The sequence below is a fragment of the Lepidochelys kempii genome, chromosome 9 (genome assembly GCF_965140285.1).
Source record: "Lepidochelys kempii isolate rLepKem1 chromosome 9, rLepKem1.hap1, whole genome shotgun sequence".
Lineage (NCBI taxonomy): Eukaryota > Metazoa > Chordata > Testudines > Cheloniidae > Lepidochelys > Lepidochelys kempii.
Genome location: NC_136388.1, coordinates 64750066 through 64811013, shown reverse-complemented (window position 1 = coordinate 64811013; position 60948 = coordinate 64750066). Strand labels below are relative to the sequence as shown.

Sequence of the window (60948 nt, the reverse complement as noted above, 5' to 3'; positions counted from 1 at the left end):
GTAGGAGATTGTAGTGCAAACTAGCCTCTGCCTACAAACCAGCTCATATCTAAGTAGTGGCTCAGATCACTCTAGACAACTGCTACAAAAGACGAAGGGTAGCTATGGGACTTCTCCCCTGGGTAGATAATACACAGACAACTTAAGTTGGTAAGCACTGTCACCTGATGAGGCATACTAAAGTACAGCTTTATTACCTTCCACTGCAGAATGCAGAAGTGGTAGTCATAACTATGTGCAGGAAACAGGCAGGAACATGATTTAGTAATTTATTTGGGGTTTCCAGGGAAGAGTAGTAGCACAACTATGCTTTTCAGTTGCTGGTTTTTCAGTAACCTGTGTAAGAGGAAATGGAAGGTCTCTTTCCTATGGGAAAAGTTGTTTGGTTCAGAAACCCCAACTAGAATCACTCCTCTTGATGTTAGTCTCTACAAAGGCACACAGGATCAGATGGTCATGAGAACAAATTACCTTCTGATGAGAGGTACATCTGTTTGTATAGAGGTTTTTGCTTAAAGAAATCTGCACCATTTTATCTGCTTTGTGCATGAAGGAGACTTAACCCCTTTTCACAGTAGATTTACTTAGTGGTGGATTTCTTTACATTTTTTAGTTGGCAGAGGAGCTGATCCAGTCACAGAGGCCTTGAAATAGACCACTGTAAACAACAAATCAAGAGTTCACAATACGATATACAGGCTTTCTAGTCAGAACAGATCCATTGTGTTTAAGTGTAAGAATTACCCTGCATATTCTCTCCCTGCCCAAAAATTATTTTATGGTGAACAGAATGGAGGAGGCAAGGAATGTGCAGAGAGAGGGGGGCTGCACCCAATGGCAGAGGTGAAAGGTAGGTCTGACATCCCCAGCAGCCCTCCTACCTAAACACAAGAAGCTAATTTTAAAAATTGATCCAATGAATATTTATTCCAATGATCAAGAAAAAGCAGTTTATGGAACAAATACATTTTAACAATGTTGCACTTCTAGTTGAAACAACTGTTACTTGGCCACAAAGTGAGGCTTAAAATCTTTTCCCATAGCTACATCCTTGGGCAAGTTCTTCTCTCAAAGGATAAGCTATAGTGGGGCAGTCCTGCAACTCAAGCGGTTGTCCTCCCCTAGCCATGCCTCACAAGCATGTAGAAGGCACAGATCAACTCAGCTGCAGTCAAGATTCACTAGTCTCAGGCAAGGGTTAATCATAAAAACAGATTGTGACAGGACCATTTAAGGTGGTCCCCTTCCTAAGCTTCACTTAGTGTTTCATTCCCCACTGTCTCCAGTACTTGAATACTTCCTCCTAGATATCCCAGTGTGCTCCCCCAGTTAAACATTTTGGAGTTAGTGTGCTCGACCTAAGGAGTTCCGTCCACACAATCCCAGTGTGAAACTTATGTATGAAAGGTAGTCAGTGGGAATGAGAACAGTACACCGTCAAGTAGAGTAGTAAATGTGCATCTGTTACAGGCTCTCTTGTCTAGCTGTGATTTTCACAAGATTGGCATTTTAAAGGACAAAACAAAAAGCTGATCTCAGCTCATTCAGATGACAGGACACTCTAGAATCTGACAGAGGAAGGAGCCAACCTCCCCACAGCTTGTCTTCTATAGCTGTCCCATCAGCCGGTCTCCTTTTTCTCTTTCTCTCTCTCTCTCATTTGATGTGCAGTTCTTTTTATTAAGGAAACAGAGAAGTCCATGCCCTGTTCAGTCAGACAGGCTCTCTGAGAAGGCTGACTTGGATTTCTGTGTCTGCTCCAACCGGTTCAGAATAAACTGACTGGTATCTATGAAGCGCTCAACACAGTTCACAAAACAGGTCTCTGCCCGACTGTCCAGCTTGGGCCCAGGCTTGTCCATGCATTTCTCCTGCTCGAGACATGAAAAGAACCAGTCAGAAGAGCCGTCAAGAAAGGATCACCCACCTACTAAGTTAACACTTCCCAAAAGAAAGGGTGGTTGTTTGGAACAGCAGATCCATCATAGGCAGTAGCTTTGGCAAGGGGGAGGTTCCTGGCTCTCTCCCACTTACTGCACACTTAGCATGCTTTGCCATAATGCTTATGGGCCCACTTTACAGCCAAACCTAAATAAGCTGACACCTAGAAGCCTGAGAACTAAGTCAATTAATAGGGTGAAATGTACGTGTGTTGTCAAGTTTCCCTTAGGCTTTGTCTGCCCAATAGAGTTAGGTCAATGTAAAGCATCTTGCATCACCCTAACTCTGTAAGAGTCTATACTAAAATGTAGCTCCCACCAGTGTACCTTGCTCACTCCAACTTAACTTCACCTCCGCAAGAGGCATAGCACTTAAGTTGATGTAGTTAGGTCGATGCTGTGTCAGTGCAGACACTGTTTCTTACATGGACTGTTGTTGCCTTTCAAAAACCCTAAAATGCCCCATGCTGGCAGTTAAATCAATGCACGTGCTCTGGCACAGGGAGCATAGTGTGGATGTGTAAAATCAGTTCAATTACTGAGGTGCTTGTGAATCCACATAACTCTGTAGATGAGACTTTCCCTGAGTGTACGCAGACACACCTGCCCCCTCTTCGCTTGCTCCTGCTGCTGCCTTATCCATCGAGGTTTCCAGCTCCTCCTGTACACCTCCCTTCACAGAAAGCTGCACCTCTGCTCTCCTTGCATTTCCTACAAAGAGTGGCAGCACCAGCCATTTTGTACCTGGCTTCTCCCCTCCTTGGCAAGGGTCAGCAGTTACTAAAACACTACTAATTTGTCCAGAAATTCTGCCTACCCTTGGCAAATAGCCCAGATTCTACTAGTTTGACACATTACACCCAGTTTCCTCTTATCCTCAAGTTCAGCACATATATGTTCCATTTACAAGTCAAGATGATTTCCCTAACAGCCTGAGAATACAGATCCCAATGCTGCTGCTACTCTGTCTCACTACCAGGAGTAAAGATGCTGCAGTCTGTAGCTGACAGTTGTTTCTGGGGCTACAGTCTAAGGGCAGCTCCCTGGCTCTATCCCAGGGGATAATTAGTTATATAGCCGGGTTCCCTCCTAATCACTGGTTTCAAGGACTCTCTGGATACATTACCCTAAAGGTCTCAGGGTAATGGGCCCCTCATCCCTGGGTTCACAGCTGCAGTCTCCTTGTGATGTGATGGACATTTGGATAAACGCTGAAATTTTGTCTTGCGTTTCCCTCTCCATCGCCCAGACAGGTTACCGGGACTGGTCGTGCCTACATATTCTCCAGTAACCGCCCCACCACGCCGTACTGGGGGGGTTCCTACCCCTCCCACACAGCGGGCCTCGTGTTGGTCCCCAGACCCCTCTACTCTCCCGGACGCGCTCAGTCAGCACAGTCCCAGAGGGAGGAAGGGGCTGGGGGACATATCGGCAAGGGCCGCACCTGCGAGATGCACGGGGGGCGGGGACCCAGATCACCCCCGAGCGGGGGTGGGGGGAGTGATGGGCCCCCATTCCCTGGGGGAGGCGGGGAGCCTCTGGAGCTGCCTGCCGCTCCCTCCCTGCCGGAGACCTGCGCAGCCCGCCCGCCCGGCGCCGGCCCCTACCCAGCACAGCTCGGTCATCTGATGCACCAGCTGCTGGAAGCGCTGCTTCTGCGTCTCCACCTCGATGAAATGCTGCAGCTGCGGGTCGGTGGCGCCCAGGCCCGCGGGGGACGAGGCCTCCATGCCGGGCTCCAGGCACACACCTCGCCGCTGGGAGCGAGCGAGCGAGCGACCTTCACGTGTCTGCCAGCAGCTTGCCTGGAGGGGGATGATCGCCTCACTACGCATGCTCAAGGGGGCAATTATCCGCACTGCGCATGCTCGGAGCGTCCCGCAATCTTCAGCAATGCGAATCCTCGCCATTACCCCTAGACTTCCAGGGCGCACTCTCGTGACGTAGCCAGTGACGAACCAATCCCCGCGCGGCGGATGACCCAAGGCGCGCGCGTTCATTCACTAAGGGTGGGGGTTGGTGTTCAGAGCGAGTGTGGAGGGCGGGCTCAGCTTGGGGGTGGAAACAAAGCGCCTCTCTGCAGCTTGGGGGAGGGGAAGCCGCTGCCGGGCCGCGAGGGGCGGGGCGGGGCGGGGCGGCGCGGGGAAGGGCTCCGCGGGCAGCACCATCGGCCCCGCCTCAGGGTGCGGGCAGGCGCGCCCCAGCCAGCTCGTGGGGCCCGGGTAGAGTGACCAGATGTCGCGATACCTGTGGTTTTTTCTTGTATAGGCGTTGCAGTTGCCAACCCTCCAGGATTGGCCTGGAAGCGGCATTGATCTCCCGGTGGCTACTGAAAGCAAGCCGGGAGATCGTCATCGGATATTTTAAGAAAATTAGGTTAGGTCATTTTCAGGGGAAAAAATCTCCCGAAATAGCTTTAGGCACAGTCGGCAATCCTAATAGGTGCCTGTTACCCCCACCCCGTCCCAATTTTACACGCTTGCTGTCTGGTCCCCCTACCTGGGGGAGACGCACCCCAGCCAGCCTGTGCATGGGGGGCTGCGTGGTGGGCCCTAGGGAGAGGTGCCTCAGCCAGCCCATGTGGGTGTGGCTGGGGGGGTTGGCTGCGGGTTGGGCCCAGGGCCCTGCGAGATGTGTCCTAGCCAGCCCATATCTGCAGGGTTGGGGGCTGGCCGGGCTGCACCGCACGGTGCAACTCGTCTCAGCCTCTGTGTGCATGTGTCCATGCTCCAATTTGTCTTTGGCCATCATACACAACCCCTTATGGCAATGCAGCAAAACCACCTCCCTGACTGACAGGGAGCCATGTGGTCCTACTGGGGATGATGCTGTGAAGGTGCAGATATTGTGCAACCTCTGTCAATCCTACCAGTCCTCCAACAGCTGCCCCATAATGCCTCATTGCCTGCAACAGGGACCACTGTGGTCACAATTATGACCACCACTGACAGGTCATGGAGACTGGAAGCCATCCCCCATCCCAGTATTTCTGAAATGCCTTTTCTTGATTGTCCAGTGGCAAGCACACCTAGTAGCACTCTCTTGTTGTGGGCCACTGCCTAGCCAACCATACCAGAGCTGCATGCTAGACAGGAGCTATTGGATCTCAGTGACCCAATTCCTCTCAATTTGCACTGTTTTATTTTACAAAAATCCCTAGTTCCTGCACCCCATGCAGGGGCCATTAGTACCTGGCTATTACCATTTATAATCCCTTCAGTCTCTGGGCTATAGCAAGAGCTCAGTGCAGCAGTGAAGTGCTGCTTTCAAGGATCCTTTCTCCAGGGAGGTTCCTGATCTGTAACTACAAGTGAGTTGATATTCTCTTTAGTATCAGGAGGGCTCCAACACAAGTGAGTTGTTGGATTGTGGGAGAAGCTAGGGTCCGATGCTGTTTGGTGGATCCAGATATTTTCTCCCTTTCTGGGTATGGCAGGCTCTTTTAGGACTCTTCCAATGCCTGTTAGGGCAGGTTTGTTAGTCACAGAAAAGATTAAATGGCAAAAATAAACACTAATAAATGACAGCTTAGTTCAAGTAGCAGTTCAGGGTTCATCATCTGCTATGTCGAGGATATTTCCCAAAAGGACTCTGAAGGTTGGTCGCTCCTCTGCTTTCTGAAACAAAAAAAAAAACGCAGAGGAAAATACTGGTGAAGTAGAAACCTATGATTAAATAAATACTGGAGCCTTGTCTATGCTAGGAGAGTTTTGCTGATGTAGATATACCAGTAATAATTGCATCTATACCGGAAGGATTTTGCTGATTAAGCCATGCTGGTAAAACAAAAAAAATCATACCAAGTCAGCTATACTTTATAAATTATAAGTGTAAAGCAGGCCTGGGATAAAAATCCTCTTCCCCCCCAGGACCAGATGGCATTTGCAGAGCAAGATTTGGTTCACTGGATGGAGTGACTATGGAGACTTGCAGATGGGTTGTGGTAGACACGAAGGATGTGTACTGGTGGGAATAAGGCCTACCTCATGCCAGCAGCTGTACATGATGGCGTAGAGTCTCTCCGAGGCCAGCTGAGGTCGATAGAGACGCAGTCCTTGGGTGACGTGGTCTGTTGTCTCACTGTTGTTAAACCTCTCGTAGGGCATCTTTCCCAGAGAGTAAACCTCCCACATCAGAACCCCTGTCAAACAGAAATGCACATGGACAGTTCATGGGGCAGAAAGGGATATAGGATCATATCTGAAGCAGTTTCCTAGAGGAGCTGATTCTCTCTGAGTCCACTCAACCACTCTTTCCCTGTCAGCAACTTGAAATTTTGTCCTCCCAACTCACCAAAAGCCCAGACGTCAGACTTGCTGCTGAATTTGCTGTACAGAAGGACCTCTGGGGGAGACCACCGGACTGGAAATTTGGACCCCATGGAGCTTGTATATTCATCATCTAGTACATACCTGCAGTAAATACACATTTTATGTGATGTTGCTTCACATTTTTTTCCCCATTCATTCACTCTTTCATCTAATGAACCTCTCCTGCACCCAGTCAAGCCTGAAAGGAAATGGAGAGACAAGACAGAGACAGAGAGGGAGGAAAATACACATGGATGAGATGGATGGGGTGGAGGAGCGAGTGATAGAGAGGAAGAGACAGGAAGAAGGAAGAAAAAGCTTGGTGAGAGATTTGGATGAAGAGAGAATACAAGCAGAAATGGGAGAAAAGAAAAAAAAGGGTGAGAAGGAGGAGGAGAGTGAGAAAGGGATGAAGAAGATAAAAGAGATGCAGAGAAAAAGTGTGAAAGAGAAAGGAAGAGAGACGCATGTGCATGCATGTACACTGACCTGGAAAGGCCAAAATCGGAGACTTTCACAATTCCTTGGTCATTCACCAAACAGTTGCGAGCAGCCTGTAGGCAGAAAGATGGGAAGAGTCATAGTATCAGCATTGAATATGGCATATGAAATACACAAAGCACACTTCCCTGAGGGGGAAATCACTGCAGCAGTGACCATCCCCCATAACAAACAATGTGCCAGGCACAAAATGGCTTGCCTTGGTCTCCGGCTCAGAGGAAGGCACTGGTTGCCAAATCACAGCAACATGGCAGCTCCTGTCATAGAGGAACGTGAACTAAGATTTCTCTAGGTCATGTTACTGACACCAACCATGGGGAGGAGAGGACTGAGCTTAGCAGAAGTTGGCGTTTCACCCAAGACATGTCAGAAAGACTTGGCAGATACAGATGCACCACAGCTAACACCATTCTTGCATTGCTACAAGGTAGATCAGGCCAGGTTGGAGATTTTACGAGCAGCATTAACCCTACTCAGCATCTTCCCAGGTCCTTTAACTAACTCTCCACCATCAGGATTAGAACTGGAAATTCTGCTTACACGTTACCCAGCCAAATGGTTCATTTTAGCTCTTGTATTAAATTTTCAGCCTTCTTTCCCAAATATCTCTCAAGTGCTGAGGCCCTGACTTTTAAAGCTGTCTTCGGTTTCGCAATGCTAGTTTATGGGTGCCAATAATTTTTTTCATTTTCACACTCACTGGTACTGCAGGTCTGTTACAATAGAGCTTTAACTACCTGATTTAACAGACATCTAGGTGACGTTAACTGCATCAGCAAATTGCAGACATAAAAAGAGAGTCATGCTTTTAAAAATGGGGTCCTGAGATTTGGCCTACATTTAAAAGTTAGGTTGACATAACTAGACATAGTTACGTCAGTCCGGGGTGTGAAAAAAACACAACCCTGATCTAATTCCCAGTGCAGACACAACTCTGTTGATGGAAGAAGAATGCTTCTGTTAAGTAGCTAACGTTGGGAAGGTGGTGTCCCTACACTGATATCAAAACCTCCTCTGTCAGTGTAGGTTACATCTATACTAGGGGGTTACCCTGGCATAGCTAAGTAGACACAGCCTGAGTCTCTTCTTTTTTCTACTACATTTGACTCAAAGAGAATCCTGCCCGTGTTGCCTAAAGCAATGTCTACCACTGCCTGAGACCAGAGAGGTCCTCCAGTCCTACTTATTTGCTGAGAGCACCAAGTGGGCAAAAATGTGGTTGAAAAATCTTGTGCTTTCTTCAGTCTCTCTACTAAACGGCAAGATGAGCAGAGGCTTAGGAGGGCTGGACTGTACATATGGTACACACTACTCATATTCTGGGAGGGAAAGGAAGGTGAGAGAGATGCTTTGCAGAGAGAAGGCTGCATGGCTGCCTCTACGTGCTCATGAACAAGCTGGGCTCAAATCAAACTGGTCAAATCAATGTAAAGGAATATGTCGAACTTGCTTCACTGACTCAGTTCATTAGTTCCTCCAACCCAAAATCCTCTCCAGCAGTAGCTGAACTCTTCAAAGGATGCTAACCCCTGGGCTCTTCCTGGGAGGAAATTCTTTGCTGACCCCTGCAGCAATCTGCTGATTGTCGAGAACATGAGATTTGAAGTTGATTTCCCTCTCCATCTTTAATCTACACAACTACAACTACAATCAGGCATTGAGTTGTCCAGCCCCAGGATATGACTGTAACCTCCCACATCAGTGACTCTCGCAGGGTCATTACACCCTAAGTGAAGAATCATTTCCTGTTATTTGTTCTCAATTCACCACCCATGAGGCTGTGTCTACACTGCCACTTTCAGCGCTAAAACTTTTGTCATTCAGGGATGTGAAAACACCCCCCCGAGCGACAAAAGTTTTAGCGCTGAAAAGTGCCAATATAGATAGTGTTTTAGTGCTGGGGGTCACACTCCCGGCAATAAAGCTACCGCCGCTCGTTAGGGGTGGGGGTTTTTTATCGTTGGGAGAGCTCTCCCCCGGCGATAAAGTGAGTCTACGCTGCCCATGTCACAGTGCTGCCGTGGCCATGCTGTAACGTGGGTAGTGTAGACATACCCTAAATTTCACTGAGGAGAACTAGATTTTTTGGGTTGTGTCTGTAAGTTCAGCCAAGCCTTCTTCAATGACGCCCTTTGTCTCTCACAGCACTAGAGGTGTATCACTCATCATGTTCCTTACGGACCCTACCAGGTCTCGGTGCAGGAACTGCTTGGATTCCAGGTACTCCATGGCCTCACAGACATCCTTGCACATCTCCAGCAGCTCAGAGGGCTGGAACCGCCCCCTGGTTTCCCGCAGGTAGCTCAGGAGGCAACCCTTGGCCATGTATTCGGTGATAATAAAGATAGGGCGCTGCTTGGTGCAGACACCATACAGTTGCACCAGCTTCTCATGTGACAAGTTCCTGCATTGTAGGACAAGAAAATAAATTAAACTGCAGAAAGTGGCTGGGGAGATGCTAGGAGCATGGAGACCGAGATCCTGGCAAGGGCAAGCATTCCAAGACTGGTATCTGCTGGCAAAATTGTGGGGGAAGCGCAGTGCTAAATAGAGGTGGGAATGGCAGTGGCCTCTCATCGCAGAACAGGGTGGTTCCTCGAGGGCAGGGTTGGTGTCCATAGGTGGAGCAGTGCAGGGAATGACCAGGAGTGAATGAACCTGGAGGATGAATTCTGAGGATGTTGCAAGGCCAAATGAGACATCTCTGTAGTAAAGACCCCACAGGAAATACACAGGATTTGTTGCCACTTACATCATGACTTTGGCTTCCTCAATGAACTCATCCTCTGACATGGAGCCCTCTCTGATCATCTTGATGGCCACATCAAACTGGCCTCTCCACTTCCCATGCTTCACCACTCCAAACTGTCCAGTACCCAGCTCCTTCAGGAAAGTCAAGTCTTTCGGGTCAATCTCCCACGATCCTGTAACAAACAGCAGCATGGGCAATGATGTGGAAGTAACTCACCTGGACAAACTTATGCATAAGAAGGGATGCTGTTAAGAAAGGTGCAGGCGCACTGATTGCAGGGACCCTCACAGCCACCCCAACCCTAGCCTGTCCTAGAAGGGAGGGATCCTGGTAGGGGATGTTCTAAGAGCTCTGGCAAGGGAGCAGCAAGTCACTGCAGGGGACGGTGCAGTAGCACTGAAGGCAGACACAAGCGGTAACGTGCAGTACCATCACACATGTATGAAAGAACAGCAGGCATTACCATAGCCCAGTCCTGCTGTGGAGGGGGCATTCTTTTGTTGTTGAGACACAGGGTATTTCAGTCTGGAGATGAGCCCTGAAACACAGCAAAGAGGTTACAGTGTGAGGTACATCCCTGCTCTATGTACCTCCTGACGTTCCAGAAAAGAACATGCGTCTCCAGCATCCATGAGAAGACAAGAATATTCTTGCATCAGCACAAACCTACAGTCTTTGCTTTGAATCCCAGTGCTGCCTGTCCTGTTGAGCTTCCTGGGGCCCAGAGTGTCACAGCCTTCAGAAACAGGGGGTGCCACAGGGTGGCTGGCCCCTTTAAGGGCAGTCAGTCCAATCTTCCTGTCTTTAAGCCAAATGAGCCCACCTCAGGCCACCTGTAATTAGCTGCCAACCAGCCTCCTGTGCAGTCAATTGACTAGTGAGTCCCTAGGAGTTCAGTTGGAGGGTAGCAGGCTTACAGAGAAGGGCTGCTCCCAAGGAGAGGCGCGCCTAGAGACACTAGCAAGGGAAGGTTGCTGCCTACTGAGTTCTCCCACCCCAGGGAAAAGGACTAAGGTAAAAAGAGGCCCCCCCGGGGGAGGGGAGGAGGAGGGCTGGTTGGATGTCACTGGCTACCGCTGGCCTGACTTGAGGAGCATAGCCCAACAAAGAGGGCAGTGGGTGTCCTGGGCCAGAGGGAGGAGCCTGAGAGGAAGTCCTCTCAGCTCTAAGGAGGGCTGGGAAGACCCTGACTCTAATGCAGGATTCTCATTACACCAAATAAATCAGACTCCAGGAGAAAGGGAATACTGTTTCAAGCTCTGGATATGAGCGGTTTATTTCTGAATCCAAGGAGAAGAGGAAGCATGCCAGCAGGGTCTTGGTGTGCCACAAGGGGGTGCTCTGGGACTGCACCCTGCTACTGGGAGCTAGACCAACCCCTGCATGCTTGTTCTGCGCAAAGTAGTGCCGCTGAATGCAAAGCGGGAGTTTCATCCTGCCTTTGCTTGGATGGTTTCACCCTCCTCTGAATTGCTGCCCCCTCTTTGAGAGGTGGTTGCTTATCATGCCTGTAGGCTTCTGTTCTTCTAGGGACCCCAGCGATAGGGAGTGGGTCCTGCTGCCAGAGGTCAGCTGGATAGGGGAGCCTTCAGCCCCTTCCGGTCCCATTGCTGGAGAGGGAGATGCAGAGCCTGTGTAGGGTATGGGACCCTGACAGGAGTCTGCTCCGCCCGTGTCCTCTTTCCCCTTGCTTACTCACCAGCAGAGTTGTGCTGATGGTACATGATGAGCTCCGGGATGGTGTTGAAGAGGTGTTTTTCTGCCAGGTAATACTGACTCTGGGGCGTGGAGCACACCACGTAATGGCGGATCACTCCTTGCAGGTCCCTGCAGAATCAATCACACTCCGAGTCAGTGACTGTGGGGTGGGGAGTGCCAGCTAGCAAGGGAGGTGGGCCTGGAAAGTGGGCATCAGAGCCGGGAGAAGCAACGGGACAGAAACAAGCTAGCTGCCATACTGTGCCTAATGAAAGGAAAACAGCCTCGGATGGTGCTTACCCGGAGGACTTGGCAAACACAGAGACTGTGTATTTTCCTGTCTTGCTGGTGGAATCTCGGACAATGTAGCCTCCTTCTTTCCCCTGAAACACAGAGAGAGGGGCTTCAGCATGGAGGACAGGGCTGGATGTCTGTGAGGAGACAAGGGATAGAACCAGACAATCCAAACACACCCCCCCACACACACACACACACACTCATACTCATTCCACGGGGGAGTGGGCAGGCAAGGGTTAAAGTGAACTGGGTCCTGAGGGGCTGGCTCACCGGAGGGGGGTGAAAAGAGGGCAGCATCTCCACAATCAAATGGGGAGCCCAGTACAGGCTCTCCCTCACCCTCAGACTGGAATAGATTGAGTTCATTTTGCTTTGTCTTCTGACTGGATTCTTGGCCTTGGCCATCCCACCCTGGGCTGGGCTGGGGCTAGTGGACTCTGCAAAGCAGCCCTCTGGGACCATCCATCTCTGCCTGATTGGCAGAGCCATTTCGCAGCAGGCTCTACTCTGCCTCCTAGTGTTAGGAACAGACCCCTGCCTAGCTCAAAGGAGGCAGCAGCTTTATAGTCTATGCACATCAGGCCAGATCCTTGGCTGCTGTAAAGTGACACAACCCCCCACAGACTTTGATGGAACTACCGCAATCAGCGTCAGCTGGGGATCTGGCCCAGCCTCGAGATGATGTTAATTCCTATTGAAATGGCACCACTAGCCAAGCCAGCGCCAGCCCTTCTCTGATTTTTTCAGCTGGCATGACAGCGAGGCTCCACTGCTCCTAGACGAACACGACAGCTTCCCTGTGTACCGCTGGGGCTCAGAGAGCCAGACCCAGAGCAGGGAGAACATGCTGTGGAGGTGACCCCTGGCTTTCCTTGCTGGAGGAATCGGGTCTGGGCTCTGAGAAGAGCGCAGCAAGGACTGCAGTGGAGAAAGGCTCCCAGCAGAGCTAGGTTGCTTATTTTTGCTGAAGTCACAGTCACCTCTTGCTTCAACAGTTGCTCGGCTTGGCTCCGGGTTATGTTTTTTGAATACCACCTGGAAAAAGAGAACATGGTCATGATCAGGAAGAGGCCTCTGGATAGGAGGCACTGTGGGGGTGGACACACAGGTCTGTGGTGACACAGAGGTAGGATGACCATACGTCCTGTTTTGGCCGAGACAGTTCCCTTTTTCAGCTCTGTCCCAGCTGTCCCTACTTTTTCACCAAAACTGTGCATTTGTCCTGGCAGCAAGGCAGAGCAGGAGAGCAGCAGCTGCTGCCTGGGGGGTCAGCTGAAGGCAGCGGTGCCTGCCAGCAGGAGAGCAGAGAAATTTGCTGCTGGCAGGCACTGCTGCTTTCAGAGCTGACCCCCCCGGATGGCGCGGAGCTCAGGAGGTTAGCCCCAGCCCTGCTGCTGGTGGCGTGGGGCTCGGCCGGTCAGCCCCAGCCACGGACAGTGTGGGGAGGGCGGCTCTTGTGAGCCCTGTGTGGGGGGAGGGCCCTGAGGTGAGCCCCAGGCTGTCCTGTTTTTAGTTTAAGAAATATGGTCACCCTATGCAGAGGGCCTGGTTGTGCGACAGGCAGTCACCATTCTCCAGCGCCACATTCCAGTGCTGTATCCTCAAGCAGGCCTGTGACAAAAGCACAGTAGGAATGAAAGGCTCTGGGGCTGAGCCAGCCCCCTACGCCCCCTGTGTGGGGCGGAGGGGGTGGGAGTGGCAGAGCCGACCCCCCCCACGCCATCTGTGGGGCAGAGGAGGCTCTGATGTTAAAAGCTGAACTCTACTACTTAATAAAGAGAGATCCCAATGAAGCCCGAATGCCCAACTGGCCTCATGGCTTCTCATACTCACTCAAAAATCTCCAAGGAATTCTTGGCTTTAGTGACGTAGTTATTGGGAATGTAACCTTGCTTCCTACAGGAGAAGAGAGAACCCATAAGACTCTCCTTAGGGAGCGCAGGGAGACCCAGGATTCCTGGCCAGAAATCCTGGTGGAAAATGGCCACAGAGAGACTAAAGCCCACTGGGGCCAAAGAGTGTCTCTCCGTGGACTCCGGTGGGTTTTGGATCAGTTCGGTACCAAGGGCATGCACAGCCAGCCCATTCCAGTCCTCCTCCTTCCTCTGATCCAAGTGAATGAGCTGCCTCTCCCTCCCTGACGCTGGCAAAGACTGTTAGCCTGCGCCATGGAGCTGCAGCAGGCCCAGGGGTGACCCCACCCAGAGGGGTCTGTCCCCAGCACAGACTCTGCCAGCACGTGTCTGCAGGGCGCACAGGCTGCCTACATTTAGCTTTCAATCAGCAGGATGCTGGGAGAGGGGACAGTTCCCCACTGGCTCCTGCACCATTCTAAGGGAGGCACACCCATGTGTGGGGGACGTAGTTGCGTGCAGGGGTACATGGGTGCACATGTGCTCTGAGGGTGCCCTCAGGAGGGGGGTAAGTGTGTACAGGATTGTGAGTGTACAGGTCCCTCCCCCACATTATCCATGCCAGGACTCTTACCCGTTCTTGTCCCGGGCTCTCAACCAGGGCAGGTTGCTCTCCTCCAGGATGAAGTACTCCTCTCCCTTCTGCAGCTGCAGGTCCTGGGCGTTCATTGGCTGGTAGTCGTACAGCGCCACCACCTTCTTCAGCTCACTCGCAGTGCTGGGAGACGGCTCGGGGGGCAACGGCTTCATCATCATCTTTCCAGGGTGGGGGGAAACACAGAACACAGTGAGGGCCCAGCGTCCCGCCCCTCACCATGTGCAGTACAGAGCGCTGTTGTAGGGTTGGGTCCCTGATCATGCCACCCTGGGCCTGGCACTGCCTTTGCCCCACCTCAGCTCCCCCTGCGTGTTTCTCCAGTGCATTCACCTGCACCCAGGAACGGGTTAAACCAACATGTCCCCTCTTGGGGTCTCATTCATCAAGTCCTTACAAAATATGTACAGTTCCTCTGGCCTGTCCAGGCTCTAAGCCTTCCTTCACTCAGGGCTTCAGCTTTCCCCAGGCTCCCAGTTCCCTCTCAGCAGGGAGGACTTGCCAATTCTACTGTGGCCCCAGGGCCTCTCTGGTGCAACTGTCCTCCAGGCCTTTTCCTTGCCCCCCTAGGCTCAAACTCCTTCCCTTGCCAAAGGGGCTCTACAGCCCTCCTCCTTGGGGTTCTGCTTGAGCTCTCTCAGGCTTCCCTAGCCTGCCAGCATCAGGAGCCTGCAACAGGAGAGCCTTCCTGCTGGCCTCTCTCTGGATGGAGCTAAGAGCTCAGCAGGCTGGCACACCTGGTGATCCTAGAACCACCTGTTCTGAAATGCCTTGGAAAAGGGGTGGCTGGCCCCAGACCCCCACTGCTCTCCAATGAGACAGACCACCCCATGACAAGTACCGACCCCAGCCACTCCTCTCATACCTGATCCTCCTCAGGGGTCGGGGGAAGAGGCTTCTTTGTCTTGCGATGAGACCCGGGCTTTAAACCTTTAAGATAAGAAACAAAGCAAAAGAAGCTGAAAAATTCATCAGGGTCAGCGAGTGGTGAGATGCTCGGAAGGTGATGGACCTGCCTTCCAGAGATGGGGTGAGGAACCAAAGCACAGAGAAGAAGAATGGAGGACCGACTGGGGGTGGAAGGTGGTGTCTTACTTCCATTCCTGCTCTCCAGGACCTGGCAACCCATGGCGTTTTTGGCTGTCTGAGAGCAGCATAGGTACTGGCCGTCAATCCAGAAGCAGGGGTGGTATTTCTGCACCAGGTCGTTGTTGTAACGGATCACTGCAGCAGGAGAGAAAGCCTGTTTGTACAATGGGCGATGTCCCCTCCACAAGGAGTAAGAGCTTCACCTCCTAGGTGCTCCCAGAATACAATTAATAAACAGTCAGATGAAAAGGATGGGAGGCTCCTTAGTAACTCACATCAGCTCTTCACTCAATGCCCCCCTCTTGAATCACAGTTGCACCTAACTATCTCTTCTCTATCAAGGCTTTGCTCTTACATACAGTACTAGGACATCTGAGTGTCCTGGCTAGCCAAAGCCCATAACTCTCAGTTATCCAAAGGCTGGATCTGTCACCCAGGGTTTGACCGAAGCTGCATAGTTCCTGGACAGAGCTGCAGAGTCTATGGGAAACCAGCTGGCTTTTTATCACCAGGAGAACCCGAACACAGACATCAAAGCCTGCTGGCCCAATAACCCAATCCCCCATTACCTGAAACCTTCAGCCCTCCCCCAGGCCTTCAGGCAATGGGGATTGGCTTGTTTAGTATTCAGTCATTTGTCCTCTCCTTCGGGTGCCTTTTCCCTCTGACTGGTTTAGACAGGGGTGAGACAGGCCTTCTCTCCAGCAGGATGCACCTTGGCCTGCTGAGGTTTGGCAAGTCCTGGCTTTCCAATGGTCCTGAAATTAGAGGCTCCAGTGGACAAGCTCGGACCAGACAAAGGGAATTGTGAGGTGGTTTTAGGACAGCTCTGTGACCATAGCACCTCGTACCCCCCAGTGTGCTTAGGGAGTTGGTGGTGGATCTGAGTGGGTGGCATCGCTAGTGATACTTCAGTAGCTGTGCTGGAAAGACAAGAGGGAGGAAGACATTAAAAACCAAATGCTCAGCCCCAGCAAGCCTGCTTTGCATTGCCCCAGGAATAGAAACCAGACAGCTGGCTTCATTGTCCAGCTGTGGCCTCTCCTTGTGCAGAAGGATCCTGCAGGGGAGTGAAGCCAGCACAGCACTGTCCTCAAAGCCCCTAGCTTCAGGGGATGGCTGGGAGTACTGAGTGTGGCTGGAACACCCTTGCACACCTGCAATCCCAGGCTGCTAGGACAACTCCTTTGGGGCTGTGACAGTCAGCACAGTTCAGGGCAGCCCTGAGGCTGCTCTATGATGTTCCTCAGTACCAGGCCTGTGTCCAGTGACCGGAGGGTCAGGGAACCATAAAAGGCATGCACATGCTGCAATTAAACACCCGCTGTTGGCCCATGTCAGCTGAGCCGGGCTCATGGAACTCAGGCTATGGGGCTGTTTAACTGTGGTGTATATGTTTTGTCTCAGGTTGGAAAAGGGTCCCAGAGCACAGGCTCCAGCCCAAATGTCTACACTGCATTAAACATCCACCTAGTTGACACGGGCAGCGAGGGTATTTAACTGCAGTGCCGACATGCTTACAGCCATGTTTGTGGTTCCCCTTCCCTGAAAGGTTCCAGATGCCAAATGGCCAGGCCTGAGGTTCTGGCCCCAGGCGTCCAGGCAGCAAGAAGCTGGGCTGGTGTGATGCCCATGCATTAAAAGATAAATGCACAGACAGGCTGGGAAGTTTCAGCGTTTTGCTCTGATGAGCCAAACATCCCAAGGGCGTGATTATGCAGCACAGCCTGTGAGCAGCTCCCCCGGGGAGTCAATGAGAACGGCTCATAGCCAGCTGCTGCACAATCGCTCTGTGGGCCTGACTCCGTGTAATTACATACTGCCTCCAGCAGGCCCCTTCCTCCTTTAGCCCAGAGCAAGGGAGAGGCGAAGTGGGCCCCCAGCTCGACCTCTGTAAAGCCGTCACTCTCCTTGCACGGCTGGCACTAAACTGGCCTGCTGTTGCCTTTCCAAAGAACTGCTGTGGGGAAGCGACTATGGGTGGTTAATTCCTAAAGCTGCCCCTTTTCTCCCAAATGCGCCCACTCCAGCTCTGCAGCTGGAAACTCCTGTGTGCTGAGGAAGGTCAGCGCTGGATCTGGAGACACACCCAGGGCAGAGGAAGCGGCTACATTCTGTGCGGTGGCACTGGAAATGTCAATTTCACTCTCCTTGTGCGGGTCTCTCTTCGTCTGCCTGATTCAGAGACACCCCCCCCAGGACTAGGTACTAAATCAGCTGTTCTGTCCTCATTACTAGGTGTCAGATGCACCAATGTCCCTGCACACAAGGTTCCAGGACTGTCATGGCAAACTGTCACAGGTGGTTCTCCAGCACTATACTGCAGCACAGCACCACCCCTCACTGGAGAGACACCCATCCTCTCCCAGGAGCCAGGACCGGCCAGTCCACATGTTCTCTAGCAGCATCCCTAGGTTCCTGTCAGTGTGTGGCACTTGATGGGCAACCAGCGCTCTGTTATTCTGGGCTGAGTTTGGCCTCTGAGGGCAGCAGCTGCTGAGGAGTGACGTTAAGGGCTGCAGGGTGGTGAGCTGAAGGCACAGCCATTGCAGGGGTCTGGTTTATGGGGAGACCGGGGCATGCTGTCTGACAGAGTGGAAGCAAGGGGTAGGATCCAGGGCAGAATAGTGTGAACACAGCACTGTCACCCAGCTGAAGAGCTGATCTGAGCTACAGGCTTTGCTACATGCCTGCTGTTTAAGAAGATGGGGGTTGTCATGCAATAACTGACTTCCCCGTTATCAGACTGACATCCTTCCGGCTTGCATGTGTGAACTTCCCTGTGTCATTTCAGACAGCTAATCTCCCCACTCACACACAAGCCCACACCCACACACCCAGCTCCATCAGATTTCAGCTGGCCAGAAGTGTTAGAGCCCTGCTGCACGGCATCATTGCAATATGGTCCCGGCTCAAATGAAATGATGATGATTCTAGCCCAAAGCTGATGTCATTGCCCCATCAGTAGCCACTAGGACTTGGGCGGAATACAGACACCTGCCTTGCCCCGTGCAAGATTTTTAAAAAGGTGTCATTGTAAAGCCAGAGACTCACCATTCTTCAGCTGGTGGATCCAGCGTTTGCGTAACTCCTCCGTCGGGGAGAAGACGTAGAGGGGCCCTTCATCATATACCACCTGTGGGACAGACAGACTTATGCTCTCCAGAGCAGCCAGGGAACCTCTTTAGGGAGAAGGTGGGGACTGGGGCCTTTAACCTTTTGCTGCAGAGCATAACCCCTTTAATTTTGTTCTGGCCCCTTGGCTGTGCTTATGAGACTGTGACCAGGAGGTTATAAATAAGCCCCCTCCCCCAAGACTTTCCACTTCCTCCTTTGACTTTCAATATTTCAGGGGCTGCTTTGTTCACCAAACAGGACTCAGACAAGCAAAGAATGTGCAGGGATCTTATAGGGCCCAGTTGCAGATTATGACTGGATCAGAGATGGGCTAAGGAGGGGAAATGCATACAGAATTCAGTCCACAAAGAGCAAAATGTCTTTTAAGTCTCCAGAACTAGAATCCAGAAAACTGTGTCCGTTTGTAGCTAACCAGCCAACCAAGATATTGGAGATGGGCCTGAATCAAATTCGCAGATCTGAACACCCTCAGATCCAAACTCTGCAGCAGACTCCAGGTTCTCTTGTGGATAGAACCAAAACCCTGGATCTGAAATTTGGGGGAAGTTTGGATCTGGATTCAAATGGTGCATCTTAGGCCCCGATAGTCACCCTGACTCAGACACCAATGTACCTACCACATTACAGCCAGCACAGTAAAACGGAGAGAAAGTTACTGTATAAGCAACACTATGTAACAGAAACTAAGGCTACGTCCACACTATGAGCTGGGGTATACGAGCTTGTTGCGCTAGAGTGAGTATAAATAGCGTTGCCGCAGTAGCACACGTGGCAGCAGGCTGAGCTGTGCCAAGTACATACCCACCAGTTTCACATCAACATCTACTCTTTATTTGGTCCCCAACACCTCAGTGTCTGAGCACCTCCCAGTCCCTTAATGTATTTACCCTCACAACACCCCTGTGAGGTAGGGCAGTCTCATTATCCCCATTGTACAGATGGGAAGTTGAGGGACAGAGAGACTAAGGGCTTGTCTACACTTGACAGTTGATTCAGATTAAGGTTGGGTGCGAATGCAAAGCACAACAGCTATCCCAGATTAGCGCCCTGGGTGGGCACTCTGATTCTGGAGTACGAGCGCAGTGTTCCTGGTTAGCTTACCCCACTTTCAAAGTGGATTAAGCTCAGCACCCTGCGTGTGATCCCAGTACAGCAAAGCATAGGAACACTGGTCCTACCCCCCACCCCATCCCTGCTACCTTCTCCTCATGCAAAGCAAGCCCAAGCTCATTGCAGCCAGCCCCAGTGGGAGCTGAGGGGAAGTGTGACTCACCTGGAAGGGGTATGGGAACCGCTCTATGATCGAGATCTGCTCCATCTCATTATAATCCTCCCCCTTCCTCTGCAAGAAACAGGCAGAGAAGGTGGATTTATAGTCTGGAGAATTGGGTGCCTGCAGTACCCAAGTGCCAGCCCCTTAGCTTGGACGTGCAAAGTGTCCTGTTGGCTCCACAGATCGGTGCTGTATAATGAATTTGCTGTGTGCTCTATGGCTCTGGATATCAGGGCTTTGTAATATGGGCAGCTCCCCAGTCTTTGGGGATTTGAGATCTTAATCTGCTCCAGCCTTTCGCCGCCCTCTAGCATGTCAGAGCACACAGAGCCGCATCCATTCTGCAGCCTGCCCATCGCCCAGGCATCAAGGGATCTCAGAATGAGGCCTCCGTGCCAGCATGGGAGCTAACAGAAGACAGACAAACCCAAAGCCTGCTCCCCTGCCTCTGCTACTCCAGGCATCAGGGCTGGGAGAGGCCCATGAGATTGGGAAAGCAGCCAGCAGTTACCCCCTACACCAGTACTTGCTTCTGGCGTATGCTCTACCTGACATGCCATCTGACATGACAGAGCAACAGGGCTAACAGCCATGCAGTGGGGGCCAGTGTACCCAGATGACTAGAGTGCAACATCCAAATGCCCATCTGGAAATGGAGTGGGAACCTCCCCCATGCCCTGAGGAACTGAATCAGGGAACCCCCCATCAATGCCCGAGGGGACTGGAAAGGCCTTGCTCACTAATTCCCTAGGGGCCTGCAGCCAGAAGCTCCCACCTTAATTCCCCAGAGGAACTGCAGCCAGTTCCTGGGGGGCTGGCCTAGGACTCAACTCTGTTTCCAGCAAGAACTGGGGCAGGAATCTCCCCACATGGGCTGGGCACACCCTGCAGGTATGGTGGGGAGAAGGGCTGCAGTCGGCCTGTCTTCCTGCCAGGGACAGCTGGGCTGGGAGGAAGCGCTGGGGATGGGAGGAGGGGGGCAATGTCAGCAATGGGGACGTGTCCCTTTCTTACCGGCACCTGCCGCTCCAGGGGAGGATTATTCTCTGGAATCACCGTCTCCACACAGGTGATTTTCTCTATGTCCACAGACCCCTTCTTACTGCCTCGTCGCTGCAAAAGAGAACAAGGGAAAGGAATTGCGGGGGGAGGGAGACTAGACCCCCATGATCAGAATTCTGCACAGACACTGCCCCCAGACACCTACACGTAACTCCCACTGACTTCAGCATCCGAGGGAAGGATTTAGCCCAGAGCCTAATACTCCTCTCCAGCAGTTCCTGGAGCCATCGCAAGGTACCAGCAGGTTCCCCTGGAGATCCTGGGATGCTGGGCTCTGAGCTGTATTGGCAGTCTCCTGAGAAACTGCTCTAGGAATAAATGCCTGGCAGGGCACATGCTCTTTTACCCTGGTGAGCACGGGAGGCAGCTGTAAGCTCCTAGACTCTGTTGCAGTTCCATGGTACTAGAGAGGGATGTGAACTGCAAAGTTTGGGTGTGGATCAGCATCTGGGATCCAAGCTTTCCCAGAATTTAGGAGGAGGAGAGGGGAGGGGGTTCCCATTTTACAGAGAGAAAGGGGCCAGCCAGTAAGCTTGGAGTCTGATTTGCACCCAAGCTGGCTGCAGGGTTAATCTCTAGGCACGAGCCTGGCCTGTTACCCCAGATTCTGTCTCTGCCTTAACAAGATGTATTGACAGAGTTGGACATTCACAGTGACTAGATCAAACCTCAGACCCATACACTTCCCTTCCCCCTCACCTCTATTCCTCCGAGCACCCTCCGCACTCCTGGCCCACTGCCACTGGGAGTCATTGCTTGACCCAGGGAAAGACTGTTTCTGTGTCCTCCAGCAGGGGATCAGACCCTGGTGGGGCTAAGCCTTCTGCAGAGCCTCCCTTGCCCCATTAGCGATGTCCCCTGCTTTTCTCTAGGCTCTGGGACTCACCCCACGCTCGAAGTCATACTCATAGTAGGAAAGCTTGCTTTCTGTCAGGAGGAAGAGACGCTTCTTGAAGTTGAGAGGAGAGGTTTTCTTCTTCTGCTGCGAGCGCTTCAGGAAGATGCTTTCCAGGATAGTGGAGGCCATGCCTTCCTCCTCCTCCTCTTCTTCCTCCGCACCACGCTCGCTGGGCTGCCGCTGCCAAAGCAAAGCAGAGACCAGCCAGTCAGTGAGCAGCCTACCAGATACTGCCAGATCATCATGCAGAGTTCTAGACCTTGCCCACAATCCAGTCCCGCAACTGTCATTGAAGTCAATGGGACATCGTGGATGCTGGTGCTCTGTTAGCTCACACTGTCACCTAGGGAAGGCAGAGCGAGATCCCAGACTGGCATTGTGCACCCACTTGGACTGGGATCTGAGCGAGCTGGAGATATTAATTGCTGGATACATGGTCACAAAGACGCAAAGGGAAGGGGGAGTAATTTACACACTTGATCTTTATCTTTCAGTTTCCTGTTTTACTGCTGATTTTTTTTTTTTATTGCCGAGTCCCAATAATGACCAAGAAAGATATGATGGTATCTGAGCAGGTTTCAGCTCTGGTCAGATCCCTAATGCTGTTGCTGGGAACATCCTCAGGCTATCACAGGCTAACCTCCGACATGACGCTGGCTGAAAGAGGAGGGAAAGAAAGGAAAACCCTATCTGAAATCAGCCAGTGGAGACATAGCTGACTCTTATCAGTGATGTACAAGAAACCTCAAAAAGTGTGTGTGTGTGTGTGTGTGTGTGTGTGTGTGTTTGTTGGCAGGGGGGAATTCATTTGTCCTGTTTCTTTATGATTCAAATGTGGGTGATATTTCTGGGGAGTTACATGGCTGATTGCCATGTGATAATATCTTGGAGGTTTGCAGCTAGCATCTGGCTACTGAACAAAGTGGCCATAAAGCTACCCTAACTGAGTGGCTTCACCCCATCCTCCCCCACTATCCTTAGTATACGGGATGCCATAGGCATGTGCCTCGGGGAGTGGGCAAGGCTGGAGTGCTCTGGTGCTTCCAATTGACCTATCTTGTTACCAGCTGGGAGTTAGAACAGCCCCAAGGCTGCTGTAATTTACAACAAACCTGGTTCCTGACAGCCCTGGAGCCTGGAAGAATGCGGAAGTGATTGTCGGTTGGCCCTGGCCCCTTTATGAGGAAGAAGTTTGTGCAGTTGTGACTGGTTAGTCAAATGCCTCCCAACTGGGCTTAAAAGAGGGCAGCCTGGCTGTAGGGAAGGAGATAGGAAGAGCTGGAGTGAGCGGCCTGTGAAAGAGACAGGAAGCAGTAGGGGAGAACTGACAGAGGTAGAGAGGAGCAGTGGCAAGTGTTACTGGGAGAGAGCTACAGGAGATCTGGGAGACAGAACTACAGGTGAAGAGAGCTGGCCCAGAGAGCTGTGGAGGAGTACCGGCCCAGATTCTTCCTGCAGAGGCCCCTGGGCGGAGCTTGGTCAGGGCAAGCTGAGCCCAAATCGAGAGGTTTGATGCTGTAGGGCGGATCCCAGGAGAAGGGGAGAGAGGCAGAGAGGGCTGAGTGGAGCCCTGCAGGGAGCTCTCTTGTGGGAGAATAGACTTGGCTGTGATTGCACAGTCGTAGGACAGAATGACCTGGTGGTTGGCCTGGCGAGTGGGGCCCTGGAACAAGGGCAAAGGAACTGGGAACAGGCTGGACTCTCAGGTGGGTGACCTGGAAGTGATGGCCCTGGAAGGGGGAATGGGAAAACTGCTGTATTTGTACCTGCTGTGCTTTGGGGTTTGGGGACAATGGTTTTGTCAGGATTACTGTACAGGCACACGTTATGCCCAGAGGTGGGCCTTTGAATTGGACATTGAGAAAGACGATATTCCTAGCTATGGGCAAATGGAAGGGAAACTGAGGCAGGTGTACTGGCTGTGTGCAGGCCTATGAAGCCACTGTTAGTGCAGGCCCTTTTCTGACCACAGCTTAGCTGGATCTGAGGCTCAGAACTTTGGTTCAAAAAAGCATCCGAAGCACCTTACATTGCATCATCCACTCCATCCATCCACAACAGCAGCAGAGCAATTCTCTTTAGTGTCCTGGTAGAAATGGGCCCAAATCAAAGCTCTAGATTCAAACCCCTTGCTGCATTTATAAGTACTAGAAATCCAAAATGGACTTGAACTTTGCAGCGTGGATCCAGGGGCTCTCCCTGGCGATACAAGTTAATCGTGTGCTCATGGGTTTGCAAATCATGCTCTACGTGGTCATATTTTGGAAATAAAATTATATAACTACTAGGGCTGTCAAGCGATTAAAAAAATTAATTGTGATTAATTGCACTGTTAAACAATAATAGAATACCATTTATTTAAATACGTTTGGATGTTTTCTACATTTTCAAATATATTGATTTCAGTTACAACACGGAATACCAAGTGTACAGTGCTCACTTTATATTTATTTTTGATTACAAGTACTTGCACTGTAAAAACACAAAATAAATAGTATTTTTCAATTCACCTCATACAAGTACTGTCGTGCAATCTCTTTATCATGAAAGTTGAATTTACAAATGTAGAATTATGTTAAAAAAAAACTGCATTCAAAAATAAAACAATGTAAAACTTTAGCACCTACACGTCCACTCAGACCTACTTCTTGTTCAGCCAGTCACTCAGACAAACAAGTTTGTTTACATTTGCAGGAGATAATGCTGCCCGCTTCTCGTTTACAATGTCACCTGAAAGTGAGAACAGGAGTTCCCCTGGCACTGTTGTAGCTGGCATCACAAGATATTTATGTGCCAGATACGCTAAAGATTAATATATCCCTTCATGCTTCAGCCACCATTCCAGGGGACATGCGTCCATGCTGATAACGGGTTCTGCTCGATAACAATCCAAAGCAGTGTGGACCGATGCGTGTTCATTTTCATTATCTGAGTCAGGTGCCAAAAGCAGAAGGTTGATTTTCCTTCTTGGTGGTTCAGGTTCTGTAGTTTCCTCATCGGAGTGTTGCTCTTTTAAGACTTTTGAAAGCATGCTCCACACCTCATCCCTCTCAGATTTTGGAAGGCACTTCAGATTCTTAAACCTTGGGTCGAGTCCTGTAGCTATCTTTCGAAATCTCACATTGGTACCTTCTTTGCGTTTTGTCAAATCTGCAGTGAAAGTGTTCTTAAAATGAACATGTGCTGGGTCATCATCTCTAGAGACTGCTATAACATGAAATAAATGGCAGAATGCGGGTAAAACAGCACAGGGGACATATAATTCTCCTCCAAGGAGTTCAGTCACAAATTTAATTAATGCATTTTTTTTTAACGAGTGTCATCAGCATGGAAGCATGTCCTCTGGAATGGTAGCCAAAGCATGAAGTGGCAAACAAATGTTTAGCATATCTGGCACGTAAATACCTTGTAATGCCAGCTTACAAAGTGCCATGCAAATGCCTGTTCTCACTTTCAGGTGACATTGTAAATAAGAAGAGGGCAGCATTATCTCCTGTAAATGTAAACACACTTGTTTGTCTTAGCGATTGGCTGAACAAGAAGTAGGACTGAGCGGACTTTGTTTTATTTTTGAGTGCAATTATGTAACAAAAAAAAAATCTACATTTGTAAGTCGCACTTTCACTACACCGAGATTGCACTACAGTACTTGTATGAGGTGAATTGAATAATGCTATTTTTCTGTTTATTTTTTACAGTGTAAATATTTGTAATCAAGAATAATATACACTTTGATTTCAATTACAACACAGAATACAATATATATGAAAATGTAGAAAAACATCCAAAATATTTAATAAATTTCAATTGGTATTCTATTGTTTAACAGTGCAGTTAAAACTGTGATCAATCATGATTAATTTTTTTAATCATGATTAATTTTTTTGATTTAATTGTGTCAGTTAACTGTGATTAATCCACAACCCTAATAACTACATACTTACCACATATGGAATAGTTTGCAGCCTAGAAGCTATAACATTTGCGTGACTTTTGCCCTAGTATGGAAGGCCTCCAAAATGACCCCAAAAGCTGGCTAAGTCTAGCTGACAGCCTTTCACATATGGAAATCTCAGTTCGTTACTCTAAAATGCTGCTTGGCTACGCACATTTCAACATGCCCAAGACTTCGCCAGTTTAACATCATTAGCACTGGATGCCTGTGAGCCACATGTGATGTCCGTTTCACTTGATGTGAAAATCACTTCTGTTTTCCCTCTTGCAGAATGCTCCACTCTAACGATAGCATGAGGATGCTCTAAATAGTCCTTTTTTAAAAAAGGATACATCTTTATTTTGTCTAATGCCTTTCCTGTGGTGCAAACTATATCCCAGAGCACTTTGCGGGGCTCAGTAATTACAGAGATACATAATAATGAAAGGAGAGATGCTAATGGCAAGGGAGAAAAGCCCTGATCCAAAAATAGACTAAAATTGTTTTAAGCCACTGTTACAAGCAGCCCTCTTATAGGTGGGGCCATGGCCTATTAATTTGGAGGGAGAAGAGTCAGAAGTGATTTGCTGGAGAAACAGGCAATAATGAAGGTTCAGAGCAGGCCAGTGGAGAACTCCCCTTCCCTTCTCCCTCCTATAAGGGCAAGGAAGGCAACACATTCCATACAGATACAAAGGCAGACTTTTTTGCACATGGGAAGCATTAACCTGTGAAACTCACTGCTGCAGGGTATTATAAAACTAATTCAGTAAGATTCTAAAACACAATTTATGATGCACAGGAGTAACATTTGCAGTTCCACTAGCTGTTCTGAAGTTCCATGCTTACCAGTCCTCATGCTTTAAGGCTTAGTCCTGCTGCCACTGAAGTCAATGACAAAAAGCCCATCAAAGTCAATGGTACACAGCAGAGTCTAGTCCTTGGTGTAAAGGCTGGTCAAAAGTTGTCCAGAAGGAATTTTTCTTCCCACATACAGCATTGCACAACTGAGCACATAGATACATTCAAATGGAGGGGGGAGGGTTGCCTTTATCTGAAACATCACGCAGAGGATACTGCCAGAGACAGGATCCGGTACCTCTACAGTTTGCCTGGTCTGTTGAGGCAGTTTCTACGTTCCAGTTATCAAAGAGTAGAGCTGGTTGTGCATTAGCAGCAAGACTAGCTGTTATAAAAAACCATCCTCCTTCCCCTTCTCCTGGCTCAAGAATCATTCACAACTCGATCTTGATTCCATTGTTCGGAAGCAGCCACAAAATGCTCAGGCTGCAAGTTGTTATTAATTAACGTCACAGCGTTGTGGGGCAGAAGAGACCCCCCAGATCACCCGGCTGACCTCCTGTATTACCCAGGCCACCAGCACCCACGCACTACATCCCACAACCAAAATTAGACCAAAAGTGTTGCAGCCCATGGGAGAGTAAACTATGACATGTCCCAGGCAGAGAACAGGAGGGATTGAAGTACACCAGTGCCTGAGCCCTGGTGAAGTGATGAAGTGAGATATGCCCAGATAATCCTGGCAAGTGACCTGCACTCACATGCTGCACGGGAAGGTGAAAACCCTCAAGGGCACTGCCAATCTTACCTGGGGAGAAATTCTTTCCCACCCCCCACATATGGTGACCAGTTAGACTAGGGGTGGGCAAACTACATCCCGCGAGCTCCCGCTGGGGAGCGGCCTAGGCCCCGCTCCAGCTGGGGCGTTGGGTTGGGGGCCTCAGGCCGGGGTGCATGGTCAGGGCCGCATCACATGGCTCCCGGAGGCCACAGCATGGCCCCAATCCAGCTCCTACGCGTTCCAATGGCCCCCTCTGGTGCTCCAATGGGACAGTGTGAAGACACCTAGCTGCGCCTCCACATAGGAGCCGGAGAAGGTACATGCCACTGCTTCCGGGAGCTGCTTGAGGTAAGCGCTGCTCAGAGCCTGCACCCCTGAGCCTCTCCCCATGCCCCAACTCCCTGCCCAAGCCCTGATCCCCCTCCCACTCTCCAAACCCCTCAATTCCAGCCCAGAGCACCCTTCTGCACCCCAAACCTCTCATCCCCAGCCTCACCCCAGAGTCCACACCCCTAGTGGGAACCTGCACCCCTTCTCACACCCCTGCCCCAACCCTGATCCCCCTCCCACCCTCTGAACCCCTTGGTCCCAGCCCAGAGCACCATCCTACACCCCAAACTTTTCATCCCCAACTCCACCCCAGAGCTCACACCCCCAACCAGAGCCCTCACCCCCTCCCGCACCCCAACGCAAATTTTGTGACCATTTATGGCCCACCATACAATTTCTATTCCCCGATGTGGTCCTTGGGCCAAAAAGTTTGCCCACCCCTGAGTTAGACCTATAGCTCGTGAGCAAGAACCAGCCAGCCAAGCAGTTGTTAGTTATGTTTTGCTGTTTTCGTAAGCATGCTGTGATGTCTGGTACTTCAAATAAACTGGCATGGTCCCCACCTTGAAGATTCTGTCTGTCTGATATTTGTATGGCCCCTATCACCGGCGTATCCGAATTTTACAGTTTCAGATGAGAGGCAAACCAACTGAGCTGAAGAGCACAGAGAGGGCTTGCGGTAATTCACTGTGTTCTGCTGAGCAATGGCCGACACACAGCTTCACTGAACAATTATTTTTCTGTACAGTTTTGTTTAAAAATATCTCTGAAAAATGGGTGAAAATCTGTACGACTCCATTGACCTCACACCTTGCGGGCATCATGGCACAAGAGAGTCTTAAGGAGGGATCTGAATGCGGAGGCGGGCGTGGGGGAACAGGGGAGTGGGCTAGGGAAACTAGCTGGAGGAGGGTATTCCCTACAGCAATGGAGGAAGGATGGCCTAATGGAAAGGGCACTGGAGTAAGACTTAGGTTCAATTCCTGGCTCTGGTCTACTGGGTGATCTTGGGCAAGTTGTTCCTGCCCCGTGCCTCAGCTTTCGCATGTGTAAACTGAGGACAATGATACCATCTTTGTAAAGTGCTTTAAGATCTACTGGTAAAAAACACTATAGAAGAGGTAGGTATTATATTATTACTGTTAGCAAGCTGTTTGCCTTGGCTGTATGGTCTTCATGGCGTGGGACCGGTTACCTGACTCCCACAGCATTATTTCTGCTCCCTGGGTAGGTGACTGAATAACAAACAGGGATTGCTGAATGACAGAGTTAATTCTGGTTATAATGACTTTTCATAGGAATAACCATTAGTACTCCAATGCCCAGAAGGCTTGGGATTTTTGGCCATGTCCTCAGATCCCCGGGCCCTCACAAATCATGAGCGATCTGACCCGAGGAGTCACGCTGAGCTGGATCTGCCACGTCTGCCGCAAACAGAGTTGTCAAACTAGTTACCCCAGTCTACTGACAAGAGTGAAAAAGGCTTTACCTTGGGACGTAGAACCCGAGCAATGGCTAGCATCCACGTCCCAGCAGGACAGCTCCTCAGTGTGTCTTCCGGGGAGAGCCCAGTGACAAAGGAAAGGAAGATAAATACCAAAGGTGGACCAGGTTCCTTGCACTCTATTCCTATGGCCCCACAGACAGTCCAGCCGCCTTCATCCTCGCTGAGATAACATCCCGCTTCTCCATCAACTAGGCATTGCTCCTCAGCCCAGGGCATGTTTTCTAACCTATGTCTGGGCAGCACCCAGCTAGCACAACAGGAGCCCAACCTTGACTGGAACCTCTAGGCAGTACCTCAGTGCAAATAATACATAATCGTAATATTAAACCCAGGTCACTACCCCAGGGGCTCTGCTTCCAGCCCACATTCCCATCTCCGCTTCTAAAGGGTCCAGCCACTGCCCCTGGCTGTTCTGGGTGACTCCCCAGCACCATTTGCCACGTACCTCGCAGTAAGCTGTCCATTTCTATCGAAGTGAAAGCACAAGAGTGGGAGTGAGAGGATGGCTTCCCCTCTGCCTGGCTAATGTTACTTCCTGTAGATATGACACTTTGGTCAATTGTATTCTTACAAATGTGGGACAGCTGCATTTGCACATACAAAGTGTCAAACCCCAGAGCTCAGTGAGGCTGCGTGGTGTGGCTCAGATATGGTGTGATACCAGGTTGGCGGGGAGGAGGAGAGAAGAGGAGCCTCCAAGGGTCGTCTGGGCAGTGGTAGCTCATGGGATCTCTAAGGTAGGGCCCAAAGAGACGGGGCTGGTCTTTTCTCCCTTCAGATAAGGGGGATGGAAGTGGCTCTGTGTGATTCTCTGATGGACCCAACTGTGTGTGTGCTTGGCCTGTCACATGTGCTATCCACCAGGTGCTTCATGCTTCTTGTGTCTGAATTTAGCACACCGCTATGCAATGCATTCTGGGCTGTCTGGAGGCACACCACAGGGAGGCGCTGGAAATCCAAACCCAAGAAACAGCAGGGAGGGCACCCTGAGCTCATGGTTCTCATGCCTCCTGGCTCCACTCCTCTCAAGCAGTGGAGCCCTACAGATAGATCTGTGCATGTACATTGCACCCTGGGTCCCTGGCCGCCACGAACCAATGAGATCTGTGCTTAATCTGTCATTGTTTGGAGGAGAGAAGGAGGGGTCCCCAAGTCCTGAGGCTTCCTGGGGAATTCCCCTGGAGCCCTACAGCAGAGAGAGAGCGAGATGAGCCCCTCCTTCCCCCAAACTTCCGCAATCCGTGTCCATCTTTCTGTCCTCTCACTCCACTTCCTTGCATCTGTTCATCCTACAGCAGGAAAATCTCCTCCCCCCAGCTCTGTGGTGAAAAAGAATGGGAACCTGACCCCCCAGCTGTATTCTCTCTGGCGGGGACCCTCTGCTGTTACAGTCTCTGATGTAAAGAACAACTCCGGGTGTAAAAGTGTGTCCCAATGAGGCCACTATAGCTGGCCATCAGTGTAGCCTTGGGGAAGAGGAGAGGTTGAATGATAGCTGGAGCCTGGGACAGAGGAGCACTGTACAGTAGTCAACACAGCAACTAAAGGGTTACTTCTTTTGAGATATATGCAAAAGTAGGAATGTGGGGTCCATGGCAATGGCTGGGTTCCTCTTGCCTAGCAGGGCCAGGGGAAAAAAAGCAAACGATGGTAGACCAGGATGCTGTTCTTAACTGTAGCTGAAATCAGGTGTGGAATTTGGCCCAATATATTGCTTCAACTAATGTTCTAGTCTGCATCTGCGTACAATTAGTGTAGAGATAGAGCTAAGCAGAAGAGCCGTTTCAAAGAGGCTGATCACAGGAAAATGTGGCAGCTGCTCAAATGCTGAGCCTGCTTTTTGGATTCCGGGTTCCTGGCAATCTAAGTTTGTTTCTAAGTTTAATAGACACTAAGCTTTTGTTCAGGAATCCCAGAGGGATCCTGCAGCACACAGCTGTGCCAGTGTCCTGCTTTGTGATGTCATCGACTGCCCCTCCTCCCCGATCATCTCGTCCCTGTGCTGAAAGTAAGACACACGAGCTGAGCTACAGCCCTCAGCCCCCCTTAGAGGAACCTGCCCAGCTCACTCATCTGTGCCACTGTGGGGATTTGCATAGCCCAGCCATCAAGGCAGTCAAACATGCTGCTTTAACTGGAGCCAGGTTTGCTCTCAATGAGCGCTGACTCTCTGGAAGATACTGGAGATGCCCCCAGGGGCAGGGGCAAGGGCCAAGTTCTCAAATGGATCCACTCAGGGATTCCTGCTCTGCTGGGGCTTGGCTCCTGGCACAAACACAAGGTCTGAGCACAGAACAAAGGCAGAGTGGAGCTGGGCTCCCTGGAGTGTAGCAGGAAATGGGAGGTTTGGAGAGCAGGGCTGGCTGGGTTTACACTGGGGATTGGGGCTGGAGCAGGCAGAGTAGAGAGAAGCCCTGATTCTAGTTGCTCCATTCCTATGCTCAGTGCTGGAATGGGGAAGGGGAAGGACCATGCCATATTCTGGGGTCATTTGGGGCCCTCTCTGGCCCCTGGTGTAATTTAGAGCAACCTCGGCGGTCCTGGGCGGCGAGGGGCTACATATAGCTACTCTGCCAGTTTAACCTCAGATGGGTAATTCCCATTGCTAGCCCCACTTCTGACTCCAACACATGGTGCCATGTCACTAGTTTGCTGAGTGAGTCCAGGCGATGACCAGCAATGGAGCAGGGAAAGGAAGCGGCAAGAGATGGTCTGAAGGAACTCCCCAGTGTGAATGTCCAGGATGGGGTGGGGGTTCTTTAGCAAGGGATGGATTCAGAGATAAAACAATGATGACAGCGGAGTTCAGAACTCTGAGAAGTCCGGGGTTAACACAGGCCATTTCAGGAGGCAGCTGTGCCTGGATCTCCTCACTGGAATCAGTCACTCCCCGGTGGGGTTCAGTTTTATGTCTCTAGCCTACCTAGCGCTCAGTCCTGAGATCAACTGTCTGTGTCTCTGGCTGTACAGTTTGATTTCACTTGGTGGGGAGCACCCACTTCAGGCTCGCAGCTGAACAAGCAGTTTTTACAAGAAATGATCTTTGCACTTCAGAGCCTTAACTGAATGAAATAAAATACAGTGACCAAAAAACTAAGGGGAAGGCGAACACAGTATCATCTTTGCCCTGTCAACCCCCAGTGACGCCCAGCCCTGAGGTACCGCCGCACCCAGCGACTCGCCCAGCCCTGAGGTATAAATGCCTCCCCTCTGCTAGATCACAGCGCTTTAGCACACTCCTTTAGCAAGGAAGCGGGATTTCATCATGTCTAGGCAGCAGATCACCTGGGACCCCACTCATCAAATCACAATAGTGTTCAAATTATGCTGAGATTCAGCTGCACGTCTTGTAACTTAGACAGAAACCCCTTATTGAGAGCTGGAGCCCCTGCCCACTCGCTAGCAGAAACAGGTGCCATTTTGGCATGATGGACAGAAGCAGCCACCCTTTCCTGTCCATCATTCAGCTCGGTTGGCTCCCTCCCTCCCCTTGCTGGAGTAGCTCAGGTGGACCTGGCCAGCCAGAGAAGGAGAAAGCCATTAGCCATACTAAACTGGACACTGGGTGCCAGGCTTCCTCCTTCCCTGCAGTGTGCTGCAGCCCGTTGGCTGGTAAGTCAGCAGGGCAGGCCTGCGCAGACGAGACGGATGAAGGGAGGGCAAGGTGGGAGGTGCAAGGCTGATAACTGGGGAAGGAGAGGCAGGAGGCTTGGGGAGAGAGACAACCAGAAACAGGGGGTGATGGAGACAAGAAACAAGGGGCACCCTTCCCATATGGACTCTCCCCTGCTGCGTCCCCGCTCTGCATCTCTCCCTTCCCCACTCACCCTGCCCAGCAGATGCTCTGGACTCGGCAGTGTCTCTGCTGCCCTGCAGGTGGTGCTGTATGAAGCTGAGATGCTCCAGCTCAGTTCTGTTGTGTACATTGGGCGGGTAGTGAGGGCAGCCACATCTAGGCATGCTTTGCCCACCTTGACTTTCTAGCCATGGATCTCAAAGCCCTTTACCCATAAATGACAACACCTGCAAGGTGGGTGCATGCCATTATCACTATTGTGCCACGTGGGACACTGAGTCGTGGCAAAAGGAAGTGACTGGCCTGAGGTTACACAGTAATTCAGTGGTAGACCTGGGAGTGGAACCAGGAGTCCCGACTTCCACCATCTTGTTCTGTCTCCTTGGCCCCTGACCCCTTTGTGTACACCAGTGACCATGTTATCAGCCTGGGAGGACATCAGGGCCCTGTCACCCGCTGTGTGAACCTCATGGGGACTCTAAGCCTTGGTGAGCCCCCGGACCAATCCTGACCCCATGTGAATTGCTGCTATTGATACCTGGGGAACTCATTGCCACAAGGCATTCCTGAGGCACAGCGCCGAGTAGGATCCCAATAAGTATGAGACATTTAGGTGAATAATAATATTTGCAGTTCCACAAGCTAAAATGGACATGTATAAAGGTCATGCACCCTCCTGCTTCAGGACTAGCTGCCTAGGAAGAAACTTCCCTTTTGGGCATGGTCCTGCCCGATTGGCCATTGCAGCATCCTTGGAAGGAGCTGGCACTGTCCACTGTGAGAGGCAGAATCCTGGACTCGATGGGCTACTGGGTTTCCCTGATTTGGCAGTTCCTACAGTCCTGTATTCTGACCCTGTGTGTGACTTCCCCCTACCCCTGCCCTCCCCAAGTCCTAACCCTATGGACTCTGACCCCTTGTAGACTCTGGCCTTGGGTGCAGGCCCTGGATGGGCTCTCACCTGGGTGATCTCTAGGTGTCTTCTAACCCTCCATGGTCTATGAGATTCCCCTGTGTAGCCCATGAGACTTCCAGACACTTTCCAATCCTGTATCTCATGTTGCTCCATGTCACACTGTGCAGTCACCCTTCACAGTCACTCCACCTGTCTGGCACATTGGTTATGAACTGATGATGGCCTTCACACCCGCTCCTCCTCCCTTCTGGATACCACACCCCTTGCTAAGCATTGCTCCCAAGCATGGCATGTCCTTCTCTACTTACTCCATGTGGCACATGCTGGACACTCCCCTCCCAGTCTCAGTGCAATGCACAGCAGCCGCCTTCTCAACCCTCATCACCGCCCCTCCACACACCCAAAAGGGTCCAATGGGTCTCCAGAGACTTACTGATGATCTTCTGTCACTCCTCCATGCGCCTGCCCCAGAGATGGCTCTCTTCACTGAGGGTGGCTTCCCAGTAGCATTCAGACTCCGGAGCAGCCAGTGGACAGCTGGTTTGAAATGCAGGGGTGGTCTGCAAGTGATAGGAATGGCAGCAGGCGACTCATTCTCACAGAGAGCTGAGAGGGAGGAAGGAAGGCCACTGAGAGCTAACCCCACCCTTTCAGTTCCCTTTTTTGGTTTCTGACTTAAGCCAGTAGCTTTGTTTCCTCTTGATCCCTCAGGCAGCCTCCAACAGTGCCACCCTGAGTCCTATGCAGAGAGGGCACTAGGGCCAAGCAGTGGGGTTGGCCTGTGAGTGGCAAGAGGTGTGTCTGCAGAAAGGCAGGGTGGGACAATGGGCAGGGGCACAGCAATGGAAGGAGATTGCACAGGGCATAGGCAGGATGAGAGAGGACAGATGGAGCGACAAATGGACAGACGTCAAACAGACAATAAAAGGGAGATCAGACGGAGAGACAGGACAGGCAGGCAAGACAGAAGAGGACAGGCAGAGGAACAGGACAAGAGAGAACAGGACAAGAAAGATGAGCAATGTGGAGCAGTTGGGTGGAGACAGTAAGGCTATGTCTACACTGCAATAAAATACACCTGGCTGGCCCAGGTCATGTGACTTGGGCTCGTGTGGCTGAAAAATTGCAGTGTAGACATTTGGGTTCAGGGGCAGGGTCCCAGAACCCGGGCTCCAGCCCAAGCCTGAACGTCTACACTGTAATTTTGTCTGACCTGGGCCAGACACAGGAGTTTTATTGCAGTGTAGACATACCCTTGGAGCTCCCTCCCCATGTGGGACAAAGGGAGGTGTGGGGGGAGAGGGGCAGAGCCAGCCCCTCCCCAAGCAGGGCAACGGGTACTGTGGGGTGCAGAGGAGCACAGACAGCCCCTACTAACATGCCATTTTTAACTGGAGCTGTCTCTGGAGTTGGAGGCAGAGACATAGAGAGACACTTCCTCCTACTGAGTCATTAGCTAAGGGTGATTTTTTGCTGTTGATAAAAATGGTAACATAAGAGGAAATAAACTTCTGCATTTTTGCTGCCTTGGCAGTATTATGAATTTCTTTGTCATTTAAACAACAAGGAGTCCGGTGGCACCTTAAAGACTAAGGGTACGTCTACAGTATGAAATTATTTCAAAATTATTCTATTTGAATTTTCGGAAGCTATTTTATACATTCAGTCTTCTGTGTCCCCACTAAAGTGCATGAATTCGGCAGATTGCGTCCACAGTACCATGGCTAGCATCGAATGTCGGAGCAGTGCACTGTGGGTAGCTATCCCACAGTTCCTGTTGGATCATATTAAAGAAGTTCTGTATTAAAATCACAAATGAGTTTGATTCATAGAATCATAGAATATCAGGATTGGAAGGGACCTCAGGAGGTCATCTAGTCCAACCCCCTGCTCAAAGCAGGACCAATCCCCAATTTTTGCCCCATACCCCTAAATGGCCCCCTCAAGGATTGAACTCACAACCCTGGGTTTAGCAGGCCAAAGCTCAAACCACTGAGCTATCCGTCTCCCCACGGACGGGGTTCGAACCCGCGATCTTCGGTTTACGAGACCGACGCCTTACCACTTGGCCACTGCGCCTGACGGGCTGAATGATTCCCCATAGTTTAAATTCCAGGGTATTACTAATTCAGAGGTCTCTTGGTTTTTGGTTCTGTTTCTCTCCCTCTATGTGTGAAACTTGCAAGCTGCTAATTGCGTTAGTACATTCTAAGACAGAGTCTGTTCTCAAAGCAATTCACACAGAGAGAGACTGAAAGCAATACTCTGTAACAACAGAAACAGGACCCAGAGACTCCCTGCCCTTTTGTTGTGTTAACAATTGTGATTAAAATAGAGATAGAGGATGTATGTGGATGGATGCTTGGTGTGGATAATAACTGAATGATCAGGGAGGTGCCAGCCTAAGAATGCAGTGTCCATTGGCTGAAGAAGGCGTCAAGTGGAAATAACCAGAGGACCCCCGGAGGGCAGACTGGAATCCACCCAACAGCCTCAAGAATGGGAGAATCAAAGAACAAGATAACATCTGGCAGCGCGGAGCCATCAGGAATGTGCTATCTGCTGATTGATTCAGCAACAGCATGATGAAGCAATTCCCATAGACTGGTATAGGAAGAAATTCCTATAAAAATAGACTCTAGAAAGTGAGAACTTTGGGGTCTGATTCTGCAAACCAACTTCCAGGAGCATCAGATGAGCATCTGACAAGGCCCTGCTCCCTCCTCGTGTCCAGGCCACCTGGCCAGTGGCTTGGCATGAGCAACTCTAAGGCTGGTAACTATGATAACAACCTTGTATAACCTGTGTGTGTGTGTTTGTATGAATGAATGTGTGAATAAATATGAGATTGAATGGAATGTTATAGCTATAACTAACTGCTTACTATGATTCTTTCTGTATACACAATAGATGTGGTATTTTGCCTTTTTCCCTTTAATAAGATCCTGCTGGTTTTTATCTTATTGGTATAACATTTTGGTGGACAATTGCGAAAGGGGGAATATTGGTAAAAAACCTCAGTTATTGTAAATATTGGTGTGTACACCGCCAACTCTACTGAGCTAGGCATTTCTATTAGGTTAACCAGACCTGCTGGCCTCCAGGAGGGTAGCAGGGGAAAAACGCATAGATTAAGCTATGATTTCAGACTCTAGGCTATGTCACTTGCTAAGTAATACTAGGAGTGACAAAGAGATTGAAATATCCATGTTAAGATGTTTAAAAGAAAACAGGATAAGCCAGTACCAGAGGGAGGAATGGAGTCAGAAGGAACTCCAACCTCACCTTTTGTTTAAAAAAAAAAAATTACACCTTTTAAACAAATCCTTCAAAAATTTGGGCACAGTCCTTGGACTAAACAAGCCCTAGCTGATGTCTGCACTATTTCGGACCTAGAGGATAGATTGGCTCAGTATATCCTCATATACAAACCTTCTAGTGCTGCCAAAAGAGATGTGGCAGCAATTTTGTTGTTGTGGGAGGCATGTAAGGATTCTTCCCTCTGCTTGTCTTCATGTGAAGAGGAAAAGGCACAAACGGAAAAGGGAGCAGACAATTGGAAGGTGCTGGCTACAAATACCCAAAGCCAGCTGAAAATAGTGAAAGAGGCACTCCAGGAATACAAAAAGAGTGAAAAAGTTAACTCTGCAGAGGCTGGAGGGACGCAGGTAAAAGGGGGGAGAAGGTCCTATGTACGGCACCCCCAGGCATAATTACAAAGAGAAAAGAGAGTAAAAAAGTTAACTCTGCAGAGGCTGGAGGGAATTAAGCTGCTAAACTTTGTGAAAATGTTAAAAAGGAAAAGTGTTAGAGGAAAAGCATTCTTGGTTTCTTTGCAGCCATTCTGAAGGAAAAATGAGCCCTTTTCCAAAGGAATGTCTGTAAATTAGCCAGGCAAAAATAAACTATCTGATTAAAATAATTTGACTGGACAATTTAGTCAAATTTGCTAAAAGAACATAAGAGGGTTCTATGGGAACTTAGCTGCCTCAAACGTATCAAGGGAATGTAAGATGTAAAAAAACAGCAGTGTGGAAGGGATGTTAAGGAAAAGAAAATGTGTATGTATCTATCTGTGTGTATGTAAATATGTAAAGTTCTAAGGACCAATTGGTTTTGTTTTTGTTTTAAATAATGCCACTAAAAATCCATTTGACTCTTTAATTCAAAGTTGCAAAACTGACAGACCCTTTTTGCTAGACACAGGTAATTAGTGTTGTTTGGCTTTGGGATTTGACATTTAACCCTTAAAAGGTAACTCAATGCTTTACAAAATTTAAAATGTTTTTAAGTTGTGGCTGCAGCAGGGCAGTCAAAATCAGGAAAAAAAAATTCTGGATTATTTTTGTTTGTTTGTTTTTGTAACAAAATAGCAGATGAGAGCTGTAGAAAAAAAAATAAATTAAAAAAGACAGTGCCCCTCTGAAGCAACAATAGGGGTGAGGTGCACAAAACAAAAAGACAGGTAAGTGAGCTGTAGCTCACGAAAGCTCATGCTCAAATAAATTGGTTAGTCTCTAAGGTGCCACAAGTCCTCCTTTTCTTAAAACAAAAAGAAGCAATGTGAGAAACACTGAGCCTTAAAATGGCTCTGAGTAATCAGACTGTCACTTTGATAAAGGTGCATGAAAACTCTGTAAGCAAAAAAAAAAGAAATAGTTACACCTTATGTAAAAAAATGGATATGGATAAAAGAAAAGGAGGACTTGTGGCACCTTAGAGACTAACCAATTTATTTGAGCATAAGCTTTTGTGAGCTACAGCTCACCTCATCGGATGCTGTAGCTCACGAAAGCTCATGCTCAAATAAATTGGTTAGTCTCTAAGGTGCCACAAGTACTCCTTTTCTTTTTGCGAATACAGACTAACACGGCTGTTACTCTGAAACCTGTCGATATGGATAATGTTATAGAAGTTAAACTATGGAAGGAATGTGCATTTGCCCCAGAACATGTGTAGGGTACATTGTAGAAGGGGCAAAAGAAATGCAAACATACCATGCTACTTAATTAAAATGCTATTAGGGCTCCAAAGGGAGCCAGGATAGGTTGGGTTTTGTTTTTCAGATTGCTGTGTGTTTTGGAAGCAGAAGTTAAAAGTAATCAAAACTATGGTGAAAGTTGATTGTGTCCCTTTTAAGATAGAGTCTCTGAGCTGCTGATGGCTTTAAATTCAAAAGCAGGAAGCGTCTGTGAAAATGCAAATTATCTAAATGATAAAGGAAGGAAAGAACTAGCAGCACAAAGGAGCTGCAGATAAAGGACACACCTGGTCAGCAAACAAATTGTCTAAATAAAAGGCATGGAATAACAAGATATTTTTAAGAAATTTAATGATAATAAGTACCCCTGTAACAATGTATAGTGTGTATGATTTTTGGAAAAACCCTTTTAAGGTTGTATGGCAATGATGCTTCTCAGCTATTACCTGTAAATAAAACTTAAAGCTTAACACAGCAGGAAAAACATTATAAACTTGGTCTGCTGTATAAGAAGGGAAACTGAGGTACTCCACCTCAGGGATTTAATGACTAAACAGTGGGATAATTTCCCCATAACCCTTAAAAGATAGAAACCATTGAAACCTGGCCTGCCTATAGAACAAAAACAGGAAAATGTGGGGGTAATTCTTCTGTTTTGCCTGCAATCAGCAAGGGTATTTGTAAAAGAAATATTTTAAGCAATAATCTGCCACCCCAAAAGGGGTAGAAACATGTTCTTTTTGTCTTTCAGAAAATCAGGAAAAGCTGATGCCAGCTGAAGAGCAACGCAGTACCATGAATCGACTGTCACAATAAGAAATTGTGTTTTGTGTTCTATGTTTTGTCTTGTGTTTTGTCGTGTTGCTAGCACTGTTGTGTGTTTAAAAAAAAATACTAAAGACCTGCAGGTAATTAAAAATAAATTAAGCTCTCTGTCCCAGCTACAGGACAGCCTGATACAAAAACAAGTACATGCCAATGTAGACTTGGTCCAAATTGGTCTGGGTAACCTAAAAGGCTGATGGAATCTTTGGTAATGGCTTAATACTACCACATGGCTTATGCATAAGAAAAAAAAATTTTGAAATAGGAAACTACACAGCCATAGCTATGGGGTGCACTGAAATGCAGATACTTGCCCTAGCTACTTTGGAAGACAAAATGTTCTGGGTCATATTGGGAAATATTAAGGGTTTGATGCATTTGTTAAAACAAAGAAAGAGATCATTGTTTGACACTTATCAATATGAATGGATGCAATATGTTTCCAGTATTGTAAAACCAGACTTGTTAATGGGAGAAATTGTTGTCAAAATTGCACACCAACAGTCCCTGGAGGCAAAGGTATTGAAGGTTAACCCACTCCCCACATTACACATGGGATCCTTCTGGCTACCCTGGACCTCAAGCCAATGGGCTGAGGAGGGAGGGAAGCTATTGGACACTAGAGGTTGTACCGAATGGACTCCTCAAAAGTGGGTGTGCCTCACCTTGCCTGTTGCCCCAGAACCTTGTAGTAAAGGTACATCACTAGGATCATGTATGTGGGATGAATTGGAATCACGAACTCAAATTGCCTCACAGTACCTTCTCTTGAATAGGCTACATAGAAAGTGACACTGACGATTATAAATCTTAGTGTCAAAAGGGGGATTATGTTGGACCATATTAAAGAAGTTCTGTATTAAAATCACAAATGAGTTTGATTCCCCAGAGTTTAAATTCCAGGGTATGACTAATTCAGAGGTCTCTTGGTTTTTGGTTCTGTTTCTCTCCCTCTATGTGTGAAGCTTGCAAGCTGCTAATTGTGTTAGTACATTCTAAGACAGAGTCTGTTCTCAAAGCAATTCACAGAGAGAGAGACTCAAAGCAATACTCTGTAACAACAGAAACAGCACCCAGAGACTCCCCGCCCTTTTGTTGTATTAATAATTGTGATTAAAATAGAGATAGAGGATGTATGTGGATGGATGCTTGGTGTGGATAATAACTGAATGATCAGGGAGGTGCCAGCCTAAGAATCCAGTGTCCAACGGCTGAAGAAGGTGTCAAGTGGAAATAACCAGAGGACCCCTGGAGAGCAGACTGGAATCCACCCAACAGCCTCAAGAATGGGAGAATCAAAGAACAAGATAACATCTGGCAGCGCGGAGCCATCAGGAATGTGCTATCTGCTGATTGATTCAGCAACAGCATGATGAAGCACTTCCCATAGACTGGCATAGGAAGAAATTCCTATAAAAATAGACTCTAGAAAGTGAGAACTTTGGGGTCTGATTCTGCAAACCAACTTCCAGGAGCATCAGATGAGCATCTGACAAGGCCCTGCTCCCTCCTCGTGTCCAGGCCACCTGGCCAGTGGCTTGGCATGAGCAACTCTAAGGCTGGTAACTATGATAACAACCTTGCAGAACCTGGGTGTGTGTGTTTGTATGAATGAATGTGTGAATAAATATGAGATTGAATGGAATGTTATAGCTATAACTAACTGCTTACTATGATTCTTTCTGTATACACAATAAATGTGGTATTTTGCCTTTTTCCTTTTAATAAGATCCTGCTGGTTTTTATGTTACTGGTATAACATTCCCACAGTCCCCGTCGCCCATTGGAATGCTGGGTTAAGCTCCCAGTTCATGATGGGGCAAAAACATTCTCACAGGTGTTTCTGGGTGTGTGTCGTGAGGAAGCTATGGCAGACAATTGTTTTGTGCCTTTTTGGCGTGCAGACGCCATACTGCTTTCAGCAGACGGTGCACCGCTGCTCTCCGTGAATCCACCTCTCCAACTCAACTGTGCTCAGCCGTGAACCGAGCAGCACAGCTTCTGCCGCCAACTCTGCTCTCCCGCTATTGCTGCGCTTCGGAGCTTCTCCATGTTGTCTGTCCTGGGCTTCCACCTCCATGAAAGCCACAGAAGACAACCATTTTCAGCCGTTGTTTGGCTACCGTGAACCGAACAGCACAGCTTCCGCTGCCACTCTGCACTCCTACATTTCGCTCCCTTTTTCCAGGATTACCCATGCAGGCGCCATAGCCATGGAGCCCGATCAGATCTCCGCTGCAGTTTTGATCATTGTAAATACCGCACGCATTATCCAGCAGTATGTGCAATACCTGCATAACCGGGCGAGGAAGTGATGACAGTGCGATTACGTTAATGATGAGGACATGGACACAGACATTCCTAGAAGCACGGCATGTGGCGATTGGGAGATCATGGTGGTGCTGGGCCAGGTTCATGCTGTGGAACGCTGATTCTGGGCCCGGCAAACAAGCACAGACTGGTGGGACTGCATAGTGTTGCAGGTATGGGATGATTCCCAGTGGCTGAGAAACTTTCGTATGCGTGGGGCCACTTTCATGGAACTTTGTGCCTTGCTGTCCCCTGCCCTGAAGCGCAAAGACAACAAAATGAGAGCAGCCCTAACAGTTGAGAAGTGAGTGGCCATAGCCCTGTGGAAGCTTGCAATGCCCGATAGTCAGTCGGGAATCAGTTTGGAGTGGGCAAATCTACTGTGGGGGCTGCCGTGCTGCAAGTAGCCAATGCAGTCATTGACCAGCTGCTATCAAGGGTAGTGACTTTGGGAAATGTGCAGACCATTGTCGATGGCTTTAATGCGCTGGGGTTCCCTAACTGCGGCGGGGTGATAGATGGAACACATATCCCTATCTTGGCCCCGGAACACCGAAGCGGCCAGTACATAAACCACAAGGGGTACTTTTCCATGGTGCTGCAAGCACTGGTGGATCACAAGGGACATTTCATTGACATCAATGTGGGATGGCCAGGAAAGGTGCATGATGCTCATATCTTCAGGAACTATAGTCTGTTTGAACGGCTGCAGGAAGGGACTTACTTCCCAGACCAGAAAATTACTGATGCGGATTTTGAAATGCCTATAGTTATCCTCGGGGACCCAGCCTACCCCTTAATGCCATGGCTCATGAAGCCATACACAGGCACCCTGGACAGTAGTAAGGAGCAGTTCAACTATAGGCTGAGCAAGTGCAGAATGGTGGTAGAATGTGCGTTTGGACGTTTGAAAGCACGCTGGTGCAGTTTACTGACTTGGTTAGATCTCAGCACAACTAATATTCCAATTGTAATTGCTGCTTGTTGTGTGCTCTACAATATCTGTGAGAGTAAGGGGGAGACATTTATGGCCGGGTGGGAGGTTGAGGCAACTTGCCTGGCAGCCAGTTTCGCATAGCCAGACAACAGGGCGATTAGAAGAGCGCAGCAGGGCGCGCTGCACATCAGAGAAGCTTTGAAAGCCAGTTTCATGACTGGCCAGGGTACTGTGTGAGAGTTGTGTTTGTTTCTCTTAAAGTTACCCACCCCCTATATATATATTAAAGGAAATAAAGTCACAATTGTTTAAAAACCGTTCTTTATAATTTGTTGCACAAAACATTGAGAAAAATCAGAAGCTAGGGGGTGGGAGGATTAGGGGGGTGGAGGAGGGAAGGACAATTCCACAAACCAAATCAAAATTTAGGATATGCCAGCTTTCTGCTGCTTGTGCAATCCTCTGGGGTTGACTGTGTGAGTCCCCGTAGCCTCCCCCGCCCGCCCGCCCGCCCCCACCCTCTCCCCTTCCGTGTTCTTGGGCATCTGGGTGAGGAGGCTATGGAACTTGGGGAGGAGGGAGGGCGGTTATTCAGGGGCTGCAGCGGCAGTCTGTGGTCTTGCTGCCTTTCCCGCATTAGATCCACCATACAGCGGAGCATGTCAGTTTGCTCCCCCATGAGCTTGACCATAGCATCCTGCCTGCTTTCATTGTGTGTGTCCCTCCTCTCTTCGTATTCATGTAACGCTTTACGTGACTCCGCAATTGTTTGCCTCCACGCATTCAACTGGGCCCTATCAGTGCGAGAGGACTGCATGAGCTCAGCGAACATGTCGTCCCGAGTTCATTTTTTCCGCCTTCTAATCTGGACCAGCCTCTGGGATGGAGTAGATAGGGGCCACACTGAAACATTTGCACCTGCTGCAGGAGGAGAAAAAGGGAGGGTAGTATTTTAAAAGATAAATTTTAGAGAACAAAGGGGACACTGTTTCTCAGTGAAACAGGTAATTCATAGTATACAGCACATATTCTTTCTGTACAAGGTCGCATTTTGCCTCCTATACTGAAGTGCCTGCCACTTTGGTGTGAGTAAGCGATCACATGTGGCCAAGCAACAGAATTCAGCTTGCAGGCAGCCTGTGGGCTCTCTGGGATGATCGCTTCACACAACACCCTCCCTCCCCCACCGCCCCCCCCATACACACTGAGGGGCTCTGATGAGGCTCTAAGCAGGGATGAGCCCTTTAAACGAAACGCAAACAGCCCAGAGTGGCTCCAATGAGGCTCTGAGAAGGTACGAGCCCTTTAAACTAAAGGCGAACAGCCCAGCATGGCTGGGTTTCCCCCCACCCCCCACAGGGTGGCTCCAATCAAGCTGTCACTCACCAGAAGTGCCTTCTCCAGGGTCATGGTCCGGGAGCATGCTTTGGGAGTAGGGGAAGGCTATTGGCTCCAGCGTTAAGAATAGTTTCTGGCTAGGGGGGAAACAGATTCCCCACTTGCCACCTGTGCACTGTCCTCCTCCTCCTCCTCCTCCTCCAAAAACTCATCCTCCTTGCTCTGTGCTACTCCCCCCTTGCAGGTGTCCATGGACAATGGTGGGGTAGTGGTGTCGTCACCCCCCATAACTGCATGCAGCTCACGGTAGAAGCGGCATGTATGGGGCTGTGATCCAGAGCGCCTGTTTGCCTCCCTGGCTTTTTGGTACGCTTGCCTGAGCTCCTTGATTTTTGTACGACACTGTTCTGTGTCCCTGGAGTAGCCTCTTTCTGTCATGGCCCTGGAGACTTTAGCAAACGTATTTGCGTTCTTTTTTTTGGAACGTAGTTCTGCCATAACAGATTCATTTCCCCAACATGCGATGAGATCCAGTACCTCCTGTTCGGACCATGCTGGAGCTCGTCTGCGAATCCGGGACTGTGTGGTCTCTTGAGTTGGTGGACTCTGCATGGTCACCTGTAATGGTGGACTGTGCTGATGCTCACCTGGGCTGATGGTGATCAAACAGGAAATTCAAAAGTTCCTGGGGCTTTTACTGCCTACCTGGCTAGTGCATCGGAGTTCAGAGTGTTGTCCAGAGCGGTCACAAGGGAGCATTCTGGGATAGCTTCCGGAGGCCAATATCGTCGAATTGCGTCCACAGTACCTGTAACCCGGAACTGTGATCTCGATTTTAGCGCTACTCCACTTGCCACGGTGGAGTACAGAAATCAGAGTAAAGAGCCCTTTAAATCGAAAAAACTGGTTTGGTCGCGTGGACGGAACCAGTTTTATTTCGAGGTAACTCAGCTAATTCTGAAATAACTGCATACTGTAGACCAGGCCTAACAGATTTATTTGGGCATAAGCTTTCGTGGGTAAAAAAAACACTTCTTCAGATCCACAAAAGCTTATATCTAAATGAATCTGTTAGTCTTTAAGGTGCCACTGGACTCCTTGTTGTTTTTATGGATACAGACTAAAACGGCTACTCCCTGATAATTCGTCATTTAAGGATTTCATTCCCCAGTAGACACCCCTTTGGTATGGGATGGAATGATCTGCACCTTTGCACGTGTTCGGTCTGTGGAAAGGGTTGGTAACACTTAGGAATAATGGATGGGGCAGTTTTACTCCACAAACTACATCCATTTCCCTGAAGAACATACTGAAATCCCCAGGTGGGGGAGCTGAACTCTGCACACCCGCGCCTGAGACCTGCAACTGCCATTGACTCCAGTGTCATCTCTAAGGCCTCATGTACAACTAGAGGACCCCCAGCTGCGCCCAGAGGCTGTGGATGCAGTGCAAATACAGACATGCCCGCACACAGGTCATGCAGTGCATCTGGCACGTGCAATGCACCTTTTGCACATACAGCTGAGGCATTTAATTGTCACACACAACCCCTTCCAGCCTCCTGTGCCACACGCTGGGAGGGAGCTCAACCAATCAGAGGCGCTCCTTCATCTTTATGGCCCATACTGGCCCAGACAAGATCGTTCCCAACCAATGAACGGCCTCCTTCTATCCTTCTCATCAATATCGGCTTCTCTCCAGTAGGTGGCGCAGTTCTCGCTGCTGTCACACTCTATGGTCGCCATCCGGCGCTCTGGTTCGCCACTGTCACTCTATTGTTCCGCCCGAGTGTTTATTGCCTTCCGGTTCCGCGTCAGGTTCCTTCTTTCCGTGCCGTCGCTGGCAGGATGGTGAGAGCGGGAGGCTCTGGGTGTATCCGCCGCCATCCGCCTCGGGGAGCGCCCGCCTGAGCCCGGGGCCGGGCCACATGCTTCGGGGAGCCGCGGTAGAGGCACTCGGCCGGGCCCGATCCCGGGGATCCCGCCGCGGCTCGGTCGTGTGGGTGGGGGCCCTGTCCGCTCTCGGGAGCCGGGTGCCAGAGGAGGCAGGAGGCGTCGCTGGCCCCGGGGAGCCGAGCCGCCGCGGGTCTGTCTCCGCTCCATTAGCCGGGCCTGTGGGGGGCGGGCATGGCCGGGAGCGCTCGCTCGGCACTGTGCTGGCTGCACTGTTCGGGGCTGGGTGGCATCTCGCACCTCCCCTCCCTTTACCTGCTGTGTCGGGTTGGTGGGCACCGCCTGCCTGTGCCGGGAGAGGGAGGCACTCGTATTCTGGCTGTAATCCCAGTGGCCTGGGGAGAAAGGGGGCAGGGTAATATTACTGACGCTTAGCCCTGCGTTGGATGTAATGCTTGGACACCCTAGGCAGATTACATGGTAATTATTCTAACATGCTGACACTGTTCTCTATTAGGTGAACGTCCCCAAAACCCGCAGGACTTACTGCAAGAAATGTGGCAAGCACCAGCCCCACAAAGTGACCCAGTACAAGAAGGGAAAGGACTCTCTCTATGCTCAGGGTAAGGGGCAGATCAGTGCGTTTCTAGATTAATTTGCCAGTGGGAGGCAGGAATTTATTACTCTGTGAGATATGCCACCAGTGTGCGGAGTAATGGGGTTGTGATTACTGCTGGTAGTAGGAGCCCAGGAGGTTTGAATCCCAGCTGTGGGTAATGTATTGCTCCTGAGGTAATCAGCACATGGGGCAATGGTGTGGATATGTGTGAAGAATTCGTTAGATTTCATAACTGTTTAACAATCTATAGTGATTATGGGGTGGAGGCTCCTGGGATCCTTGGACATTCATGAGTTTCAACTGTTTGCCTGAAGAGTTTTGTTTCTTCCCCACAGGAAAGAGGAGATATGATCGGAAACAGAGTGGTTATGGTGGTCAGACAAAGCCTATCTTCCGTAAGAAGGTGAGCATGCTAAAGGAAAGAGGGTGTTGAAACCCTCTGGTCAATTTCATGTGGTCTGGTGAAGAGAGGTAATTCAGAGGACTCCTACACCCTCACATGTTTATTGCGTAGAGACTCATAGCATGTGTAGGTAGCCTTGGGTAGGGATGTCAATGCATGTTGGCATGGGTCTAGACTGGGTGCAGTGAGTGTAATCTTGCTGAGGCTCAGCAACTTGTATTGATGACAGGTTTTGCCCTTTTGTGCCTGAATTCATTTCTTTCCTCTGCTGCTCCTTGGCCAAATGGGAATTTTTCCTCATGGCAGCAGTAGCATGCCTTTGTCTAGTGAGTGGGCACATCACACTTTTGGACTGGCCAATGTGTTTTGAATGACAGAAGGGAATGGCCGTCCCATTCACTTTTTAAAGGGACATAATGGGGATAGAAATTGTACCCCTTTCACTTGCTCATATTGCTGATACCTTAAATTGTTATGACTGAAAGAATTTTAAAAACCCAATGTCTATAAACAGTGTCAACAATAAGAGATTTACGATTATAACTATTTTGGTTAGGGATATGATTGTTGCTTAAAAAAAAAAAAGTTGTACAGTGCAACAACTGTGTAGCCCAGGCCTAAGATTGTATGTTAAAGGTGATCTGAGGGGGGAAATCACTGCTTCATAGGTATAAAGGATGCTTGGAGAACTACCCTTTTTTAAAAAATGCATGGGGAGGCTTACTTTTGTTATAACCATAGAAATATCTGGAGTGTCATGTCTGGTTTTCTGTTTCTGCTGGAAGATTCATTAGATGTCTCTGATAATGGGGACTGGTGAACTCAGCGTATCAGTTTTCTAGTCCTCTCTCACCTTCCAGGAAAAAGATTGAAATTTCTAATGTAATTTTAAAAAAAGCAAAATTACCCCCCATAACTTTTTTTTCCAGGTCTTTAAACAGAGGCACAACCCAGATGTTTTCATTTGCAGGTCATCCTTTAAGACTGGTGTCTTTTCAGTATTGCTTGGGTCTATTACAGAGGTGGGCAAACTATGGGCCACATCCGACCCGTGCTACCATCCTGCCTGGCCCCTGAGCTCCTGGCCAGGGAGGGTAGCCCTGGCCCCTCCCCCACTGTCCCTCCTCCCCTGCAGCTGCATGGGCAACAGGGCTTGTGCCCGCCCACCTCCCAGGCTTTCCAATAAGCCTGTCCTGCCGCTCTGAGCAGCATGGTAAAGGGGGGGGGGTTGGATAAGGGGCAGGAGGTCCTGGGGGTTAGTCAGGGAGCGGAGGTTTGGGGGGGAGGTTCTGGGGGGTTCCAGGAGGTGGGGACAGGGAGTAGGGGGGTTGGATGGGGGGTTCTAGGGGAGCAGTCAGGGGATGTGGGGTGGGGGGGGTTGGATGGGGCAGGGGGCCTGTCAGGAGGCGGGGGTGTGGATAGGGGTCAGGGCAGTTAGGGGACAGGGAGCGGGGGGGTGGAGTCCTGGGGAGTCCCGGGAGGGGGCGGTTGGATGTGTTGGGGATTCTGAGGGGGGTGTGAAGTGGGAGGGGGCGGATAGGGGTCAGGGGCCAGGCTGTTTGCAGAGGCACAGCCTTCCCTACCTGGCCCTCCATACCGTTTCACAACCCCGATGTGGCCCTCCGGCCAAAAAGTTTGTGCCCCTCCAGTTTATTAGGAGCATAGGGAGAGACGTTACAAAGTAGTGGTAGCATACTGGCTGCGTGGCACAGTTGGTGACTGCCATATGGATTGGAGTCCTTGGGTTACAAGCAGAAGGATGAGTGTGTTCAGTGTAGTTTCATGTCTGTCAGAACCATCATATAATCTGGCTTGTTTGGTAGTTTTTGGAAACTATTATTTGAGTAGCCAGTGGTAAAAGGAGTGCTGCTGGTTAGGATTACCAGTAATCTATAGGACCCAGACTAGAACCTGTGGATGGACGGAATATTGCAGCCCAGAACTGAAATGTGGTAACAGATCTGTGCTAGGAAACTGGTCCCATGGTTTTGTCAGCTCTGTGCTCTTCATTCCGAAGAGGAAGTTGAATTTGTTTCCCAGATTTCTTGTCTCCAAACTCCCAAGGTTGCTGGGGTTTTGTTCCCGAAAGGCCTTGGAGCGCCTAACCTGCTGTGTACATGTCAGGAGGAGCTGTTTCTCTCTAGAGCTAAATGATGGCTGGCTTTGCCTGCTACTGGGAATAGTCCATTCACTGTCTCTCTCTCCAGGCCAAGACCACGAAGAAGATTGTTCTGAGGCTTGAGTGTGTGGAGCCCAACTGCAGGTCCAAAAGAATGCTGGCCATTAAGAGGTGCAAGCACTTTGAGCTGGGAGGAGACAAGAAGAGAAAGGTATGTTTATGTGCTGAGGGGTTTGCCAGTGAAAGTTAAGCTGTGGACTGAACAAGGACCACTTGTGGCACCTTAGAGACTAAGACATTTATTTGAGCATAAGCTTTTGTGGGCTAAAGCCCACTTCATCAGATGCACGAAAACTTATGCTCAAATAAAAATGTGTTAGTCTCTGAGGTGCCACAAGGACTCCTCGTTCTTTCTGCTGATACAGACTAACACGGCTACCACTCTGAAAGCTGTGGACTGTGTGGCTACTTCAGTGCTGAGCATGGTGAGAAAACTACACTTCCAGAGTTGGCCAGCAGACATTAGCCACCTCTATATTAATGTAAAGATCCTGCTGCTCATTGGATGTAACTGTTTAATGGAGAAACTAATGAGGATGCAGAGTTGGCTTTTGGCAGGGAGAGTAGTGTTAGTCAATGGATTTTTCAGAATGACTGTAAGAGGGTGCTGTTTGAATAATGCTCCATAGAAGTCCCTGAGGCGAGTTGAAATGTTTGTGGTAGGGTTCTGTATTGCACATACTCAGTCAGTCTTTTCTCTCTTACAGGGCCAGGTGATCCAGTTCTAAACTCAGTCTTGTTCATTGTTATGGAATCCATTAAAGTACGTGGAAAGAATCTGCTGCTCTTGTATATTTCCTTATTGCTAGGGAGGGACTTCTGGGTGTATCAAACTCAAATGGGAGCTGCTGCTGGGAATAAAGTTCTCCAGGACTGGGAAATCTCACCAGTGGTTGAACATTTGCTTCTGTATGGGCTGATGCTGCCTAAAAAGAGGTTTTAGAATAAATTCTACCTGCAGCTAGAGAAACTTTTTAATCCACACTCAAAAGTGTCAACTCCTGGGAGGTTGCTCAGGGCCTACCAGTCTGATGCACCAATGTGGTGTGGAAGCCACATGTTGCTACTCTTCCAGGTCCTTTACTTCTACAAATGAGAGTAGAAGGTAGGGCTGTGTCTATGTATAGGACTCCATGGGACCGTCAAAACAGAAGTTGCACTGGTTACGTTAAATTAGTGCAAACTGTGGTATGTGACCACTTACCTGTTTTAAACCTGCTTCACTAGTTTTGCTTCTTTCTGAAAATTTATGGCCACAAGCTAAACCACTTTAAGGCAGAGTTAAATTGATGTCGGTATACAAAGCTGCAGCAGTTTAACTAAATTGTAAAAAATCTCACCTTTATTATAGTGATACAGTTTGCATGGACCAGGCCTTACCCTTACCTTGTATTAAGTGCTTTTAGAGGAAAGGGAGGGGTGGGTAAGATCAGCTCATCCCCTAAGTGATGGTCCTAATGCATAGGGGAGGGCTGGCTTGGCTTTTGCTGAGCCTACTGAAAAGCAGATGGCCTCATTCCTTATGCTACAAATATATAGCGCTGGCCTCATTTTAGATCCCTCTTCTCTACAAGCACTAGTAGTAAACTGAAAATTATAGGGAGTAAATGTACAAAGGCCCTTGAGGCAGGGTCTAGCTGCCCTAATACAAATGTAGAGATTTCACTGTGACCGATTCACCTCCTCTTTGCAGTACCATTTTTAGGCGGCCATCATTTATTGCTGTTGATAGATGTGAACGTGCTGCTTGTAGCTCAGATGAGCAGAATTGTATGGGCTAAGCTTCATGTATTTAGCCTGTGCTCTGCTTCACCTTCCGTCTTGGAAAGGGAATATCTCATTAGCCCATTCAGCTAGAAGCAAGTGTTTAAAACGTTTAGCCCGATCCCATCCTTGGGCATAGGCTTGAGAAAAACCTGGCTAGCTTTCTGTTTCACACCAGCACTTAACACCAACCCAGATTCCTTTACATTAATAAAGCACTCAATCCATGTGTGAAGGTTACAGACTGCCGGCTAGCATTAAAAACAGTCAGTGAGATCCACCAGAATTAGGAATAACAGGTGATGTTCTTAGATACTGACCTACTTCAAAGGAGAGGAGGCCTCTGGTTTTCTTAAATCTAAACTGTATAGAGGATGCCAAGGAGCATCTGGCAACATCTCTGTAAAATTCCACGTGATACTAAACTAAACTTTGGCAGGAAAAAAAGTTAGCATATCTCTACCCACACACAACTGAGATTCTTCATATGCAGCAACAGGAAGGTAGCTCTATTAAGTTTTAGTGTATATGCCTCTTCTAGCTTAACTTTTACAGCATTAGGAGGAGGGGAAACTCCTTCCATGTTTTGTAACAGAATAGTGTGTCAGCTATAGACTACTAATGGGATGATTTTTTGACTGGAATTCAAAAATACAGCTTTTATAACTAAGCTGTTGCTTGCAGTGGAGGTTTAGAGTAGCATCTTAAGCAAGTCGTTGATAGGATACAGGTTCCTGTAGCAATTTTGCATGCAAATTTAGCACCTTTAGGCCTGTTTACATAATTGGTAACTTTGATGGTGCACCTCCAAGAGAAGGCAGAAGTCAACAGCACTGTCTGTTGGTGAAGTGCTGTACTACAATTACCAAAGGTGTCTAGGAATAGGTAAGCTTTAATTTTTTTTAGCAAGACTTGTGTACAATGTTCTTTATGTACAGGTGGCTTGGTATGTGTGGACGAGATTAGTTTCACAAGAGAATTAGAAAACCCACCGCTACAGAAATTTCAGATCATGCTCAAGCTGAGCGTAGGCTCAGTTCCACACACTACTACAAAAAGCCTCAACCCCCTCGAGTGTCTTTTAAGGTAGACTGTACCACAAAGGAAGGAGATGGTGGTGGGGGAAAGGACAGAGCAAGCCCAACCCTGCCCTAATCAATTTCCTTTTACTGGCATCAGTCAATGTCAGTGGGGAGGGGAGAAACCCCTGTAGCATGCCATCATTCTCTACCTATGGGTGGCTAATGATTAATCCATTTGCACCAAAAACTGTGTTTCTTTAGTCCAGAGCCAGCAGTGGAAAATACAGCTGCTGGCACCAGGACAATCAGTAAGCTGCTGAAGGCAGCTGGGTGACTGCTGTCTCCTGAAGAAACATGGATTAAAAAACCCTAGAACAAAGTGAAAGCCACGTGAGTGGGAGATAAGACTACATGGATGCCCTTTAAAGGGAGACAGCCAGCAAGAAAGTGATAGCCTAAAAAGTTCTGGCTTAAAACATTGAGTCACCACTGCAAGGTGAGAGCAACCTTAGGGAAAAGGGCAGGGGGTCTGAGGGTGGACTGTGTATGTGTGTTCTTGCAGCTGGTGTACATCAGTCACACTGGCCTGAGAGGAAGCTGTTAAGGCAGGAGGGGAGCACTCTTCCCCTGAGTCCTGGCGCCATTGAAGAACCTCACTAACATGGTATGTCCTTGCTCTGCATTTTCTCACCCATTACCAAGGCCATTCGGTCTTTACAGAAGGCTGACCCAGTCTAATTGACCACCTCAATCCTTTAGCCCCCAGTGAAAGGAACATTAGGTCACAAACTACACTGAGCAGGACTCAGATAGATCTAGCAGGGATACATAAAGGTACCCTCTCTCCAGTAATTGCAACACAAGGATGGAGAGAGATTACAGTACTTTTTGCTGGATTAGGGTTAATTTGGTAAAGTTCACCCATCACTGATGGGATCTTCAGCTCTTATTGCCCACAGATGTGGATGGGCAGGACTGGAGCAAGCTCTGGTGCCTGGGGAACTAGGCCACTATTACATTATAAGATATCTGGAGATAGTTTTTTGTTGATGTTCATGATCGGCTTCTGATCTGGGGAATCCCCAATCACCACCACCTTCAGCAGCACAGTACCCGTTGGGTTCACCTCAATGTTCAAGAACGAGACCCAGTTGTGTAGTCCCCAGTCCTCACTGGTGGGGAGGATCTGCTGGATGGAGCATGCAGGGTTGCATGCCAGGCCATTGCCAAGGAAAGAGGTAGAGAAGCTGAAGATCTGGGGTCCTCCAATCTCCTGCCGATTCAGCACAGCCACAGCATAGGCACCCCCTGACAGAGGCCGCTCCCAGAGCTCAAAGTTGTTATCCTGCCAAAAATGGAAACCAAACAAATGTTTGAGGGTGTAGGACTGACTCTACAGGTCCTAGTCATCCTCTTCCTAAGCTGGGAGGAATGTGAGACTCAAGTCTTGGTGGGTGGATGTTTCAAAATTACTCTCCCCAGTCTACTCTGAGGAAGGCAAGGGAGGCTTACCACCCCCCAGCAACCTAGTTTCACCTACAGTCTCACGCCCCTGAGACTAGAGGAAATCTCTTCCCCATTTCAGTGGCTCCAGCCCCTATCATACCTTGGTGATACGGTATCCTTGCTTGCCCAGTGGGTCCTGGTTGATGGCGATCACATGTTTGTTCTGGAGCAGCCACTTGGCCTGGGGGCTGATATGACGTAGGTCATTGGACATGAGCAGTGGAGCTGCCATGACAGCCCACAATGCCATCTGAGTCAGCTGCTGGTCCCAGCTCAATCCAAAATTGCCAATCACCAGCTGTAACAAGTGTAGAATGAGAATGGTAATACACATGGTGTTAACATTTTCATCACAATTAGACAACCCAGAACCTGTCATCAGCTGTAAGAGGAAGTGGGGCAAATGCCAAGTTCATGCAGCTATTTGGGAATCAGGAGCTGGAGGAGTTGGGCAACAAGTTATGGTGGAGGTGTAGAAGAAGAAGGTTGTCTGACAGGAAGACAGCTCTAGGGCGCACAAGGCTTAGTCTGAGGTCATAAATACTTCTGAAGGAGTGGCTGCTAACTGGGTGCCCAGTTTTCACCTGTGGGGAGGTCTGAGTGATCAGCATTCTGAGAATTGGGCCCAGTGGGCCTCAGGCTGGGCAACCAGAGCTAGTGCCCACTTAAATAAGCCCAAGGCTTTCAGTTCAGAGTAGACCTGCTCTTAAATGGCTCCTGCTGAGCCTGAGCAATGCACACAGGTTACATTCCTTATTGCTGTGGATATCCTACCCCATCTTTGCATAGCCACCAGGCTGCCTGGTTTCCTGAGTCATGGGCCCCCTTTGATGAATTCGTTGTGCTAGGACCAAAGAGGGTTCTCTGCCCCCAGCATATTTCCCCAGTCAGTTCCTTACAAAGTTCCCTCTCAGTTCCTCCTTTTGCTCTCAGGAATGGACTCCTCTTCCACAATCTTGCATTGGTGCTGCCCCCCCGCCCCATTATTCTCTAGTCAAGTAGAGGCCTTATGGTTGTTGCAGTGTAACAAGAGCTCAGGTGTTCTTACCATGTCAGGGTCATTCCAGCCCCCTGGCCCAGCAACATCCACAATGCTGTCTTGGTGTAAAACAGTCCACTCCAGGGTATTCTTAACACTGTTCCAAGCATCATAGATGTCAGCAAAGTTCCTCCAGTGATTGCAGTAGTGTTTGATTTCTGTGTAATTAGGCTGCCAGAGGACAAAGAGCAAGAGGGTGCTCATAGGATATAGCTTGAGCATTTAGGATAAGGAGGCATAAAAGGATAGATGCAATGGGGAGAATCACAGATGGAAAAGATCCATAAGGTCATTCAGTCCATGTGCTGGGGCCAGTGTAGGATTGTTCCCTATGGTACATTCTCTGGTACTTGCTCCACTCTAGGGTGATGGAATTTCAACCACTTCCCTTCGGAGAACATTCCATGGCCTCCTATGTCTTCCTAATTTTATTCAGCCTAAAGCAGAGGTGAGCAAACTTTTTGGCCCGAGGGCCACATCTGGGAGGGGAAATTGCATGCAGGGCCATGAATGTAGGGATGGTGCAGGAGGGAGTGCGGGGTGTGGGAGAGGGTGTGGGATGTATGAGCGGGGCTCAGGGAACAGTGTTGGGGTGCAGGAGGGGATGCACAGTGAGGGAGGGGGCTCAGGGCAGGCAGTTGGGGTGCAGCAGAGGGTTGGAGTGTGGGGTAGAGAAGAGGTTTGGGGTGTGGACTCTGGCCCAGCGCTGCTTACCTAGAGCAGCTTTGGGGTAGCAGCAGTGCATACCGGGGCCACAGCAGGCTGCCTGCCTGCCTGCCCACCCGCCCTGGCCCCAGCTCCGTGCCGATTCAGGAAGCAGCCGGCACCTAGGGGATGGGGGGCAGAGGGCTCCGCATGCAGCCCTTGCCTGTGGGTGCCTCCCCCAAAGCTCCCATTGATCGCAGTTCCCCGTTCCCAGCCAATGGGAGCTTTGCGGGAGATAGCCACAGGCAAGAGCAGCACCGCAGAGCCCTCTGCCCCCCATATCCCCCAGGGGTGTGATACTGGCCGCTTCCTGGAGTGGCACAGGGCCCGTGGCGCCACAGGGGTGGCAATCCTGCTGGCCGGAGGACTACTGTACTGTCAGATAGGATTACGGAATCCTCCTCTTAGGCCTCTGGGAAGCCCAGAGAGGAAGAACATCACAGCACCAGATCTGCACAGATCACTCCTATTCAGCAGCGTAGCCAAATAGTCTCAGGGTTCTTCCAGTGTTGTGACAGAGTGAAAGGATGCCCCAATAGACATGGGCAGCAGCCAAAGCTCTTCTGGCACATTAGTTCTCTGCCATAAATTCTTAGCTAGCTGAGACCCACCGTAACCCTCTGCTCAGTGCCCCTTCATTCATCAACACTTCTTCCCTTCATCATCTCCCTTCAGCCACTTTGGCTCCTTTGACATTCAGCCAGGATTCACGTAGACGCACTTGAGATGATTCCGCAAGTTAATTCATTTCCATAGTATTCTGAATCACTAATGTCTTCCCACCATGCATCACATCTGAGTAGGGCCAGTACCCTGGGGAAGGACTCCTTACCTTCTGCATGGGTCTCATGTAGAGAGGCCATTCACAAGAGTATACAATGCTTCTGCCAGTCTTATTCAGGGCCAGAGACATGTTCCTGTAACCTGAAGGAAGAGAACAGCAGCCTGGTTATTACCACCTACTGGGGAAGAGGAAAACAGGAGGGTAATGTAACTCAGCACCATTGGGTCAAATGTCAGATCAAGACTCTTGTAAAACTGGGAGTGAGTTGTGTGATATTTCCCATGGTACTGATTGAAAGTCAGAACCCCAGCTAGAAAGGAGTGGATTGTCCTAGTCCAGCCAGACATCTGCAGTCCAATTGCCTGCCTTTCAGGAAGTTGGAGCAGGTAGAAAGAGGGAAGTAATGTGGCTTAGAGACAGAAAACTCAACAAACTCAAGGGAGCTGGGTTCCATTCCTGGCTCTGCCGGTGCCTCAGTTTCTCCTTCTAAAAAATGGGGGTGATACTTTATCTCCCTTTGTGAAGCGCTTCAAGATCTACTGATAAGTGATGAGAGCTAGGTGTTATGAGAAGGTGTCTATTGCTTCGAGCAGAGGACTGGACCTGGAGTCAGATACTGGTTTCAGCCACCACCTTGCTGTATGACCTAGGTTAAGGCAGCCATTACACTGCTCTAAGATTCAATGTACTCTTCTGTAAAATGGACATAATAATTACATACAGCTATGTAATGGGGCTTCCTCCTACATCACTGTACAATGAGTTCTAGTCTAGACAATTAGTACTGGGCAAACTCGGTTATGCTTTTACAGACAGCTGCTATTTTAACTTCAAGAGCTGTTCTCCATGCCGAGAGCAGTTTGAGTAAAGCCAGCTGTGGCTGACAATTGCACAGCTCAGTAATGTGTTCTCCTTACCCTTACGAATCCCTAAGCCATTTGGATTCAGAGGATAATGTGTAAGCAGTAGGACATAGCCAATTGGGTGAGATTCCAGTATCATTACTCTTATCTCTGTACCTAGTGGAGCCCTGTCCTGTTTTGTCCTTTGATTTAAAGCATGGGCAGGGAAAGTTCCTTTGCTATCCCACTTAGAACTCTCCTGGGGTCACAGAGAATCTCTGCCAAGAACTTCCAGCTTCACTGACAACTGCCTAAAGGTGCTTTCCAGCTGTGGGCCGGGCACTTGCAGGCACTGAAGTTATTGTGTGTTAGGCTAACCAGCTTGGACAGGATCCCCTGATCAGTTTGCTCTGAGGGAGCACAGAACCAGCTCCAGCTTGCCTGCTGCCAAGCGCCACTCTTCTGAGCTGCCCTCTTCTTTTATGTGAGTCTATGATTTGTTAGACAGCATGTCTGACTGGAGTTGGTTGCCGATGTGTGGCGAGGGTCCACGACTGACTCCCCAGCATAGACTGACACTGTAAACTGACAGTTTAGTAGTTTTCTATGCTAACCTGCCTGAGTTCTGAAGTTGTATGTGCAGACACAGGGGTCCCTAGTTGGTTTTTTCCCAGAGGTCTCTCGAGTCCCTTTGCTGCTAAGAGCCACAGGAATTGCACTTTTGTGAGGTATAAGCTGATTAGAGGTTCAATGTCTAAAGTGCTTTGAGTCCCTCAGATGAAAGGCTCTATTGAAGGGCTGAGCATCAGTAATGTTAGCAGGTGACAGAGCAAACTGTGGAGAGGCCCCCAGAGTGTGTGTGATCACTTCTCCTGGAGAGCCTCTCTCCCTTGAATGATGCAGGCTCTGGGTCTGAGAAGGCTGCTCCCTCAAGCCATGCCTGCAGGTTTCAAGCTGTGAAAGACCCCAGGGCACCAAGCCATGGCAGGAGGCACTAGATGCAGTGGAGGCTCATTGTATGCACAAAGGGTGGCTGATGAATGGATAAAGTGAAGTCAGTGACCCATTCCTGAATCCCCAAGATGAAGATGACCTGCAGCATGTATGCTTGGCTTGTCAGAAAAGCTTCCTTTTGGTTCCCCTAGGTTCTCAGATGGCACCCTCCCCTCCAACCCTCTCCCCCTCCTATCCCCTGTGCCAGTGGATATGTTCAGTGAAGAGCTGCTCTTTTGAACCTGTCTCAGGTCTGTGACAGTGCTGACTAGAAAGCATTCCCCTCACATGGAATGTCTACAGTTGGCACATACCTTCTACCAGCTGGTCCAGTGTGCCGTAGTTACAGCCATCGAACTTCAGCAGGTCCACACCCCAGTCGGCAAAGGTTTGGGCATCAAGGTCATAGTAGCCATAACTGCCAGGGAAGCCAGCGCAGGTTTTGTTTCCAACATCCCCATAAATCCCCAGCTTCAGCCCTTTGGAATGGACCTGAGGGGAGCAGACAGACATACAATGAAAGCCAACAGCCATTGGGCAGAGAGAAACAGTGGTGCGCACTAGGAGAACAAGAAAGAATTGAAAGTCCCTTGCACTACCTTAACCACATAGCTGCTGAGTGAATTTCCCGCTCCTCCAAGAACAGGTCCTTTCAAGAGAGAATCACTGCTCAGAAACCTCTTGGATCCCCTTTTCACTCTCAACATAATTCACAGTCCTAGAGGAAAACATGTGAATGAGAACCAAACCTCCCTCCCAGTCCAAGGGCTAGGATCCTCCTATGGATTAGTTCAGGGGTCCCCAGCGCCCAGGGTTAGAAAGCCATGTACAGAATTTGCTAGGCAGCCAATCCGAAGATCATCAATCATAAACCTTCCAATATATCAAGCAAAAGAATAAGTTTTTGTAAGTCAGAGAAAGTCCCCTGCCATCTCTCTATTTAAGTGAGGCACCCACTAGAGCTCTTACTATATGCATTATTCCAAATGGCCTGAAGTAGAGGAAGGATGAAGATCCCATGACTGGGGATTTAGGTACTATCTCCCTCTATACACTCACGTAGTCTGCCAGTTTGCGGATCCCACTGGGGAAGCGTTCTGGGTCAGGTTGGAGCCTGTCCTGATCATCTCGGGTCAGAGACATCCAGCAGTCATCAATACAGACATACTCATAGCCTACATCCTTCCAGCCATCTGACACCATCAAGTCAGCCATCTGCATAAACAGCTGCTCACTGAGGGACACAAGAACCAGGGTGTCATAGGGGTCCCAGTACCACAATGGTTAGTCAAAACAGGGTGTTAAGATTTATTATGTTGTGCTAAATCTGATCTTAAAAACAGACAGGAGATCTTTTAGCCACATGGTTTCTACCTGCATAGCTACTTCCTAGGAAGGACACAAAGATGCTACAGTACAGTATAAATACATCACTTGGATTAAAGACAATACTACAAACACCTAATATTTGTAAAGTGTTTTTCGTGCAGAGATTTCAAGGCACTTTACACAAATGGGTCAGAGTCTGCTAGTGGGAAATCCACATTAATGTGGAAACGTTAGCCTGGGAAAAACCCAGTCAAAGGCCCATCTTAAAGATCTGAATGGGACACTGGCCAATCCCAATGCCAAGCAGAGGGTTTGTTTCCAGCCCAGGAGGAGATCACACGCTCCCACAGACGCCCTTCCCCATCCAGATTGCTAAACCTTTTACCGACCAAGGTTCTGGTTGCTGCCTGTACTGCAAAACAACATGGTTATCCCAGATGCGGAGAGAAAATAGATGTCTCGGAGTGCAAATGAGATTGGACTGGATGTATTTTAAACCACGTCCCAGATTTATGCTAAAGCCTTGGCCATAGCTGTATTTAGAGACAATGGCATTGTCCCTGGATTCCCTGCCCAGCCCCTTTGCAGTGCAGGTTTAGAAGTGACCCTAATCCTCTGACTGCCAGGAGGGGTGGATCGCTCTATAATTGCCCCGTTCTGTACATTCCCCCTGAAGCCCTGGTACAGGCCACTGCTGGAGCCAGGATATCGGGCAAGTTAGACCACGGTTTGACCCACTATGGCAGCTCTTATGTGCAGATGGACCCTTAGGGAGAAGCGAGGCTTCACCAGGTCCCTGTGCTCTGCAGGCACAATTACAGCGGCTCTTTGTTCCTTGTAATTAAGTCTGCAGAAAAGGGAACCAGAAGGTGAGCAAGTCACGCTCTCCTCATTTGAGTCAGAGCCACAAGGTTCAGCTCCCAAGCACCCGACCGCTCTCCTCCCACCAAATCCCCACCCCACCGCTGCAGCGTCCCGCGGCTCCGAATCCAACCCCAGCAGCGTTCACACGGGGCTGGGGCTGGGGCTCCCGCTCCTCGCCCCCCCGGCCGAGGGCGGCCCCGGCGCCCCCGCCCGGTACCTGATACAGGAGAGCGGCTCGCGGGTGCAGTCGGTGCTGCACTGGAAGCGCTCCCAGTGCAGCCAGCCCATGGTGGGGGTCCGGGCCAGCCCATTGTCCAGCGCCCCGGCCCGCCCGGCCCAGGCCAGCAGGGCCAGGGCCCAGGCCAGCGTAGCCCCCCGCCAGCTTCCCGCAGCCGAGCCCATCGGTAGCGGGGACAGTCACTGACGTCAACGCGCGCTAGCCTGCCAACCTAACCCCGGACGGGCACTCCGGCTGGCCAATCCCGGCCTGCCTCCCTCACAGCTCAGCCAATGAGAGCACATACATCTGCACGCTGCCGCCCATCCAGCAGGGTAGGTGCGGCCCCAAGCTGGAAGCGACGCAGGAGACAGAGGGGGAGGTTGTCATGTGGTTGGAGTGAAGGGGGGGGCTGTCATGTGACATGGGTGCAGGCGCCAGGGGATGGCCTCTCATATTTGCCAGTGTCTCCCAGAGGGAATGAGGTGACCCTTCCTCTCCCCATGGGGTGGCAGGTGCCTCCCTTTCCATGACCTAGGGCTGGGTCTTGGTGCTGCCCAGCCCTAGAGCCCTTTGCTACAACATGGCCATGGGTGAAGCGAGGTCCCCCACACTGCTAGCCCCTGCCCTGGCCTGGCAAGAGGGCAGTTCAGTCGCTAGGGCCCAGTCCTATTTTTAACCTGTGTCCGACTCCTGGGGCTGCCCCTACAGGCCCGGTTCCTGCAGTGTTGCTAACTCATGGTTTTATTCAAGTCTTGTGATACCGGGACTTTTCTTTAAACCTCCAGCTGCTGGAATCAGGAGATGACATGAGAATCTCAGTTTCCATTTACCATATATATATGAATTGAAGTGTCTAGTCTTCAGA

The 60948-nt window shown here is 49.6% G+C and overlaps 4 protein-coding genes and 1 non-coding gene across 10 annotated transcripts; 1 reads left to right on the top strand and 4 right to left on the bottom strand.

Annotated features, from left to right (window-relative positions):
* Positions 1-255: 255 nt before the first annotated feature.
* TIMM8A (translocase of inner mitochondrial membrane 8A) lies at positions 256-3882 on the bottom strand. Its single transcript, XM_073360812.2, has 2 exons — positions 3548-3882; positions 256-1871 (listed from the first exon to the last, which is right to left on the bottom strand). The coding sequence occupies exons 1-2, from the start codon at positions 3848-3850 to the stop codon at positions 1710-1712; spliced, it is 465 nt and encodes a 154-aa protein (XP_073216913.2). The 5' UTR covers positions 3851-3882; the 3' UTR covers positions 256-1709.
* Positions 3883-4540: 658 nt separating this feature from the next.
* On the bottom strand, positions 4541-34048 carry BTK (Bruton tyrosine kinase). Of its 3 annotated transcripts, none has more exons than XM_073360793.2 (19): positions 33965-34048; positions 21455-21646; positions 20521-20619; positions 19507-19575; positions 18150-18231; positions 15102-15230; positions 14872-14936; positions 13986-14167; positions 13332-13394; positions 12479-12533; positions 11502-11584; positions 11203-11330; positions 9967-10041; positions 9504-9675; positions 8939-9155; positions 6740-6804; positions 6234-6352; positions 5924-6081; positions 4541-5557 (listed from the first exon to the last, which is right to left on the bottom strand). In XM_073360793.2, the coding sequence occupies exons 2-19, from the start codon at positions 21593-21595 to the stop codon at positions 5486-5488; spliced, it is 1974 nt and encodes a 657-aa protein (XP_073216894.1). In that variant the 5' UTR covers positions 21596-21646; positions 33965-34048; the 3' UTR covers positions 4541-5485. The 3 variants fall into 3 exon arrangements, with proteins under 3 accessions (XP_073216894.1, XP_073216891.1, XP_073216892.1); XM_073360790.2 differs by lacking the exon at positions 33965-34048 and adding an exon at positions 28802-29322; XM_073360791.2 differs by lacking the exons at positions 13332-13394; positions 33965-34048 and adding an exon at positions 28802-29323.
* A 1485-nt stretch (positions 34049-35533) lies between these two features.
* Positions 35534-35609, bottom strand: TRNAT-CGU (transfer RNA threonine (anticodon CGU)). Its single transcript has one exon. It is a non-coding gene; the product is annotated as a tRNA-Thr (tRNA).
* Positions 35610-45675: 10066 nt separating this feature from the next.
* RPL36A (ribosomal protein L36a) lies at positions 45676-49792 on the top strand. Of its 3 annotated transcripts, none has more exons than XM_073360787.1 (5): positions 45676-45772; positions 46332-46437; positions 46769-46836; positions 49044-49166; positions 49723-49792. In XM_073360787.1, exons 1-5 carry the CDS (start codon positions 45770-45772, stop codon positions 49741-49743), a joined length of 321 nt encoding a protein of 106 aa, XP_073216888.1. In that variant the 5' UTR covers positions 45676-45769; the 3' UTR covers positions 49744-49792. The 3 variants fall into 3 exon arrangements, with proteins under 3 accessions (XP_073216888.1, XP_073216890.1, XP_073216889.1); XM_073360789.1 differs by lacking the exon at positions 45676-45772 and adding an exon at positions 45779-45867; XM_073360788.1 differs by lacking the exon at positions 45676-45772 and adding an exon at positions 45779-45924.
* A 1861-nt stretch (positions 49793-51653) lies between these two features.
* GLA (galactosidase alpha) lies at positions 51654-60294 on the bottom strand. Of its 2 annotated transcripts, XM_073360785.2 has the most exons (7): positions 60081-60294; positions 58730-58904; positions 57985-58162; positions 55884-55975; positions 54356-54517; positions 53408-53605; positions 51654-53146 (listed from the first exon to the last, which is right to left on the bottom strand). In XM_073360785.2, the coding sequence occupies exons 1-7, from the start codon at positions 60263-60265 to the stop codon at positions 52820-52822; spliced, it is 1317 nt and encodes a 438-aa protein (XP_073216886.1). In that variant the 5' UTR covers positions 60266-60294; the 3' UTR covers positions 51654-52819. The 2 variants fall into 2 exon arrangements, with proteins under 2 accessions (XP_073216886.1, XP_073216887.1); XM_073360786.2 differs by lacking the exons at positions 58730-58904; positions 60081-60294 and adding an exon at positions 58270-58715.
* Between the last annotated feature and the right edge of the window lie 654 nt (positions 60295-60948).

Coding starts and splice junctions, on each gene's coding strand:
- TIMM8A (XM_073360812.2), bottom strand. CDS start 3,850: ATGGCGAGGATTCGCATTGCTGAAGATTGCGGGACGCTCCGAGCATGC. Junction 1,872..3,547: donor AGATGACCGAGCTGTGCTGG/GTAGGGGCCGGC, acceptor TGTCTCGAGCAG/GAGAAATGCATGGACAAGCC.
- BTK (XM_073360790.2), bottom strand. CDS start 29,035: ATGCCCTGGGCTGAGGAGCAATGCCTAGTTGATGGAGAAGCGGGATGT. Junction 20,620..21,454: donor AGTATGACTTCGAGCGTGGG/GTGAGTCCCAGA, acceptor TCTCTTTTGCAG/CGACGAGGCAGTAAGAAGGG. Junction 5,558..5,923: donor TGTACAGCTGCTGGCATGAG/GTAGGCCTTATT, acceptor TTTTTGTTTCAG/AAAGCAGAGGAGCGACCAAC.
- RPL36A (XM_073360788.1), top strand. CDS start 45,850: ATGCTTCGGGGAGCCGCGGTAGAGGCACTCGGCCGGGCCCGATCCCGG. Junction 45,925..46,331: donor GCCGCGGCTCGGTCGTGTGG/GTGGGGGCCCTG, acceptor GTTCTCTATTAG/GTGAACGTCCCCAAAACCCG. Junction 49,167..49,722: donor GAGGAGACAAGAAGAGAAAG/GTATGTTTATGT, acceptor TCTCTCTTACAG/GGCCAGGTGATCCAGTTCTA.
- GLA (XM_073360785.2), bottom strand. CDS start 60,265: ATGGGCTCGGCTGCGGGAAGCTGGCGGGGGGCTACGCTGGCCTGGGCC. Junction 58,905..60,080: donor GAGCCGCTCTCCTGTATCAG/GTACCGGGCGGG, acceptor TGTGTCCCTCAG/TGAGCAGCTGTTTATGCAGA. Junction 53,147..53,407: donor AAGGATACCGTATCACCAAG/GTATGATAGGGG, acceptor CATTTTTGGCAG/GATAACAACTTTGAGCTCTG.